The 72,089-nt window shown below is 47.1% G+C and overlaps 1 protein-coding gene and 3 long non-coding RNA genes across 4 annotated transcripts in view; 2 read left to right on the top strand and 2 right to left on the bottom strand.

The window, feature by feature from the left end:
• LOC135806778 (uncharacterized) overlaps nucleotides 1-36 on the bottom strand; it is a 1,378-nt gene extending 1,342 nt beyond the window's left edge. The window contains exon 1 of the long non-coding RNA XR_010551266.1: nucleotides 1-36. This exon is cut by the window's left edge and continues 287 nt beyond it. This is a non-coding gene — a long non-coding RNA (uncharacterized LOC135806778).
• Nucleotides 37-19,746: 19,710 nt separating this feature from the next.
• Nucleotides 19,747-21,186, top strand: LOC135806767 (uncharacterized). The gene has a single exon (XM_065320991.1). The coding sequence runs from the start codon at nucleotides 19,747-19,749 to the stop codon at nucleotides 21,184-21,186; it is 1,440 nt and encodes a 479-aa protein (XP_065177063.1).
• A 22,461-nt stretch (nucleotides 21,187-43,647) lies between these two features.
• Nucleotides 43,648-44,622, bottom strand: LOC135806777 (uncharacterized). The gene is made up of 4 exons (XR_010551265.1): nucleotides 44,495-44,622; nucleotides 44,269-44,409; nucleotides 44,056-44,125; nucleotides 43,648-43,754 (listed from the first exon to the last, which is right to left on the bottom strand). It is a non-coding gene; the product is annotated as an uncharacterized LOC135806777 (long non-coding RNA).
• Nucleotides 44,623-55,950: 11,328 nt separating this feature from the next.
• On the top strand, nucleotides 55,951-56,924 carry LOC135806776 (uncharacterized). Its single transcript, XR_010551264.1, has 4 exons — nucleotides 55,951-56,078; nucleotides 56,164-56,304; nucleotides 56,447-56,516; nucleotides 56,818-56,924. It is a non-coding gene; the product is annotated as an uncharacterized LOC135806776 (long non-coding RNA).
• Nucleotides 56,925-72,089: the final 15,165 nt, after the last annotated feature.

Raw genomic sequence — 72,089 nt, 5'->3', positions numbered from 1 at the left:
GGCCAAAAGGAACAAGAATAAAGCTAATGTAAGGAAATTTTGGCAGCAACGAATACAAGAAATCAGCGTAGGCGATAATACCAGCAACACCCAAGGAGCTAGTAAGGCCGTCATCACACTTCGTTCTCTGGCTTCCCCTTACGTCTGCGTCCACAGTGAAAAATCCAAAACGGGTAGTCGTGTCATCAAACAGGCACAGTTCTTGACCAGTACACGCGGTCACGTTTTGGAGAAATTTTGAAGATTCGCACGTACAAGGTGGCTTGGAAACAGACTGTGGGAGATACACCCTTTTATACAAAAAAGTGGCCCACTCCCTACCACGTCTACGTTTCCCGTTTCTTCTGCTCCCGCTTTCACTTCATACATGGATCATCATGACAACCGACCAAAACCTTATGTGGATGTAGACACAGCGCTTTGTACGGTAGTGTGATGACAGCGTAACAGCTGGGGCATAAACTAAGATACTAGTAGAAGGTTCAACAAGAAATGGTTTCAATAAAAGAGTAACACCCGAAGGCAATAATTTTACAAACTAATACCATTATGAACTTAGAAGTTGCGACTTTGGCGGTACTAGTCATGAAGTTGGTTGCTCCAACGAGGAGCACAAACTTCTTGTCGAACTTGACACACTGTGTATTGAGCAGGCAGTGGTGCTTTCTTTCAGGTTTGCCGAGCGGAAGGTGCTACGTGCTCCTCGTGTGCTCCGGATGGCAATCGTGAGTCAGTCAAGTGTCAAGTTCGGCAAGAAGCGTGTGCTCCTCGTTGGAGCAGCCAACTTTAGTACCATTATGACACACCAATATACTCTACAAAAATAAGTCACTTTTAAACATCGAATGTTACGTGCGGAAATTCATTTTAATATTCAGATACAAGGGCATACGTTTTCGATAGCCACCTCGCATAATCAAAGGACGACAGAGAGAGTGTCATAATTTGCAATCACCTGTGTCCCACAGATGAAGCTGTATATTCTGATATGCTTACAGTGTGTACGTCGCAAACTTTCCTCACCCAATGCCAGGCTTGCACTGTAAATAGAGAGAGTATTGCCACAACCTAAACTGTAGGACTGAAACGAACACAATTTCTCAGCAATCGAACGTTCTTGACTCTAACGAAAGAACCAACGAACAAATGTTCTTGATTGATAATTCATGCAAATCGTCAGAGTTCTGACAAGGGCATGAATACCCCGCCACATGATACAGGCAAAAAAGTATGCTTCAGGGAGGAAACCAACGCCATTGACATAAAAACCTTCAGCGACCTTGCTTCGCTTCTCAAAGTTGCGGTTAACTTTGGCCAATTGGCACCAAGCGGCGGAATCAGCGAAAAAAAATTGCCAGCGAAAATGAGTTGATTTAGAGCACTTACGCGAAACTTGATAACAACTTTTCGAGCAACTGCACTGTCCAGCATTGTCTTGTACCACGGTATTAGAAGCTGTTGTGTGAGTATCCTTTGCCCAGGTGGATCACAGTTGAAAATACAGTCTTCGATTTTCCCAGGAGGGCATGCCCAAAGGTTAACAGCGACAAAGCCTCGCTTTGCTACATAGTCCTTATAGGCGATAAGAAGCTCATAATACACTTGAGTACGCAACTGCTTTGGCCGGAAGAAATGGACGCTGTCCAGATACGAAAGGTATAAACGCCTACAATGAAAATACGCAAAGAACAGAGAGCAATAAAACACCCAGTACACAATTTACTGCCATGGGCATGTGCCTACTCAGTCTGGCGACACTGGGCAACAAACGAGTTCAACCGCCGCCTGTCACTGTATGATGCACGGCATCCTCTGAAACACGCGACGGCCCATCTAAGCAAACAAAATGATAACCTTGTCCTCAACAAGCCCATCTCCACTGAGTAGTACAGACTGCTGTTCCGCTCCACGAACAGCGAGGCTAAGGATTTTAGTAAAACCGGTACCTTCATTGGCTTCAAAGCTTTAATCACCGCCGACCACGTTGCTCCATCGGGTGATAATGGCCGCGTTCCTGATGGCACTTAGCACACAGGTCATAATCCTAGCATATGGAGGGACAAACACGTACAAAACACAAACACGTACAAAACAGCAATCAGATGCAGAATGGAGGCAGATCTGGACACTACTGGTGAGTAAAGAACCTGCAATCTGCAGGTGTTGCATGTTGTACAGAAGAAGCTACAGTCATGTGGATTAAAAATTCTATCGTGTACCTCCAGTCTTCTCTAGAAGAACTAAGAGAACTTGAGACAAGAAATACGAACAAAAATCTGGAAAACATACAGTTGCCAATAGGAATATGCAAACTTACGTCACACACTGGGCAATGGAAACGAATTCCAATAATTTCAGCCATGCAGGTATTGCAGCGGTAGCCGATTACATTGCACTGGCTTTGCAGCTCGATGAGCATGCACAGTGTAACGTACTGCGCGTGCCGCAAAGTTGTAAACTCGAGATGATTCTTACGAAAGTACGCAAGAATTGAATCCCGACTCTCCATCACATTGCTGCTTTGCTGCTCGGCCACATCCTCCTGCATGGGTTTAAGGTTGGCAACCTTTTCTGAAGAAATCAGCGTGATGGTGAAGAATGCCTGGCCAAAAGGAACAAGAATAAAGCTAATGTAAGGAAATTTTGGCAGCAACGAATACAAGAAATCAGCGTAGGCGATAATACCAGCAACACCCAAGGAGCTAGTAAGGCCGTCATCACACTTCGTTCTCTGGCTTCCCCTCACGTCTGCGTCCACAGTGAAAAATCCAAAACGGGTAGTCGTGTCATCAAACAGGCACAGTTCTTGACCAGTACACGCGGTCACGTTTTGGAGAAATTTGAAGATTCGCACGTACAAGGTGGCTTGGAAACAGACTGTGGGAGATACACCCTTTTATACAAAAAAGTGGCCCACTCCCTACCACGTCTACGTTTCCCGTTTCTTCTGCTCCCGCTTTCACTTCATACATGGATCATCATGACAACCGACCAAAACCTTATGTGGATGTAGACACAGCGCTTTGTACCGTAGTGTGATGACAGCGTAACAGCTGGGGCATAAACTAAGATACTAGTAGAAGGTTCAACAAGAAATGGTTTCAATAAAAGAGTAACACCCAAAGGCAATAATTTTACAAACTAATACCATTATGAACTTAGAAGTTGCGACTTTGGCGGTACTAGTCATGAAGTTGGTTGCTCCAACGAGGAGCACAAACTTCTTGTCGAACTTGACACACTGTGTATTGAGCAGGCAGTGGTGCTTTCTTTCAGGTTTGCCGAGCTGAAGGTGCTACGTGCTCCTCGTGTGCTCCGGATGGCAATCGTGAGTCAGTCAAGTGTCAAGTTCGGCAAGAAGCGTGTGCTCCTCGTTGGAGCAGCCAACTTTAGTACCATTATGACACACCAATATACTCTACAAAAATAAGTCACTTTTAAACATCGAATGTTACGTGCGGAAATTCATTTTAATATTCAGATACAAGGGCATACGTTTTCGATAGCCACCTCGCATAATCAAAGGACGACAGAGAGAGGGTCATAATTTGCAATCACCTGTGTCCCACAGATGAAGCTGTATATTCTGATATGCTTACAGTGTGTACGTCGCAAACTTTCCTCACGCAATGCCAGGCTTGCACTGTAAATAGAGAGAGTATTGCGACAACCTAAACTGAAGGACTGAAACGAACACAATTTCTCAGCAATCGAACGTTCTTGACTCTAACGAAAGAACCAACGAACAAATGTTCTTGATTGATAATTCATGCAAATCGTCAGAGTTCTGACAAGGGCATGAATACTCCGCCACATGATACAGGCAAAAAAGTATGCTTCAGGGAGGAAACCAACGCCATTGACATAAAAACCTTCAGCGACCTTGCTTCGCTTCTCAAAGTTGCGGTTAACTTTGGCCAATTGGCACCAAGCGGCGGAATCAGCGAAATAAAATTGCCAGCGAAAATGAGTTGATTTAGAGCACTTACGCGAAACTTGATAACAACTTTTCGAGCAACTGCACTGTCCAGCATTGTCTTGTACCACGGTATTAGAAGCTGTTGTGTGAGTATCCTTTGCCCAGGTGGATCACAGTTGAAAATACAGTCTTCGTTTTTCCCAGGAGGGCATGCCCAAAGGTTAACAGCGACAAAGCCTCGCTTTGCTACATAGTCCTTATAGGCGATAAGCAGCTCATAATACACTTGAGTACGCAACTGCTTTGGCCGGAAGAAATGGACACTGTCCAGATACGAAAGGTATAAACGCCTACAATGAAAATACGCAAAGAACAGAGAGCAATAAAACACCCAGTACACAATTTACCGCCATGGGCATGTGCCTACTCAGTCTGGCGACACTGGGCAACAAACGAGTTCAACCGCCGCCTGTCACTGTATGATGCACGGCATCCTCTGAAACACGCGACGGCCCATCTAAGCAAACAAAATGATAACCTTGTCCTCAACAAGCCCATCTCCACTGAGTAGTACAGACTGCTGTTCCGCTCCACGAACAGCGAGGCTAAGGATTTTAGTAAAACCGGTACCTTCATTGGCTTCAAAGCTTTAATCACCGCCGACCACGTTGCTCCATCGGGTGATAATGGCCGCGTTCCTGATGGCACTTAGCACACAGGTCATAATCCTAGCATATGGAGGGACAAACACGTACAAAACACAAACACGTACAAAACAGCAATCAGATGCAGAATGGAGGCAGATCTGGACACTACTGGTGAGTAAAGAACCTGCAATCTGCAGGTGTTGCATGTTGTACAGAAGAAGCTACAGTCATGTGGATTAAAAATTCTATCGTGTACCTCCAGTCTTCTCTAGAAGAACTAAGAGAACTTGAGACAAGAAATACGAACAAAAATCTGGAAAACATACAGTGGCCAATAGGAATATGCAAACTTACGTCACACACTGGGCAATGGAAACGAATTCCAATAATTTCAGCCATGCAGGTATTGCAGCGGTAGCCGATTACATTGCACTGGCTTTGCAGCTTGATGAGCATGCACAGTGTAACGTACTGCGCGTGCCGCAAAGTTGTAAACTCGAGATGATTCTTACGAAAGTACGCAAGAATTGAATCCCGACTCTCCATCACATTGCTGCTTTGCTGCTCGGCCACATCCTCCTGCATGGGTTTAAGGTTGGCAACCTTTTCTGAAGAAATCAGCGTGATGGTGAAGAATGCCTGGCCAAAAGGAACAAGAATAAAGCTAATGTAAGGAAATTTTGGCAGCAACGAATACAAGAAATCAGCGTAGGCGATAATACCAGCAACACCCAAGGAGCTAGTAAGGCCGTCATCACACTTCGTTCTCTGGCTTCCCCTCACGTCTGCGTCCACAGTGAAAAATCCAAAACGGGTAGTCGTGTCATCAAACAGGCACAGTTCTTGACCAGTACACGCGGTCACGTTTTGGAGAAATTTGAAGATTCGCACGTACAAGGTGGCTTGGAAACAGACTGTGGGAGATACACCCTTTTATACAAAAAAGTGGCCCACTCCCTACCACGTCTACGTTTCCCGTTTCTTCTGCTCCCGCTTTCACTTCATACATGGATCATCATGACAACCGACCAAAACCTTATGTGGATGTAGACACAGCGCTTTGTACCGTAGTGTGATGACAGCGTAACAGCTGGGGCATAAACTAAGATACTAGTAGAAGGTTCAACAAGAAATGGTTTCAATAAAAGAGTAACACCCAAAGGCAATAATTTTACAAACTAATACCATTATGAACTTAGAAGTTGCGACTTTGGCGGTACTAGTCATGAAGTTGGTTGCTCCAACGAGGAGCACAAACTTCTTGTCGAACTTGACACACTGTGTATTGAGCAGGCAGTGGTGCTTTCTTTCAGGTTTGCCGAGCTGAAGGTGCTACGTGCTCCTCGTGTGCTCCGGATGGCAATCGTGAGTCAGTCAAGTGTCAAGTTCGGCAAGAAGCGTGTGCTCCTCGTTGGAGCAGCCAACTTTAGTACCATTATGACACACCAATATACTCTACAAAAATAAGTCACTTTTAAACATCGAATGTTACGTGCGGAAATTCATTTTAATATTCAGATACAAGGGCATACGTTTTCGATAGCCACCTCGCATAATCAAAGGACGACAGAGAGAGAGTGTCATAATTTGCAATCACCTGTGTCCCACAAATGTTCTTGATTGATAATTCATGCAAATCGTCAGAGTTCTGACAAGGGCATGAGCACCCCGCCACATGATACAGGCAAAAAGTATGCTTCAGGGAGGAAACCAACGCCATTGACATAAAAACCTTCAGCGACCTTGCTTCGCTCTCCGTTGAGAGCAACATCGCCCCAGAAACGCTGTCAGATGGCTCCGTAAGGTTGCACGCTGATTGTAATAAAACATTTGTGTCGAGCATATTGGGAAAAAAATTTCAGTTCTAACATTCGTTACCTCACAAATGTTCATTCTGCAAAGCTAAATTAACGAATATTTGAATAGTCGAGATTTCAGCCCTATACTAAAGCATGTCTCATGCACGGCTTTCCCTTCCCAACGGTGCATGATTCTCCCACAATTGCGAATTTCGACCAAAGTATTGATTACGAAATTTCCCATGTGGGCCATTTTGTGGGTAAAATGGCTAAATAAGGCTTTTGAGAAGAATATCATAACTTGTCATCTTGATTTTGATTGTGAAGGGCTGCACTAAAACTGATTTCTTGCTCATGATATTCAACTCCGAAGAAACAATCAAGTTAGAAACAAATCTAAAACATGCATTTGCAATCAAACCAGTCGTCGCACTCCACGAGACACAGGTATACGCAATGCAAAGAAAGAATGAAACCATGGACCTACACTTTTATCCTTCTCAAGCCGGGTCAGGACACGCGCAGCGAAATCTTTTCTCTTCCGTGCCGGTGCCGGCTTGCTCTTCTTCTTTCGGCCGTACTGCGGCTGGGAGCATCCCTTCTTGCCATTCTTCTGCTTGACATCATAGCAATACAGGCAGACAACAACAGACCACGGTCATCATAGCAATACAGGCACACAACAACATACCACGGTCATTGATGAATTCAACATCGTCCTCTTCCAGGTAGTTTTCTCTCTTGCTTTGTCTCTCATGTTTCAAAGCTGGCTTTGCCGACCGCTCCTCTCACTTACGTCCCACCTCCTTGTGACGCTTACTTTAGGATTGTTTTTTCTTTGCCATTCTGATCAAAATGTGTCGGACAGCAGCTACTGCGGTATGCACGACGACAAGGCAATCCTGCTCTTCGGATGACACAGACTACAGTACTACTCGAAACAGACAGTGGATGTTTCTATTACTAGCACTGCCTAATCAGTATGCCATTTATCACGATAGAGTGGAAGACGAATGCTCAACTTGAAAAGAATACAATAAAATAGAACTGTTCCTCTAGCTCTCACAACACGAACAACAATAACAAGCAGATAGCTGTACGTGTGTGTTTTGCAGATCAGCGAGAATCAGTAAAAACAGGAGACTGCAACTGTGATCGCGCGTAGGTAGGTCTACGCGGCATGGCGCCTACGTAACTCGTTAATAGACCCTTTGCACAATAAGCGAGAGCGGTCAAGACGTGGCATGCTGTGCGCGCGCTGCACACTTGGCATGCAATCAGCATGCATGGTTTGCTAAATAATTAATTGCTTGTGTCAGCCGCATGTATGATGTAGCCGTAATAACGTAGGCGCCATGCCGCGTAGACCTACCTACGCGCGATCACAGTTGAAGTCTCCTGTTTTTACTGATTCTCGCTGATCTTCTAAACACACACGGACAGCTACATGTATCTGCTTGTTATTGTTGTTCATGTTGTGAGAGCTAGAAGAACAGTTCTATTTTTATTGTAAATTATTTAAATTTTAATTATCTTAAAGTAGTCTTCACTCACTCAAGTGACTACATAGTAGAGAGTAGATGTACGTAACCTCGTTCCCACGTCAACGGTCAAGCTGCCTGAAAACTCGTAATAACCGCCGCAGTGAAAGGGTTTCAAATGTCCAATAAACTGTACTACTAGTACATTAAGATCACCAATGCATCAAGTAACGGTTAGTTATGAATAGGATAAAGGCCACAGACATCACGCAACTACGTTACTTGTTTGGCATGTATTACTGGAGCATTTATATAGTAATAATGCAGATTAATAGGTGCACGCGGCTGCTTCGTGCTACCACTCAAACTATGCTGCATGCTATGATTGCTGGCGCTTTACTGCACATGCATGCTCATGCTTTGCTGCTGGCAACAGTCACGTGCGCTGGACACCACGGTATCCATGTCGGTCACACGCCTTGGTGCATGCTCACATGGTACTCTATGCGTCGTGGCAATATGACTGTGTCATTCAACGACACTCAACGGGACATCCATTCATGCGCGACGCTCAACGTAGGCGGCATGGGTCGTGGGCACTCAACGTGTCATGCTAAAGTAACCGGCGTTCATGTGTGTCGCTCGCCTCCGATGTGGAAAGCGTGCGGCGGCGCGCGGCGTGTGGAGTTCATGCGTGTCGCTCGCCTCCGATGTGGAAAGCGTGTGGCGGCGTTATGATGACGTTTGCTTGTAGCTCAACGTGGGTGGGATGCATCGTTGCATGTCTTGCTAGAGTTTGCTCTGCTATTATTAATTTTCGATCCGTTCTGTGCGACGATCATTCTTGCTTGCTCGTAGTGTTTTAGTCATTATATTTCGATCCGTTCTGTGTGTGGATCACTCTTGTCAGATCATTGTGTTTAACAGTTCTCTTGGGTGTGAATAATTCGGGCAGGAAAGCTGCCCTCGCCGATCGCCTGTTTCAGTGTTTAACAGTTTGTATTTTGCTCGTTCTCATCCTTGTGCTTTGCCTCGTTCTCATCCTTGTTGTCGCGAGCCATGGCTGCCTTTACTGTCAGTGAAATTCGCGCCATGACGGTTCTGCGTCTCCGCAGCGAACTCTCGCTCTTCAGTTTGAATAATTCGGGCAGGAAAGCTGCCCTCGCCGATCGCCTGTTTCAGTGTACTTCACCACGCTGAATCCTGCCATTCTACCCCGAGCGCGGCGAGCGGAGCAGGAAGCAGAGAACGCGAGTCATTGGCGACGTCTGCGTCACCAACGTCAGCTATAAGACCGGAGACCTTGCGCTCCACGATTGCTTCGATGGTTTCAGAGACGTTACCAGTGTCTGCTCTAGGATTGTATGTAGGACAGCCGAGTACTCGTGTACCTGGCGCAACCATTTCAACCGGGTCGTAACCGGGTACACATGTACCTGGCGCTGTCTCACCAGCCGAGGCACATGCTTTAACTGGTTGGTTGGTTTATTTTAATTCGGACAATAAACGGGAACTAGGTCCAATGACATAAAGGCGAATGGATAAGCCGCATTTAGAAAAGAGAGGGCAGGAATTAGAAAATTACGAAAGAAGAAGAAGTATCTGACACATACAAGCCATGTGGTCAGTCCTTTCAAAGTTCGAAAGTGTAAAGTACCAACCGGGTCACAGGTGACCCGGTACTATATTTTCAACCGGGTCCAAGCGCCGCCCAACCGGGTGGATTACCCGGCTCACCCGGCGCTGGAGCAGGCACTGGTTACCTACAAAAGTCTGGCGGCCATGGATTCACAACCTCATCCGCACCAGGGCCCTCACCCAGCCAGCTTAGGGAGCAGCAAGTCTTTCGCTGTACACCTGGGCACTAACTAAGGGCCGGGTTCCACTGCGGCTCGCGTCCGCGTTGCGTGAGTCAGAAACGCATGCTGACGCGAAGCCCCTCTGTTCCACACTACAAATTCGTGGCGCGAGGTTCCGCGGGCAGAATCGGCTGAAAATTTCTGTAAAAGGTGGAAATTCAGCTCTAAAGTCGCAGCCACCTTTCGCAGATAATAGGGCTCGAAAGTGATGACGTCAAAACGGCCAGGGAGTACTAAGTTGACATCAGATTTCTATTTTGGATCCACTAAGGTGTGATTTTGCTATTGCCTCAGTAGGTGGGTGCATAGCAACCCACTAATGTCGTATGCAGGGGTGACTTTTACTTCGCCACAAGTTGTAACTCCGCCCCCAGTAGCCAAATCAGTCAGTTTCAGTGGTTACATCACCTTGCTGTGAGTAAGACGGCTTGAAATGTGCTTGGATCGCTCTATTGACACTGCAATTGCTTATCATCTCCCTCCCTCCCTCCCCCTCCCCCCCTCTCTCTCTCTCTCTCTCTCTCTCTCTCTCTCTCTCTCTCTCTCTCCCCGTTGCTCTCTCCCATTTGAAATTCGCTTCCATAGAATTGGGCACCATTGCCCGTTTGGCCTTAGTAGTAGTAGTATTTATTTTATTTACCATCGGATGCCTCAACAGTGATACACACAACTCTTAAGAGGGCCGATAACGGGATAAGTGGAAAGGAAAGGAAAAGAAAAAATAGAAAAATTTGGAATTCAGACATCAAGCAGTACAGTAATCAAACACCAAGTCAACTTCAATCTTAGTACAAGAACTATCAAGATCATCGAGAAACTCAACAGATTCCAAAAAGAAGGTCAAAATACTTCTTAAACGCCACTGGGTCTTTAAAAAGATCCCTGAGTTGGTTTGCAAATGTAGAGGTACGGTGGTGTCTGCGCCACTCGGCAGGTAGTGTATTAATGAAAATTGCGGCACGATTAGAAAAAGAATTTACTCCATCAGTTGTCCGGTGCTTAGATATGGCAATGGAAGCATTAGAGTGGCTTCTAGTTCTAAGGCCTGTAGTGATGGGTGGAAATAATTCCGTTAGGGTAGGCAGTGAGATGATGACATGATTTCTATGAATAAACTGGGCAAAGTTGAGAATCATATAGTGTTCAAATGGATAAATCGCCAATGTGGTCAATAATGGCGTGATGTCGTCCTGTGACTTAGCACCACAGGCAGCTCGCACAGCACGGCGGAACACAGTAGAGAGCCTTTGGCGGTCCTTAGCGGACAGCTTCGTTACAAAACACGAACAACAGTACAAAAGATCAGGTAGAATGACTGATACAATAAATTGCCTCCTGGCCTTCCTGCTCAATTGCCGAAAGGACCGACGAAGAGCGCCAATCTTAGCACATGTCTTGCGAATTACAAAGTCAATGTGAGGCGACCACGTTAGGCGGTCATCAATGATGACCCCCAGGATTCGGGTGCTGGTAACGCGGGTCAATACCTGATCGTTGAGTATCACAGGAAAAGACAGGTGCAGGGGGAGTTTGGAAATGAACATGGCGACAGTTTTGGCAGAGTTGACTGACAACCCTAGGTCCGCAAGATCTAGAGCAAGCGCTGAAAGTACCTTGTTGACGGCACCGACAGCTTCATTTGGCGACCTTCTACTGGCATACAGCGTCATGTCATCCGCGAACATCGGCAGCTTGCAGGAAAGAGCATCAGCTGTGAGCGGCAGCTTCCGCACATTTAAATTGAAGAGCACAGGGCCCAGAACGGTGCCTTGAGGTACGCCACTAGTAACTGGTACCAGAGGAGACGTTCCGATGTAGGTAACCACGCGCTGCTGCCGTCCACGGAGGTATGACTGCAACCAAGCCAGGGCTATGCCAGAAATACCCACGGCCGCGATTGCGATGAGAAGTTGCTGGTGTTGCACGGTATCAAACGCCTTCTTCAGGTCAACGCAAACAACAGCTGTATGCAGACCCGCTTCGCGGGCTAGCAGCCAATCATTCGTTACCTTCGTGAGGAGTTGCTTGGTCGACCGGTGCTTCCGGAAACCAAATTGATCTTCATGGAACGGGCAACGTTCTTGGAAAAACCCCTGGAGACGAGAGAACACGAGCTGCTCAAGGAGTTTGGCGAGAATAGATGTTAGAGACACCGGGCGGTGATTGGAAGGGCAATTACGGGGGCCCTGTTTTGACTTCAATATCGGGGTGATGTGGGCAATTTTGAACCGGGATGGAAAGTGTCCAGAAGAGAGGGAAGTGTTGTACAAAATGGTAAGTGAAAGGGCGACTACGTCTTTCGATACCTTTAGCAAAAAAGGCATAATTCTGCTTTGATGACCTAGGCAAAAAAAGCATAGAGATGTTATAAATTTTTCAATTCTCCTATTTTTAGCATAACCTGGGATTAGAACCCGCACTATCGCCCTACATGCATTCCCCCATACAATTCGCATTCATATTCATTCTACCAAGTTGCTTCACGTTATGATCTTGCGTTTGAAAGCCCTATTTGAATATTGCGGCCAGCTGTTTGTGGCCAGCTGTGTTTGATGGTACGGTACGGTACGGGACAGATACGGGATAGCGCCAGGCGTGACACAAACACACAAACACATTAACACCAAATTAAAGCTGTGTGGACCCTGGCTAGCGCCAGACGTTACTGAAGTAACGTCTTCTGCATAGCTACGGGAATAATAATGATAATTACAGTTCGCATGTCACTCATGGAAGGATCCAAGGGCTTAACACATCTGTCAACGAAATCCAGGCAGAAGAGCCAACAAAAGGCATCTCATTATTGGTAGAACGTATCGCAGTAAGATCAACTACGCAAGCGCAGCACATTTTTCCACAAGCATCAGCCATTTTTTCTTGTCTAGAGCCAGTTCAAAACAGTCAGAAATATCAATATTGGCGTGCTTTAGATCATTTTTAATATTGTCAATCCATCTGAGATGGTGTCGGCCACGTGGGCGCTTGATGTCCCGGGTATTAATTGCCATCTCCAGTGCTTGGTAGGACGCTGAGTTACGTCCTTCGCGAACAACATGGCCCAGCCAGAGCAGCCAACGTCTGCGACAGGTAATGCTGACTGGGCCTGGTCGCGTTGAGGCGTACCTATCTTTTCAAACCGGTTCTAAACCGGTTAATCGGACTAAAGTATATCCTCACAAAGAACGTGCACTACGAGGTGATTTGTAATAATTTTACCTGAAAGTAAAAAAGGCTATCATTTCGTTACCCTGGCGAGTTTTGAAGTGTGCATGGTCTCATTCTGTCACTCTGTATAGGCCTTGACAGATTATGCTAATATTTTCGTGAAATTATGCTTTTCGCATTGCTGAAAAAATTGCAGAATTATGCTATTTTTATGCTAAAAGTTATGATATTAGGCCATCCAGAATTAATTCGTTGTTTCGGGTCACCCGACCGACCGTCTTTTTTCACCCGACCGCAAAATGTTTTTTTTAATAATGCATGCAAATGTACAGACTACGTAGACTATGTACACACACGACCCAAATAAAATTAATACTAGCAATCCAGATATCGACCTCAGAAGCAGCCATGGCTAGCCAAATGACAGGATGTGACGACGTTGTCTTCTACATGTATCTCCGATCATCCGCAATCGGTCCTGAAACAGCATCAGCTCCGCCACCTTGTCGCTATTTACAGAAGTTTTCAGGTTTTTACAGTGCCGTTTCCATGGTTGTAGCCAATGAGCGACGTTTCCGCGGTGGCCTTGATGAGCCGATAAAGGCCCGCACGCTGTCAGCCTAGATCTACAGTGCAGGGGTCTGCGTCAGTTTTCCGTTGCCATCTCAGTTCATCTCAGGACCTTGCCGTCCTTGGCTTTAGAGCTAGAGGAGAGTAGAGTAACTACATGGTTGAAACCAGGTCTACAATCATGTAGATTGGGCATGCCTGTAGACATGACCTCATGCCCAGTTCTGTTCATTGATGTAATAAACATACAAGTACTATGATGTAAGGTAGCAAAGGTGGCTACCTGTAGTAAGCAATCCAGTATTCTACAAGCTAATGGCGATGTTGACAACAGGTTTGTACGCGTGTCAGTAAAAGAGTGACAAAACTAAACAGCTACAACCTGAAAACAATTCAAAACATTCTTCTTCTTCAAGGCCAAGGGAAAAATGGCAAGAGTTCTTGCTACCACGTCCCCGACCTCCACCCCTAGGTGGTATCGCGCTTATATACAGTCTACGAGTACGAGCATCAAACTAGGTGGTATCGCGCTTATATACAGTCTACGAGTACGAGCATCAAAGGACGACTTAACCTGAGGAGTAAATAATTGGACATGCCTGTCCAAACTAAACAGCTACAACCTGAAAACAATTCAAAACATTCTTCTTCTTCAAGGCCAAGGGAAAAATGGCAAGAGTTCTTGCCACCACGTCCCCGACCTCCACCCCTAGGTGGTATCGCGCAGCGCTTATATACAGTCTACGAGTACGAGCATCAAACTAGGTGGTATCGCGCTTATATACAGTCTACGAGTACGAGCATAAAAGGACGACTTAACCTGAGGAGTAAATAATTGGAAAAAATGGCAAGGGATCCGTCCACCACGTCCCCGACCTCCACCCCTAGGTAGTGTCGCGCTTATATACAGTTCGCAAGTGAAACCTGACCATGAATCAAGGCCAATTCTGCAACTACTTCTTTCAAAAAGCGATAGATCCGGCCACCACGTCCCTGACCTCCACCCCTAGGTGGTATCGTGCTTATAATGTTATATACAGTTTCAAAGAATGCCAGTGAAAACATGACCATGACTCCGATGAGCGTACGGCCAGGCAGACCCAAGACCCGGGCGCTGGCCAAGGCGCGTAGCACAGTAGATCTACGCACGAAGCCTTCATGTACTGATGTAAGCGAAAATAATTGATAAGATCATCGCGTGTCAGCAAAGGAGTGATAGTGTAGCCACCACGTCCCCGACCAACCTACTTGTTCTTGAGCATTGAGCAAAGAAAAGAGGCAACAGGTCTAGCCACCACGTCCCCAACCTCCACCCGGCTATGTGGTATCGCACCGTCTACGCGGTTCAAAGGATGTAAGTGGAAACCTGAAACACGATCATAGAGTTCTGGCAGGACTTTCCGCCTTCATCAAGGCCTCGTGCGCACGGCCGCGGGCGCAGGCCTCGGCGCTACGCGCCTTGGCCTGCGCCCTTGGCCGTATGCACTCGGCCTTGATTCAGCCATAAAGTCCTGCCAGAACTCTATGATTGTTTACTTCAAGCTGCTCGTCAGACTCGTTTGCCAGCGAGGCCAAGATCTGGTCCTGGAGGGACCTGGATCTGATGGGACAATGACCATGGTGACTGCGCTGGATTGTCTACACTACAGTCAGATTTGATCGACTGCCACTGTAGATGGACAAAAGCTATTCGATGTGCATGTACATGTATGCACATGGCCAAAATAAAAAATAAAAATAAATAAAAAATAAACCCGACCGACCGACCCTGGTACGGATGAGTGAAGTGACCCGAAACAACGAATTAATTCTAGGTGGCCTTATGCCGCATTGTGCTTACATATGCTCCTAATGTATAATGGTTCTGTGCAAAATAACAGGGGACTTTTTTGTAGAGGGCGTTGTACTGTAGTAGCAAAAGTTCAACGGGGTCAACGCATGGTCCGACCTAGCTACGACCGTCACTGATTGTAATGGACTGGACATGTTCTCAAGGGAGTCGTAAACCTACGACTTCCTGGTGCATCTACTTGTAGGTCTACTTGTAGAACATGTACAACTGTATGGAATTTGATGCGAACAGGCGGATTATTCCAATTTTATACGATTCGTATGCAATTTGCCTCGAATTATGCGATTATTCGATTTTGGTAGGAATTATGCGAAAAATTATGCTAGCATTATCTGTCAAGGCCTAACTCTGTATGTCCTCTATCCACGTATGGACTTCTTGATCGAACACCACAAACATGAGAGACACAGTGTGGGGTTGCCTTGCATGCATTTTTTCAGCCAGAAAAAGTGTGTACAAAATTTTACAAGTGGGTAAAATAGGGTCTAACATCAACAAAATATGACCTAAATTTGTCAATAAGCTTGCAATGGGAAATCAAGATACATCTGAAGCAAGTCACATGCAGAGAAAGCAGACAGGTTTTGCAGGTTGCCCAACGTATTTTCTAGAAAGGAAAAGGACATATGGAAACGAGTTAAGAGAACTCTCCACCACTGTAACTAGATACTGGAAAATGTTCTCCCTCCAGGCGCTCTTAACTACCTAAGACGCGCCTTTCCATACATCATCATCAACACCTGGAACGCGCTGCCATCCTCCCTCTTCACCAAACCACCATCTCCTAAGGGCCTACAATCCTTCAAAGCGAACGTCCACTACCATCTTCGCCGAAGCCAGTGGCTTTGGGCCACAGACTCCCTCTAACAGTTCAGAACTATTTCCATCCTGAAGCTCCCCCCTCCCCCAAGCATTGCATGATGTTCACTGCATCGGATCCGCCTTTGAATCTATTTTTCTCTCTTCTTGTTCTCTCTCCACCCCCCCCCCTGTTTAGAAGAGTATCTCTTTGTCGTTGTTACTATAATCGAGTGGCACATTCGCACTACAATTCTATGAGTGCTAGTTTGAAAATACGTTACGAATTTGAGCAATTGTTACGTTGTACAGCAGGTACGAACAATAATATATTTACATACTCACCGGTTTTCGTTTCGGAGTCCCGCGCTATGACTCAGCTAATTTCTATTTCGTTTGACTTGTATTGTCTGACTAGGGGCGCTGTCACCCCGTCGGGTGCAAGCACCCTTGGACAGAAGCACTTCACTTCACGACAAGTGTTCATTTTCGTTTTCCTCTTCTGCTTCTGTTGCACAGTTTGAACTAACTTTGAATGTGTGCTTTTTTCGTACTCTGCTCTCGATCGAACCATGCGCGGATCGATCTCCATGCATAATTATTTATCTCCCGTTGCCATGACTGGCATAAGTACAGCGTTGAGTACTCACTCGCTGCTTGGCACGCTTGCAGCGCGTCTTTCTTCTGTTGCAACCCAGTGCCTGCGTGCACGGTACGGGATTTGCGATGCCACATCAGCGTTGGTGTGTCGTTGTGCTTCGTTGTTGTTTTGTTCTTTGCTGAGTGTGGTCGTTAAAACTGAGCAAGAACGGGTCGTTGACAAGGCGTGGTTTCGATGTGCATGCCCTCCTGTCAACTCCAAACTATTGGTAGCAGAGGATGGTTATCACGGAGCCATTATGGAGGTAAAACTAGAAGACCTCGCACGGAAAAAGCGAGAGCTGAAAACGGATTTCACAAATACGAGGAGAAATTTGACAGTGGAGTCAACGAATGAGGTGCCGAACCAGGATGACGTAAAGGCATGGAGAAGCCACTTGACGACAGTGTATGACGAGACCAAGAAGGTCATCATGGAGTACATGGAAGCGGTGGTGGACACTGACTCTAGGAGACATGCTGGTCTCCAGAAGCAGTACAAGCAGCTGGAAGGCCAGTATTCCGATGCCATGGAATTGGCCAGGAGTGTGCTCATCAGGAGCAGCAGAGCGAGCCTGGCAGCGTCGACCAGGCAGACTCCCAGTCCCAAGCAATCGCCACTGAGAGGGGCAACGCCTTTACTGGCGTCAGTACGAGAGGAAAGCAGAGAAATTCTAGATCTGCGTGCGGCGCTCCAAGATGCACCGTTTCTTGGTCGCCAGCACGATGCGCGGGTGATGTTGCCCAGGGCTGCAGACTATGGAGAACGGGTGAAAGTAGAGCCGGACAGTCGTGTTGTAATGTTCAGTGGTCAGCGTGTGGGGGAACCTGCCGAACCCTTCCCGACCGTTGCCATGGCAACCGCGTCAGCACACGCGCCACCGCAAACGGATATGATCAACAGCAATGCATGCACCGCTTTATCTGCAGCAGCCGCTGAGTACCAGCCACGTAGTTCAGTGCTGCCAGCGTCATTTGCAACTATGACCACGGGCAGCAACGATCCTGCTATAAATCAGGAACAAGGCTCTGCCTTCCTGATCCACGATCCTGCTGATCAAACACCAAGTATGATGTATGCAACGTATGGCAACAATAGTGCTAGGCCGCAGCAGGCATACATGTACCAACAACAACAACTGCAACCGCAGTGGAGTGCGAGCAATAGTGCAGTCGTGTACAACTCACCTGTGCCTACTGGACCGTCGCACACCATCTCTGCCGGAGCGTCACAGTACGGTGCGAGACCCAGCGCTGGCATGCAAGCACCCCGGACCGCAGTATTCGCCCCAGCTCCGACATATGTCGGAGGCACCGCAGCTCGACCTGCGCCACGGACTGCTCCAGCGGCAGCTGCACAGATCAACATCGCCAGCAAGTTGAAGCGGATCGAAATTGCCGTGTTCACCGGAGAGAAGCGAAAATACGAGCGCTGGAAATCCGCTTTCATTGTTTGTGTGGACCAGCAGCCGCTCTCCGCTGAATTCAAGCTGCTGCAGCTCCGACAGTACGTGGCGGGTGACGCACTGGATGCCATCGAGAGTCTCGGCTACTCGGCAGCAGCATACGATGCTGCTCTGCGGCGGCTGGAGCGACGCTTCGGTGGGAGTCGCCGGCGCCTTGCGGTTCGGATGGAAGAGCTGGAACGATCTCCACCTATTCGATCCGGTAGAGCCCAGGACCTGGAGCGCTTTACCGATGTGCTCGACATGGCAGTGGTGACGTTAAAGGATGCCGGTATGCACACCGAGCTAGGTACCGGCATTCTCTACCAGCGGATCCAGCAGAAGCTGCCGGCGAACTTGTTGGCCCAGTATCGCCGCTGGATAGTACACCACCAAAAGGACGAATCGGTCGAGGTGCTGCTGGAGTGGCTGAATGCCGAGGCAGAAGTTCTTGCTGCCGCCACGGAAACTATCGAAGGCATCAGCCAGCAGCATCACGTCAGAAGCCAATTGTCAACCAGCGGGACAAGTCGAAATCAGCCGACTCGGACGGCAACGGCTCACGACGCTGTGCAACCGCGCACGACCACGTTCGTGACAGCTACAAACACCGCTGGCACCGCGCCGACCGCAAGGTCCACATGCCAATGCTGCAATGGTGGCGGGCACCCGATCTGGCATTGCCCAGAGTTTGAGAAACAAACTGTAAGCCAGCGCTGGGCAGCAGCGAAGCGAAGCAAGTCATGCTATAGATGCCTTGCGACTGGACATAGCGGCAAGGATTGCCCACGGGACCGGGAGTGCGGTATCGACGGGTGCACGCAGCATCACCATCGCCTGCTGCACAGTGAGCCCCGTCAACCGCCTCCAGCGTCGTCAACCCACGCCTCCGGAGAGACTGGAGCCATGCAGCCGGAGAACTTCAGTGCTGTCTCCCTCGGAAACAGCACGAAGGGAGAGGAGAATAGAGTACGGACGGTGACGTCGATTCGGACAGTTCCCGTTCAGCTATCCAACGGCAAGCGGTCGCTAACTGTTAACGCGCTGCTGGACGACGCCAGCACGCGCTCGTACATAGCGAGCAATGTTACGGCAGAACTCGGCCTGATTGGATCAAGCATGTCGCTGACCATCAGCAAGCTGAATGGACAGCAAGAGACCATTCACACTGTCCCAGTATCGTGCACTCTGCGAAGTGTTGACGGAGCCACGTCGACGACTCTCCATGCGTGCACAATCGAGCAGCCGACAGGCAACATGGAAGTTGTAGACTGGCACCACCTGGGAAAGCAGTACGCACATCTAGCCAATGTTGAGTTTCCGCCGCTACCGTCGAAACGCCACATTGACGTGCTTATCGGTGCCGACTATCCGGAGCTTCACATGGCGTATGAAGAGCGCTCGGGTAACAGCCATGAGCCCGTGGCGCGTCGGACGGCATTAGGTTGGACCTGCATCGGCCCAGTCAACCAACCAACGGACGAGTCCATCGAGCTGACTGCGGTGACCGTCGACCAATGCCACAGCGAGCTGAATCGTCTTGAGCCAAGCCTCTATTCCGACTAGGTACGAATGTGCCGTGTTCATGCTTGGTGTGTGCGATTTGCTACGAATTGCTCAGTACCACCCGCACAGCGAGAGTTTGATGAATTATCGCCACAAGCGATCCGAGACTCTGAGGAGTTCTACATCAAGCGAGCGCAGCAACAGTCGCTACCAGAGTATGCTGCAGTTAAGGCAGGCAAGCCTATCCCTGGAACCAGCAAGCTAGTCTCGCTCAAGCCGATGATTGACGACGCCGGCCTGCTACGCGTCGGAGGTCGACTACAGCATGCCGACTTCTTGACTGCAGAACAACGCATTCCGATCGTCCTACCACGAGGGGATCATGTGACACAGCTGATTGTCAAGGCATGTCACGAACGAGGATATCACGCGTTCGGTGTCAGCCATACGCTAGCCGAACTCTCGTCGCGCTACTGGATCGTCGCTGGCCGCGAAGAGGTGCGAGCTTGGGAAGCCAAGTGTGCGAGGTGCGCCCGGAGCCGTACGAAGCCGGCAATGCAGGTGATGGCGCCACTACCTAAGGTCCGAGTCAGCCTGCCGCTACTCGCATTCGGCCGAGTCTCTGTAGACTACGCCGGACCGTTTATGACGAAGCAGGGTCGCGGCAAGACACAACACAAGCGGTACCTGTGCTTGTTCACCTGCTTGCAGACGAGAGCAGTGCATCTCGAGCTGTCATACGCGTTGACAACGGACTCGTTCCTGCAGGCGTACGTACGCTTCACCAATCGACGGGGAGTACCGATTGACGTCATCTCCGACAATGGCACGAATTTTGTCGGCGCCACCAATGAGCTTGCTCAGCTAGTCAAGCAGCTTGATGCAGAGGCGATTCAGCGGCAGACAGCGGATCAGCAGACTAGCTGGCGTTTCAACCCTCCAGCAGCACCACATTTCGGCGGAGTGCATGAGGCGTTAGTAAAATCGGCAAAGCGTGCTATCTCGGCGATTCTGAAGAACGCGGAGGTCACAGACCAGAAGCTATTGTCTGCAATCGTCGGCGCGGAGGCGCTCATGAACTCACGGCCACTGTCCTACGTGTCGGCAGATGGTCGTGACCCAACTCCGCTAACGCCCAATCATTTCATGTATGGCCAAATCGGTACTCGGTTCGCACCTGCAGGAGTGGACGAGAGCGAGTTCAACCCTCGGCAACGCTGGCGTGTAGTGCAAGAACTCGTGCTGCACTTTTGGCGGAGATGGATGCAGGAAGTCGTGCCAGAGCTGAACCGGCGACTCAAGTGGAGGACGGCCGAGACAGACCTCAAGGTCGACGACATCGTTCTAGTGACATCCCAAGACAACCCACGGGGCACTTGGCCAATGGGTCGCGTCACCGAAGTGCACCCTGGTCCAGACGGACACGTGCAAGTTGTGAAGGTCAAGGTGGGCGACAAGACCTACACCCGCCCAATCGTGCGTCTTTGTAAGCTGTTCTGTGAGTAGCTCCTTGTTTGCCTATTTCAGAACAATAATCAATTTCGAATTGTTTGGTCACTGTGAATTTCGGCACAGTGAGAAGGGAGAGAAATGTTTAGAAGAGTATCTCTTTGTCGTTGTTACTATAATCGAGTGGCACATTCGCACTACAATTCTATGAGTGCTAGTTTGAAAATACGTTACGAATTTGAGCAATTGTTACGTTGTACAGCAGGTACGAACAATAATATATTTACATACTCACCGGTTTTCGTTTCGGAGTCCCGCGCTATGACTCAGCTAATTTCTATTTCGTTTGACTTGTATTGTCTGACTAGGGGCGCTGTCACCCCGTCGGGTGCAAGCACCCTTGGACAGAAGCACTTCACTTCACGACAAGTGTTCATTTTCGTTTTCCTCTTCTGCTTCTGTTGCACAGTTTGAACTAACTTTGAATGTGTGCTTTTTTCGTACTCTGCTCTCGATCGAACCATGCGCGGATCGATCTCCATGCATAATTATTTATCTCCCGTTGCCATGACTGGCATAAGTACAGCGTTGAGTACTCACTCGCTGCTTGGCACGCTTGCAGCGCGTCTTTCTTCTGTTGCAACCCAGTGCCTGCGTGCACGGTACGGGATTTGCGATGCCACATCAGCGTTGGTGTGTCGTTGTGCTTCGTTGTTGTTTTGTTCTTTGCTGAGTGTGGTCGTTAAAACTGAGCAAGAACGGGTCGTTGACAAGGCGTGGTTTCGATGTGCATGCCCTCCTGTCAACTCCAAACTACCCCCCTCTGACTCTCACTCTCTCTCTCTCTCTCTCTCTCACCTTCTCTTGTCTTTATCGCACTAAATCACCCCCTTCTTTTAGGCTATGGTGCGCAAGCTCATGTTAACGCCGAGACCATAGGTCGGTGTTGTGGGCTTGCCTCACCAGCACAGGCTTGCTTTGCAGCCCCTACTCTCCCTGCTGTTTTGTCATTGTATACTCTGTTGTCTTCTCCCCTTCTGACGAGTAGGTTGTGTACTTAGTAAAAAAATAAAAAAATAAAATATATACAGTCAGAAAGTAAGAAAAGGTTTGCTCCCCACACCGGAGCTCGTGTGCTCTGGATGGCAGTCGTGAGTCAGTCAACTGTCAAGAAAAGTCGGCGGAGTAGCGCGAGCTCCGGTGTGGGGAGCAAACCTTTTCTTACAAATCATCGCCGAAGTCGCAACCACTACTTCGTACAGTCAGAAAGTGCAACAACTAGGCACAAAACTGACAGAGTACTGAGACATTCGAAGTCCTGACACCTAGCTTCAACACATCTCCGTAGTGCTAACCGACTGCCTTCCAACTTGGAAGGTTCAAGGTTATGGAAAGACCAAAGAGGGGAAGGCAAGCGCAACGAAAACGAGCACAAGCTACAGTCCCAACGGAACAAAGAATGTCGATTGTCACTGGACGATGACGAGACCAGTAGGCGATTTGACAAAGCGGTCTAACTACAATTCGAAGCAGCAAAGCAGCACACCACCCAACTTGGGTGGGTCAAAAATAACAAAGATAAGTTAAGAAGGGGGAAGCTTTGCGAGAACGTCATCGTCCAGTGACAATCGACATTCTTTGTTCCGTTGGGACTGTAGCTTGTGCTAGTTTTCGTTGCGCTTGCCTTCCCCTCTTTGGTCTTTCCATAACCTTGAACCTTCCAAGTTGGAAGGCTGTCGGTTAGCGCTACGGAGATGTGTTGAAGCTAGGTGTCAGGACGTCGAATGTCTCAGTACTCTGTCAGTTTTGTGCCTAGTTGCTGCACTTTCTGACTGTATATAGTATCTAGTTACAGTGGTGGAGAGTTACTCTTAACTCGTTTCCATATGTCCTTTTCCTTTCTACATTTATTATTGGCTCAATACCCGAGTTTCGTATTGGTTTCGTAAGTCGTCAACTGTGGTTCAAAACGGTAGGATATCTTTGACCGCCTGCCGCCATTGTAGATTATGAGCACGCAGACCTTATCTTGCTGCTCCATTTCTTTCAACTTTCAGTGCATCCTCATGCTTGAAATAACCACATTAAGCGAAGATACCATCCATGATGCGCGCCAGCCACGACAGGGTGCCTTCGTGCATCTGGGCCACAGTGCATTTAACCGGCACATACTGACGATGTCGGGGCTTCCATACTCTTCAAGACAAGTGCAGTGACTCCTTCAACTGATTCATATACTTCTGTGTTGGAAGAAGACTGCAGACCACCCTCAATGAGTGCTCCGCCGTCAACACCCAACATACATTCATGCCGCATTTCCTGCATTTGCACTTTGCCATAGTGAATCTCTACCAGCACTTCTGAGGTAGCAAGCCGAGTTTCATACATAGATCTACTGAATAGGTAATAAATTATTATTTACCTGTATGCCATAAGCATCAGCAGCTTCGGACTTGGACTTGAATCATCTTTCATGATAGTTGAGTGAGAGACACCTTTTGTCAAAATTGCAGTTTCTGACCTTCACCTTTTTGGCTTATCTCTTCTTCAGCCCTGCTACTTTGACGGTGTGACAGACTCATTGCTGGCATCGGTGACCAGCCTAGGGTTTCGACTAGGGGTGAAACGGTTCTATGTTTTTCATGTTCGGGTACCCGAATGCCAACATTGTTTCCCACGGTTCGGGTATCGGTTCCATGCACTCTTTTCTCCAGACCGACAAAATGCGTTCGCGACAATTATTTTTTAGAAAAAAAAACATTTTTACGAGTAAGAATGAGACATCGCGTCGGAGAGTCCAAGTGCGAAGAAGATAATGACCATGATGACCAGAGAACTCTTTGGAAGAGTGGGGATCGTAAGGTAAGACATTAAAAATCTTGAGTAGACTTGACGTGTACATGTATTTGTACAAGAAAGAGATTTTTCGGGCTTCGGTTCGAAATTTGACGGAACGGGTACCCGAATCTTTTCAGCTGGCGGTTCCAAAACCGGTTCCTTACCCGAACCGTTTCACCCCTAGTTTCGACCTGCCGTAGAATATGCTCGCTGGCTCTTGGACGTCCTTCAAGCATCCATTGAGGGATATTTTACCTCATTGACCACAAATTCACGAATTTCGATCCATGATTGATATCTCACAAGGCCGTGGAAGAAGACAACTCCGCTAAACGCTGCTGATGCTTACAAACTACAATAATAATGGCAACTCACTTGTCTGTCGAACTAACAAAACACTTCATGGGAAGAATGCAATCGCCCTCAACAATGATATTTTACTCGATTTGTAAAATAATATGCCATGTAAAATTTTTTACGAATCACCTCGTACTGTCATAAATTCTATACGTAGATCACTGACGCTACACTGGGATAATCTGTATGTACTCCCATGTTGTTGGATACCCTTTGGATGAGGTATCGGTGGCACATAGCGAATCTTGCTACTTTGGAAATCAACAAATTTTGGCCGGTGAGAAACTTTGGCTGATTTAGAAAAGATCGTTCAATAGTTGTTGTCCTCACGTGCAGCAATGGCTGAATTATGCATCATTTGCCTCGATGACAAAATTTGGCCTGCGGTTAACATTGGCCAATCCGCACCAAGCGGCGAAATCAGCGAAAATGAGTTGATTTAGAGCACTTACCCGAAACTCGATAACAACTTTTCGAGCAACTGCACTGTCCAGCATTGTCTTGTACCACGGTATTAGAAGCTGTTGTGTGAGTATCCTTTGCCCAGGTGGATGACAGTTGAAAATATAGTCTTCGTTTTTCCCAGGAGGGCATGCCCAAAGGTTAACAGCGACAAAGCCTCGCTTTGCTATATAGTCCTTATACACCCAACATACATTCATGCCGCATTTCCTCTTCTGAGGTAGCAAGCTGAGTTTCATACATAGATCTACTGAATAGGTAATTATTTACCTGTATGCCATAAGCATCAGCAGCTTCGAACTTGGATTTGAATCATCTTTCATGATAGTTGAGTGAGAGACACCTTTTGTCAAAATTGCAGTTTCTGACCTTCACCTTTTTGGCTAATCTCTTCTTCAGCCCTGCTACTTTGACGGTGTGACAGACTCATTGCTGGCATCGGTGACCAGCCTAGGGTTTCGACCTGCCGTAGAATATGCTCGCTGGCTCTTGGACGTCCTTCAAGCATCCATTGAGGGATATTTTACCTCATTGACCACAAATTCTCGAATTTCGATCCATGATTGATATCTCACAAGGCCGTGGAAGAAGACAATTCCGCTAAACGCTGCTGATGCTTACAAACTACAATAATAATGGCAACTCACTTGTCTGTCGAACTAACAAAAACACTTCATGGGAAGAATGCAATCGCCCTCAACAATGATATTTTACTCGATTTGTAAAATATTATGTCATGTAAAATTTTTACAAATCACCTCGTACTGTCATAAATTCAATACGTAGATCACTGACGCTACACTGGGATAATCTGTATGTACTCCCATGTTGTTGGATACCCTTTGGATGAGGTATCGGTGGCACATAGCTAATCTTGCTACTCTGGAAATCAACAAATTTTGTCCGGTGAGAAACTTTGGCTGATTTAGAAAAGATCGTTTAATAGTTGTTGTCCTCACGTGCAGCCATGGCTGAATTATGCATCATTTGCCTCGATGACAAACTTTGGCCTGCGGTTAATATTGGCCAATCGGCACCAAACGGCGAAATCAGCGAAAATGAGTTGATTTAGAGCACTTACCCGAAACTCGATAACAACTTTTCGAGCAACTGCACTGTCCAGCATTGTCTGGTGGACGACAGTTGAAAATATAGTCTTCGTCTTTCCCAGGAGGGCATGCCCAAAGGTTAACAGCGACAAAGCCTCGCTTTGCTATATAGTCCTTATACACCCAACATACATTCATGCCGCATTTCCTGCATTTGCACTTTGCCATCGTGAATCTCTACCAGCACTTCTGAGGTAGCAAGCTGAGTTTCATACATCCAATCAGCACCAGAGGGAGCCTACAATGAAATAAACACGGAGGCCAGAGAAATCGCCACAGACCGAGACGTCGCAGACAGGATGGATGTCCTCGCAAAGTCAGGTGCATTTCTCACACTCAAGGACCACAAAGAGAATTTCACTCAAGCCCTCCCATGCCGGCTCATAAACCCCGCTAAAACAGAGGTTGGCGTCATCAGCAAGGCGATTCTCGACCGCATCATCCGGGCAGTTCAGAGCCACACCAAGACCAACCTGTGGAAAAACTCTGCCGAGGTGATCCAGTGGTTCAAGGGAATACAGGACAAAGAGCATTACTCGTTTGTCTGCTTCGACATAGTCGAGTTTTACCCGTCCATCTCGGAGCAGCTACTGAAAACAGCTCTCGAGTTCGCCGCCCAATTCACTCCCATTCCCCAGTGCGACATCGACGTAATTCTCCACGCACGAAAGTCGCTGCTATTTGCCAATGGCAAGGTGTGGGCCAAGAAAGACAGGCAGAGCCTATTCGATGTGACGATGGGAAGTTTTGATGGGGCAGAGGTGTGCCAACTAGTGGGAGCGTTCCTGACCAAACGACTCGCGGATATGTATGATCCGGCTAGTGTCGGGCTGTACCGCGACGACGGACTGGCCGTGCTCAGGACTACTACGGGACACGAGGCGGACTCCATCCGCAAGGCAATCACGAAGCTATTCAAAGACGTTGGCCTACGAATAACCATCAGTACCAACCAAAGGACAGTGGACTTGCTCGACGTCACCTTTGATCTAGCCAGCGGCCGCTACCACCCATACCGCAAACCCAATGACGCACCCAGATACATACACACCAAGTCGAATCACCCGCCGAACATACTCCGGAATCTACCTGCAATGATCAATAGGCGGGTGTCCGACATCTCGTGCGACGAGGAGGCATTCACCAACGCGGCACCCGCATACAGAGCTGCGCTATCTGCCAGCGGATTTCCGGAGGCCATGGTGTTCGACGGCGGTGGGCCTACCAAGAAGAAGAACAAGCGGAGGAGAAACATAACATGGTACAACCCACCATACAGCAAATCTGTATCCACCAATATCGGCCAGAGGTTTTTCAAACTAGTCAGCAAACATTTCCCTGCCGCGTCGCCACTACACAAGATCTTCAACAGAAACACTTTGAAGCTGAGCTACTCCTGCATGCCCAACATGTCCTACCTGATGAAGGGGCATAACCAAAAGGTACTAACGCCTGGTGAAGAGAGATCTGCGGCAGGGTGCAACTGCCGAGCCAAGCCATCATGCCCTTTGGGCGGCGGATGCTTGGAGGAGGAAGTGGTGTACCAGGCCTCCGTCACAACCCCAAGCACCGGCGAGGAAAGGCAATACATCGGCCTGTGCGAGACGCCCTTCAAGGTGCGCTATGGCAACCATCTAACCAGCATGCGGCATGAAAAGTACCGTACCAAGACCGAGCTATCCAAGCACACATGGGCGCTGGCTGACCAAGGTGAGGAATACAGCATCAAATGGGCAGTCATAGATCGGGCCAAGTCCTACAGCAACAGATCCAAAAGGTGCTGCTTGTGTTTAGCAGAAAAGTTGCGCATCTTCAAGACGCCTCACACTCTGCTCAACAAGAGGTCGGAGTTGGTATCAAAGTGCAGACACCAAAACAAGTTCTACCTCTCCACCTACTCTGCCGTGACATAGCCACCGCGTGCTACCACTATCACCGCCACATCCTCTGAATACCCGCGGCTGTTGAATGTGGACACCACAGTGTGCTTCCACCGCCACACACCACACCCCCTGCCCCCATGGCTTACCCTTGTCCTGCCTGGTGGTTTCTCCGCCTCTGCACGCTTCATGCATAGTTCGCGCCTACTGCGCATGCCCATCCAGTGATGTAATTATAATCACTCGCTCTTCCCATGCATGCCCTGCATTGATAGCTCACACCTCCTCTACATGCCCATGCGTATCCCCCACAATAAGAACAAGCTATCCCGCGACAAAAGCATTAGTTGTCTGATGATTGCCTTAGCATTTAGCTACGTGCATGAAAAGCAGCGTTACAACGTATGTTTCTATAATTGGTGAAACCATTCTTTTTGACCTTTGTGGTTACGCTCCGCCCCTGTGGTGTTTAGCACTGTTGAAACCTGGGTATACCCACTTATGTAGATCGACTGAATAGGTAATTATTTACCTGTATGCCATAAGCATCAGCAGCTTCGGACTTGGATTTGAATCATCTTTCATGATAGTTGAGTGAGAGACACATTTTGTCAAAATTGCAGTTTCTGACCTTCACCATTTTGGCTAATCTCTTCTTCAGCCCTGCTACTTTGACGGTGTGACAGACTCATTGCTGGCATCGGTGACACGCCTAGGGTTTCGACCTGCCGTAGAATATGCTCGCTGGCTCTTGGACGTCCTTCAAGCATCCATTGAGGGATATTTTACCTCATTGACCACAAATTCACGAATTTCGATCCATGATTGATATCTCACAAGGCCGTGGAAGAAGACAACTCCGCTAAACGCTGCTGATGCTTACAAACTACAATAATAATGGCAACTCACTTGTCTGTCGAACTAACAAAACACTTCATGGGAAGAATGCAATCGCCCTCAACAATGATATTTTACTCGATTTGTAAAATAATATGCCATGTAAATTTTTTACAAATCACCTCGTACTGTCATAAATTCAATACGTAGATCACTGACGCTACACTGGGATAATCTGTATGTACTCCCATGTTGTTGGATACCCTTTGGATGAGGTATCGGTGGCACATAGCGAATCTTGCTACTTTGGAAATCAACAAATTTTGGCCGGTGAGAAACTTTGGCTGATTTAGAAAAGATCGTTTAATAGTTGTTGTCCTCACGTGCAGCCATGGCTGAATTATGCATCATTTGCCTCGATGACAAAATTTGGCCTGCGGTTAACATTGGCCAATCCGCACCAAGCGGCGAAATCAGCGAAAATGAGTTGATTTAGAGCACTTACCCGAAACTCGATAACAACTTTTCGAGCAACTGCACTGTCCAGCATTGTCTTGTACCACGGTATTAGAAGCTGTTGTGTGAGTATCCTTTGCCCAGGTGGATGACAGTTGAAAATATAGTCTTCGTTTTTCCCAGGAGGGCATGCCCAAAGGTTAACAGCGACAAAGCCTCGCTTTGCTATATAGTCCTTATACACCCAACATACATTCATGCCGCATTTCCTCTTCTGAGGTAGCAAGCTGAGTTTCATACATAGATCTACTGAATAGGTAATTATTTACCTGTATGCCATAAGCATCAGCAGCTTCGAACTTGGATTTGAATCATCTTTCATGATAGTTGAGTGAGAGACACCTTTTGTCAAAATTGCAGTTTCTGACCTTCACCTTTTTGGCTAATCTCTTCTTCAGCCCTGCTACTTTGACGGTGTGACAGACTCATTGCTGGCATCGGTGACCAGCCTAGGGTTTCGACCTGCCGTAGAATATGCTCGCTGGCTCTTGGACGTCCTTCAAGCATCCATTGAGGGATATTTTACCTCATTGACCACAAATTCTCGAATTTCGATCCATGATTGATATCTCACAAGGCCGTGGAAGAAGACAATTCCGCTAAACGCTGCTGATGCTTACAAACTACAATAATAATGGCAACTCACTTGTCTGTCGAACTAACAAAACACTTCATGGGAAGAATGCAATCGCCCTCAACAATGATATTTTACTCGATTTGTAAAATATTATGTCATGTAAAATTTTTACAAATCACCTCGTACTGTCATAAATTCAATACGTAGATCACTGACGCTACACTGGGATAATCTGTATGTACTCCCATGTTGTTGGATACCCTTTGGATGAGGTATCGGTGGCACATAGCTAATCTTGCTACTCTGGAAATCAACAAATTTTGTCCGGTGAGAAACTTTGGCTGATTTAGAAAAGATCGTTTAATAGTTGTTGTCCTCACGTGCAGCCATGGCTGAATTATGCATCATTTGCCTCGATGACAAACTTTGGCCTGCGGTTAATATTGGCCAATCGGCACCAAACGGCGAAATCAGCGAAAATGAGTTGATTTAGAGCACTTACCCGAAACTCGATAACAACTTTTCGAGCAACTGCACTGTCCAGCATTGTCTGGTGGACGACAGTTGAAAATATAGTCTTCGTCTTTCCCAGGAGGGCATGCCCAAAGGTTAACAGCGACAAAGCCTCGCTTTGCTATATAGTCCTTATACACCCAACATACATTCATGCCGCATTTCCTGCATTTGCACTTTGCCATCGTGAATCTCTACCAGCACTTCTGAGGTAGCAAGCTGAGTTTCATACATCCAATCAGCACCAGAGGGAGCCTACAATGAAATAAACACGGAGGCCAGAGAAATCGCCACAGACCGAGACGTCGCAGACAGGATGGATGTCCTCGCAAAGTCAGGTGCATTTCTCACACTCAAGGACCACAAAGAGAATTTCACTCAAGCCCTCCCATGCCGGCTCATAAACCCCGCTAAAACAGAGGTTGGCGTCATCAGCAAGGCGATTCTCGACCGCATCATCCGGGCAGTTCAGAGCCACACCAAGACCAACCTGTGGAAAAACTCTGCCGAGGTGATCCAGTGGTTCAAGGGAATACAGGACAAAGAGCATTACTCGTTTGTCTGCTTCGACATAGTCGAGTTTTACCCGTCCATCTCGGAGCAGCTACTGAAAACAGCTCTCGAGTTCGCCGCCCAATTCACTCCCATTCCCCAGTGCGACATCGACGTAATTCTCCACGCACGAAAGTCGCTGCTATTTGCCAATGGCAAGGTGTGGGCCAAGAAAGACAGGCAGAGCCTATTCGATGTGACGATGGGAAGTTTTGATGGGGCAGAGGTGTGCCAACTAGTGGGAGCGTTCCTGACCAAACGACTCGCGGATATGTATGATCCGGCTAGTGTCGGGCTGTACCGCGACGACGGACTGGCCGTGCTCAGGACTACTACGGGACACGAGGCGGACTCCATCCGCAAGGCAATCACGAAGCTATTCAAAGACGTTGGCCTACGAATAACCATCAGTACCAACCAAAGGACAGTGGACTTGCTCGACGTCACCTTTGATCTAGCCAGCGGCCGCTACCACCCATACCGCAAACCCAATGACGCACCCAGATACATACACACCAAGTCGAATCACCCGCCGAACATACTCCGGAATCTACCTGCAATGATCAATAGGCGGGTGTCCGACATCTCGTGCGACGAGGAGGCATTCACCAACGCGGCACCCGCATACAGAGCTGCGCTATCTGCCAGCGGATTTCCGGAGGCCATGGTGTTCGACGGCGGTGGGCCTACCAAGAAGAAGAACAAGCGGAGGAGAAACATAACATGGTACAACCCACCATACAGCAAATCTGTATCCACCAATATCGGCCAGAGGTTTTTCAAACTAGTCAGCAAACATTTCCCTGCCGCGTCGCCACTACACAAGATCTTCAACAGAAACACTTTGAAGCTGAGCTACTCCTGCATGCCCAACATGTCCTACCTGATGAAGGGGCATAACCAAAAGGTACTAACGCCTGGTGAAGAGAGATCTGCGGCAGGGTGCAACTGCCGAGCCAAGCCATCATGCCCTTTGGGCGGCGGATGCTTGGAGGAGGAAGTGGTGTACCAGGCCTCCGTCACAACCCCAAGCACCGGCGAGGAAAGGCAATACATCGGCCTGTGCGAGACGCCCTTCAAGGTGCGCTATGGCAACCATCTAACCAGCATGCGGCATGAAAAGTACCGTACCAAGACCGAGCTATCCAAGCACACATGGGCGCTGGCTGACCAAGGTGAGGAATACAGCATCAAATGGGCAGTCATAGATCGGGCCAAGTCCTACAGCAACAGATCCAAAAGGTGCTGCTTGTGTTTAGCAGAAAAGTTGCGCATCTTCAAGACGCCTCACACTCTGCTCAACAAGAGGTCGGAGTTGGTATCAAAGTGCAGACACCAAAACAAGTTCTACCTCTCCACCTACTCTGCCGTGACATAGCCACCGCGTGCTACCACTATCACCGCCACATCCTCTGAATACCCGCGGCTGTTGAATGTGGACACCACAGTGTGCTTCCACCGCCACACACCACACCCCCTGCCCAGTGCCCCCATGGCTTACCCTTGTCCTGCCTGGTGGTTTCTCCGCCTCTGCACGCTTCATGCATAGTTCGCGCCTACTGCGCATGCCCATCCAGTGATGTAATTATAATCACTCGCTCTTCCCATGCATGCCCTGCATTGATAGCTCACACCTCCTCTACATGCCCATGCGTATCCCCCACAATAAGAACAAGCTATCCCGCGACAAAAGCATTAGTTGTCTGATGATTGCCTTAGCATTTAGCTACGTGCATGAAAAGCAGCGTTACAACGTATGTTTCTATAATTGGTGAAACCATTCTTTTTGACCTTTGTTGTTACGCTCCGCCCCTGTGGTGTTTAGCACTGTTGAAACCTGGGTATACCCACTTATGTAGATCGACTGAATAGGTAATTATTTACCTGTATGCCATAAGCATCAGCAGCTTCGGACTTGGATTTGAATCATCTTTCATGATAGTTGAGTGAGAGACACATTTTGTCAAAATTGCAGTTTCTGACCTTCACCATTTTGGCTAATCTCTTCTTCAGCCCTGCTACTTTGACGGTGTGACAGACTCATTGCTGGCATCGGTGACACGCCTAGGGTTTCGACCTGCCGTAGAATATGCTCGCTGGCTCTTGGACGTCCTTCAAGCATCCATTGAGGGATATTTTACCTCATTGACCACAAATTCACGAATTTCGATCCATGATTGATATCTCACAAGGCCGTGGAAGAAGACAATTCCGCTAAACGCTGCTGATGCTTACAACCTACAATAATAATGGCAACTCACTTGTCTGTCGAACTAACAAAAACACTTCATGGGAAGAATGCAATCGCCCTCAACAATGATATTTTACTCGATTTGTAAAATAATATGCCATGTAAATTTTTTACAAATCACCTCGTACTGTCATAAATTCAATACGTAGATCACTGACGCTACACTGGGATAATCTGTATGTACTCCCATGTTGTTGGATACCCTTTGGATGAGGTATCGGTGGCACATAGCTAATCTTGCTACTCTGGAAATCAACAAATTTTGGCCGGTGTTGAAAATATAGTCTTCGTTTTTCCCAGGAGGGCATGCCCAAAGGTTAACAGCGACAAAGCCTCGCTTTGCTTTATAGTCCTTATAGGCGATAAGCAGCTCATAATACGTTTGAGTACGCAACTGCTTTAGCGGAAGAAATGGACACCCTTTCCAGATATGAAAGGTATACACGCCTACGATAGAAATACGCAGAGAACAGAGCAAGTCTTGAAGAGATTTCACTCAGCAGTCAACGGTGTTACATGTAGTACATGCACTTGTACAGGAAACTAAACAAAGTCAAAGACGAGAGAGAGAGAGAGAGACAGAGAGAGATAGATAGATAGAGAGATAGATAGATAGATAGAGAGATAGATAGAGAGATAGATCGAGAGCGAGAGCGAGAGCGAGAGCGAGCGAGAGCGAGAGAGAGCGAGAGAGAGAGCGAGAGAGAGAGCGAGAGAGCGAGAGAGCGAGAGAGAGAGCGAGAGAGAGAGCGAAAGAGAGAGCGAGAGAGAGCGAGAGAGAGAGCGAGAGAGAGAGCGAGAGAGAGAGCGAGAGAGAGAGCGAGAGAGAGAGCGAGAGAGAGAGCGAGAGAGAGAGAAAGAGAGAGAGCGAGAGAGAGAAAGAGAGAGAGAAAGAGAGTAAGTTACATTTATAAAGACAGGTAAGTCTAACAAATGAGGACTGAGACCTCTACAACAGGGTTTTTACGCCTGAAAGCAGGTGCATGATTTAACAAGCAGGTTGTCAGTCCAGATTTTATGCGCAGATGGAGAAAAAGCGCAGAATTTTTGTAATGAGATGAAAAGCAGAAATAATAAGAAATAATAAGAAAAGATGAAATGAAAGCCTGCTCACAACCCCGCCCGGCCTTGCGAACTGGGTATGGTGGATTAAGAACCCGGTTCAACGCTCGAGCAAGCGCTCTCCACTCAAGGTGTTCACAGCAACTGATAGGAACTCATATGGGGAAATTATAGAAAAGAAATAATAAGATAAAGAGAATAAATTTCAACGCACCTCAATAAACGGAGCCCCACATACAGTACCTCAGAAAAGTGGATCTTCCGACCAGTGTTTTTGTTGACGTCGCAACCAGATGATGTAGCTGCTTCGCAGAGACGTCTTACTGCACAAATTACAAATAAATTTTATTCTTCGATTAGAAAACCCAAGCGCTTGCAGAGCCCTCCGAAGAGAGTCCGGGATGAAACCACGCACACCTACCTCAACCGAAAAAGAAACGACCTGCCACCCGTTTGCTCGGCATTGATCGGCCAGATCCGCATACCGCCTGTCCTTCCGCGAGTTACTGACACTGAATCTGTCCTCAGCACAAACTGTCAACTCCATCCAGAATACAATCCTACGACTCGTAGAGTACAGAACTATATCTGGTCTTAGGGTGGTAAGTGCAACACAGCTAGGGAAAGAAATCTTTGCATTAACTGAGTCGACAAGAAGTTTCCAGTCTGAGGCCGCTGACAGGAGATCAGTCGTAACCAACTTCCGTCTGGGCTGAGCGCGAACTGGCTTCTCTCCCGCCTTGCAAAACGAGATGAAGTCAAGTTCATTTGAATTTTCGGTTTGTACGGTGTTTGCAGCAGTGCGGATTCGAATCTCCTCACGCATGTTCCTGACGATGACCCCGAGTACGTTGTCGTGCCTCCAGGTGTAACGTCCCTGGTCCAGTGCTACGCGACAAGCGCCAAGCACGTGGCGCGTAGTACAGGCCCAGGCACGGCACAAACTACAGTACGGATCCACTACGGTGTTTCCCCAACGGCGTAGGTTCGTCGGAGAAGGTAGCACGTCGAGGGTTGATGCGAGAAGAAATTTCAAATCCTTACCAGTACCACCATACAAAAGGGATTTCCACGAGAGGTCCTGCCACATCACCGATGTCCACTCCAACCACTTGCCTTGCACCTGAAGAGTCTTCAGCCTCAAAATCTGCTCCTGCGCGTTGATCTCCTCAAACGTTTGAAGGAGATCCTTCCTCGGGGGTTTGGAATGCTGCTTCGGAGCACGAGCACCCAACCCTGCACGATGACTTGAAGATGACGGTGGACGGAGAGTCCCTGAACCTACTGATGCCTCTGCACACTCCAGCTCTATTGTCGCCGCATATCGCTTTGTCAGCTTCGCATCCTTACTCTGACGCAGAGTGTACAGCGCCCTCATGCGCGCGTCCCCACTCGATCGAAGAATGTGCCATTTGATGGACTGGCACTTTTTCCACACCGTAGGAAGGTAGTGGAGGCGTAAGCCAAAGCGTTTGCGACTGCCAATAAAAAGAATGGCAGAGTTTGCGCATCGAGGTAGGCCTGACCATTTCTTCAGAAATGGTAAACACATAAAGTGCAGTTCACGTACAAAACCTTGTGTGAGTTCAAGAACCTGGAAAGACCAAGAAAGCTTGGGCACTACAAGATGGTGGTAAAGCCATAGCTTGTGGTGGTCTTGAAGCCAAGAGCCATCTACTTTTTGCATGAGAGATACAGCGAGTTGACGGATGTCTTCCCGCTGGGTCTGCTCAGAGCAATCAGCATGCAGCCTTCGCCCCAGGAACTTGAACTCTGCAGTGTCAATGAAAGCGATCTTCCTCCCTGACATCGTCAGGCAGGGATCGTAAGGTTTGTACCGGCCATCTACAAGCTTTGCTGCACTGCTTTTGCATTTGTGCGGCGCCGCCTGCATACATTGGGTCCACGAGAGAAAGTCCTCCGTGACCGCAATGAGTTTTTGACAACCTGCACTAGATTTGCTATAGAGGCCTAAGTCATCAGCAAAAGCTGTTTGGGACACTTGCAAAGGGGCAGATTTAAAATCATAGGAGAGGCAACTTAATTCAGGGGCTGCAAGTGAGTCCAGCAGAAGCTGGAAACAAATATTGAAAAGGACCGGGGACAAGGGGCACCCCTGGAAAACACCAATGTTGTAATTAAAGGTGGGAGTGTGTGGTTGTACGACGAAAGCGCAAAGACTGTCGTAGTAGGAAAAAATTAATTTCCTGAATTGCAAAGGAAGGCTGTAGTGGGTTAGAGCATACTGTATCAGATTGTGGCGCACTGAACCAAATGCATTCTTCAAATCTATCCACGCAATGCAAATTTGGCGTTTTGCCGTCTTTGCATCACGCATCGCCTCATAACAAAGTGATGTATGCTCTAAGCACCCAGCCTTTGCAGGCATAAATCCTTTCTGGTTGTCACCATCGAAGAACTTATTGCCTAGCATATGTTTCAAGAGGCGCTTTGCAACTAAGGTGAAAAAGATCTTCCCGGACGTGTTTGCTAGAGCAATCGGTCGGAATTTCGAAGGATCATCAGACACCTCCCCCTTGGTCAGGAGTGTGATACACGCTACCTGCCACTGCCTTGGAATGATCTTGCTCTCCCAAACCCGCCCAAAGATGGTGAAAAGAATGGATTGAAGGGAGGGACAAAGCTTCCAAACTATGTAAGGTATCTTGTCAGGACCCGGTGCAGAGGTGTTGCGACACTTCTTCAAAACATTCTGAAATTCAGTCCATGTAGGGGTCCCCTCATCGACTGGGTGGGTGCAATCCCGGGGCTTCCCTGCACTGGGGCAGGATTCGTACGAAGTGGCACGATCCTGGTCTGCATATGTGTGTTGGAAGTACTCAAAGCAGGTAGTGTCAGAGAAAGTGGGTTTGACATGGTTGGTTGGTTGAAACAATTTCTTTCCGAAGGCATATGGGTCCTTGAGAAAGGCATCCTGGTCCCTCTTGTTCCGGGATCGATCGTCGTACATCTTTTGTTGTTTCAAAAGACGCTTGATTTGTTTTCCAATTGAAAAATACTCATTTCTGAGCGCTGCAGGTACTTCGTCCGGGTTTTTGATCTTACGAAATTGGCGCTTTAAATCACGCCTGTGAGCCCGGAGTTTTTCCACTGCACGGTTTTTATTTGCATTCTTGTGTTTTGGTGGAGGTGGTGGTGGTTTCTGGTCGAAAAACCAGTGAATAAAGTTCTCTAGTTTGTCCAGAGTCTCTTCGATGTTAGTGTTTTTGAGGTATGAGGTTGGGAAATGTTGAGTAAGATGGATCTTCAACTGAGCGTTTATTGTGTGCCATGCCTTGGTGTTTTTGGCTGACGGTAGCAGTAGGGACTGCCGGACTTCTACCTTGTCCATGTCCCGTTGATTCAGGACATGAAGTAAAGACTCATTATGACAGGGAGTGGATTCGTGCGGGATTGTTCGCAATTCATCTCCAGGAGTCATTGTCTGACCTACAGATGGGCTGAAGTGCATTGAATCAATCATGGAAGTCGTCCGACCATCCCCGCTACTGCCGTCTGCTTTGGCTGAGGTGGTTGAAAGTGATTTGTAGACCGGGCAGGTCTGTAGATGTCGTGGCAAGTTTTGTTTCCATTTGAGTTTTCTCAAACAGTGTGGACATGTTGTTTCCCGGTCTGATGGTGTAATGGTTGGTGTACTTGCCTCGAAAGTCATTGGAGTCTCGTGTGGTGGTGATGCAGAGACTGCTGACACAGCTCCAGCCTGCGATGCAGCCAATGTTTTGCAATTTTGTTAGTCCGCATATGTCGTGCAAGGTTATGTTCTTGTTTGATGGTGGTGTAACATTTCGGACATGTATGATGTTCACCTGTGTCATGCCGTGTACTGGAGTGCTTCCGCTGGCTTGAGGTCAAACCCAACGGATCGTCATATGGCACAGCAGAATCGTCCAGGGACACAGAGTGTTCGTGTGGTGCGTGCGTAGAGTCTAGGGCTTCATCCTCCTCCCCCTTTCGGAGCCCATGGGTGGCATTTTTCCTATTTGAACTTGAAGCAATTTAAAAGACTCAGGAGAGAGCTAATCTCAAAAGCCTGTGAAAACGCCGAGGCGTAATTTTTTGGAACTGGAGTAAGTTACATTTATAAAGACAGGTAAGTCTAACAAATGAGGACTGAGACCTCTACAACAGGGTTTTTACGCCTGAAAGCAGGTGCATGAGAGAAAGAGAGAGAGAAAGAGAGAGAGAAAGAGAGAGAGAAAGAGAGAGAGAAAGAGAGAGAGAAAGAGAGAGAGAAAGAGAGAGAGAAAGAGAGAGAGAAAGAGAGACGGGGGAGGGAGAGAGAGAAAAGGAGAGAAAAAGAGAGCAGGAGCACAAGATAGATATAGATCTTACCGCCTTTTTAGGCTCGGGACAGTCCGAATCAAACTCATGCACGATCATGCCAAAGAAGCACACGTCCTTGCCATCAATTTTCACAAAAGCAAACACAGACTTTGCTACATAAGGAAACTGTATACAGAAAAGAACATTTTATACCAGCATAATTAAACGTTTCAAAATGTTGAAGGACGCTTCACGCAGCTTCATTATACTTGAATTGTTTGCAGGCAACCTGCCTACACTCAAGAGAGCACTGCAGCAGTGCTCTCAGGATGATGATGGTCATAAAGACCGAAACGTTGTAACGGTACCAATGGATTTGTGTGAAATGCAGTGCTCTCTTGTGTGTAGGCAGGTTGCCTGCAAACAATTCAAGTATAATTAAACGTGTGAACATAAAAGGTTCTTTTTCAAAAAAGGTTCTTTTTGTACATAGTACTCTCAGTTCCGATACTATTCACTGATGAGCGGCACACGAAAATCGATTTTGAATAACATAAAAATCCTTTAAAATTCCATAAACTTGTTGTCTGGCCATGTCTGCATCTATTGTACTCTTTATTGCACTCCTAAAATTGCTTTCTCCACGCCGACTGATTAAATTTTACTGTATAATTATTGATAGAAACACAACCAATCTACAACCAGTGAACACCGATTCGTTTTGACAGAAACGCTTTTCTCCAGAATTCAACAGTGACTTCTTCTGGTTGATGATAGAGAATGAACTAAGCAGATCATGATGGCAGAAACCCCAGCTTCTACAGCTGTGAAAAATCAGTAGCAAGGCGGGAGGCAGCAAAATGCATACTTTTATCTCCGAGTAGAAAATCTACAGTACATGTGTTAAGCAAGGCTATGAATAAGGTTAGATCATCGCATCTTTTCAGCCACGCAAGTTGTGTGGAATGTTGCTTTGCGTCCTTGGATCTTGCTTTTGTAATGGGTAGCCGAGTGGTAGGCGCGGTGAAATCAACAATAATTACTTTTATTCTACTTTCAGGTACACACCTGAGATATAATCGTTAGTGAAAGGAGAAGCGGCAAAATAAATAACTTTCTCTCCGGTGCTCACCTAGAGGCTGAATCCTTATTCTTCGAGTTAGCTTTCATTGCTATCCAATCTAATCTAATCTAATTAAAACAGAAAAAGCGCAGCTGCTTTTATGCAGCAAACGCCGTACGCTTATATGCGAAGATACACTAAAATTAATATACATAAGGTCGCTCCGTATTGCTTCCGTATTACTTCCGTATTACTTCCGTATCAGCCAGGCAGGGATACTACACCCTCCCTTCCTACAGATAATCACGCCCTCGTGATTTTCAAAAGTAGGCAGGTGGGTGAATGTTCTGTCTGGGCCGGAGATTGTACGGAAGTGCAGGAGGAGGCGGAGCGGGGGGTTGGAGTTGAGGAGGAGGCGGAGCGGGGGTTGGGAGTTGCGGTAGTGGTGTATGTGCCGGGGTGGTGTGTATCTCGGGATCGTATGTCGGTGGTGTTGCAGGACGTAAATCTACGTCGGTTACTTGATGATATGGCTTCAGGCGATTTACGTGAACAATTGAAAGCCTCTGGCGATCCGACAATGAACGAATGCGGACTGTGACATCATCGATCACCTTCTGGATGACATATGGTCCTGTCCAGAATCGGTGAAACTTGGGGGACTCATTCTGAGGGACCACTGGTGAATGTAGGAGAACAAGCTGATCCTTCGTGAACTTCGGTGGCGGGCGAGATGTACCATCGTAACCCTTCTTCTGGTGCTGGTGTGATTTAAGGCCGTGCTGGCGGGCACGCTCAAAGGCAGCCTCAGTTGAAGTACGAATAGAAGAGACGAATTCAGGGTAAGATGGTGGTGGTGAGTTACGGGGTAAACCATACATCACATCGAGAGGCAGAACCGGATCATAACCAAACTGGAGGCGGAATGGAGAATAGCCAGTCGATGCATGTACACTAGTGCGGTATGCTAGCGCCGTGGGTTGGAGATGCAAGTCCCAGTCTCGGTGATCAGAGATGGATGTTGCAATCATAGCTTCTAGTGTCCGGTTGAATCTTTCAACCATGCCATCACTTTGTGGGTGGTAGGGTGTGGTTCTGATCTTGGTGATATCAAGCATAGTGCATAGGCTTTGAAACAAGCGACTCTCAAACTGGGAACCTTGATCAGTGTGCAAGGCAGCGGGTGCACCATAGCGACAGATCCAACCATTGAAGAACAAACCAGCGACAGTAGAGGCGAGCATGTTGGGCATGGGGAAAATCTCAACCCACTTGGAGAAGTAATCCATTATGACTAATACGTACCGATTTCCTCGATCAGTGATAGGAAGGGGGCCCATGATGTCCATGGCGACACGCTGGCTTGGATAGGATGATGTTTGCGATTGCAGAGGTGCTTTCGGTTTGGGCTGAGGTGCTTTCCGTTTTTGGCACTCCGGGCAGGTTCTAACACACTGTTCGATGTCATCAGCCATGTGGGGCCAGTAGAACCGTGTACGGGCCTTGTCGATGGTGCGGTTGACGCCAAGATGACCCGATCCAATACCGGCATGCAGCGATCTGACAACAGTAGGACGTTGTGACGCAGGCAGGACCAATTGAAGATACGAGGACAGATCATCAGTCGACTCATACCTTCGGTAGAGAACACCATCTTGGACAATGAGACGATTGAACTGCGTCCAGAGTCGGTGCACATCAGGATGAACAGCAGCTAACTCATCTGATCCCTTAGGTGGTCGTTGCTGTGACCTCACCCACTTCATCACTAGAGAAATCGAGGGATCCACAGCTTGGCTAGTGCGGAGGGAGGTAGACGGTAGCCAGGACGCTGACGGAGCAGGCTCACGAGTGCATTGGTCGAGCTCGCCTGTGGACAGAGAGACACCGCATGAACTCACAGCAGCAGATGCAGCAGGCGGCAGACACATACTCTTGGCAGCAGGGGAAGAACACACATGTCCACACAATCTTGACAAACTATCGGCGTTGACATGCTGAGAGCCAGGGCGATGCCGAGTTTCATAGTCAAACGCTGATAACCGTTCTATCCAGCGTGCAACAATGCCATCCGGATTCTTGAATGAAGATAGCCAAAGGAGGGCTTTGTGATCAGTGCGGAGTAGGAATGTGGCGCCGAGCAAGTAGTGACGGAAATAGTGAGTGAATTCAATAACAGCCAGTAACTCACGCTTTGTCGTTGTGTAATTACGTTGACCAGAGGACAGTGTCTTACTTGCATAGGCGATGGGATGTTCTGCACCATCGGAGCCGATTTGTGAAAGGACCGCACCAATGGCATGATCACTAGCATCTGTATCCAGAATGAAGGACTTATTGGCATCAGGATAGGCAAGGACGGGTGCTGAGCTGAGGTGTTGGCGGAGCTGATCGAAGGCATTCTGTGCCTCGGGTGGCCAGGCGAATGTTGAGTGCTTCCTTGTTAGCGCATGCAGAGGTGTCGCAATCTTAGCAAAGTCATGGATGAATCTCCTGTAGTATGATGCAAAGCCGAGGAACTGGCGCACACCCGTGATGGACGTAGGTTGCTTCCAGGTGGAAACAGCCTTAATTTTGGCGAGATCAGGGCGAACACCATCAGCAGAGAACACATGACCAAGATATCCAACAGATGAGTTGACTAGAGAGCATTTAGACGGCTTCACTTTGAGGCGGGCCTCACGGAGACGGTCGAGGACAGAACGTAACCGTTGGAGGTGTTCCTTGAACGTCCTGGAGAAGACAATGATATCATCCAGATATACAAGACACGTGGATGGAATAAGATCTCCCAGAACAGCATTCATCAGGCGCTGAAACGTAGCAGGTGCATTGCATAAGCCGAAAGGCATGCAGGTCCACTCATAGAAGCCAAATGGAGTGACGAAGGCAGACTTACGCCGGGCATCTTTATCCATGCCGACTTGCCAGTAGCCAGAAGCGAGGTCAATAGTTGTGAAGTAGCGGGCACCACTCATGGCGTCAATGGCATCATCAATACGCGGCATTGGAAAGGCGTCTTTTACCGTGATCTTGTTAAGCTGACCGTAGTCCACACATAGGCGAATGGAGTTGTCAGGCTTCCGGACAACGACAATAGGTGCAGACCAGGGACTGTTCGACGGACGGATAATGTGATGATCACGCAGCTTATCAATGTGCTCCCTGACCTCTTGTTGCTGGTGGATTGGTAGACGACGCGGTGCTATGCGTACAGGAGGTGCGCCAGAGGTGTCGATGAGTAGTTAGTGCGGGGCAGGTTCTGGCCCACTTTTTGACCTTTGACCTTTGGGCCAAATAAGGCACACTGTGTTGGTCGTGCTGGGTCTGGCCCCGGGACCCCCCAGAGTTTGACCTTTGACCCCTGCCATGCCATAAATGTGCCATAAAGGTTCTTTTCCGTGGCGAACGTGCACTTGTGCACGTTCGGTGCATTCGCACCGTGGAGTAGTAAAATACGTACTATTCCCTGATTTGCACATCGTAGATGTGCATTGCATGCAGTGACATATTGCGCATGCGTGCATACGCACGCGGAGCGTGTGACCTTCAGTGGCCCTGCGTGTGGAAAAGACGCAGTGCAACACAAGGTGTACTAGTACACGTGTCATTATACTACTCCCTGATTCGCACTTCGTAGATGTGCAGCAAACAAGTTCACGCTCCTTGCATTTGTTTTATTCACACATCGTAGATGTGCACTGATTGACAAGTTGCCCATACAGAGCATGTCTAATCGGCTTTTCGATCGGTAAGAGAATGTTCAAATTCGGCCATATTATGAGCCCCAAGATCAGAATTCGGCTCAACGTAGTACTTGAACCCACCGGTCCTATTACGTCATGTACATTTAGTCATTTACACACACTCTGTGAAGCACTGAAACATCGGTTTTCGGCGAATTCAACATGCGAAATTTGAAAATTCGGCAAAAAGATGGGTAATTTCTTCAAAACCACTGTTTTCGGCGAATTTTTCGCCCGGCCGATTTGGGAAATGCCAACTATCCATGCATGTACATTAGATGCATATTTCTATTTTAATCGGGATACAGTAAGAATCAACCGGCTACGCCCGGAGTATCATGCATTAAAACAATTATTGAAGGGGTGTCACAGTGAAGCAGTGTTGCTACGCACCACAAATCCCCTCTGCACTGTACCGAATCTATACTGGAGAATCCAGAGTGGCCAGCAAAGAGTCACAACCCGCGGGTATCCAGTCACACTAAGGCATGTCCACCATTCCCCACATATTCACCATAACAAAACACAATACTGTTTACTATAATACACTTTTATTTAAATAATTGACTTGGATGAGTCTGTAGTAGAGAACACAATGCACGCACACGCACGCATGCGCGGACACACACACGCACACACGCACACACACACATCTAGGTTATAGTGCTATACACGTATCTAGGGTTTAGGAAGCACGAGAATATGTCGAAGCACCCACACATACCCCTTCATGCAGTGTACTTCAGTAGCCCAACACGTTACGACTGCTCAGGACCATCACAAAACACATTACGACCGCTCAGGACCATCACAAAACACCACACACTGTTACTACACTGCATACACAGTTACTACACTACGCCTGTTACAAGTACTTACAAATAATTTTGAAAACAAATGGCACATCCCGAAGACGGCAGCTAGCTCCAGACCTTCATACATACGTCATCTGTAAAACCAAGCATGAGCGCACACAAACACTATTAGTGTCACGAATACGGAAGCAGGGTAAGACAAGAGGATACGAAACAAGTAAGTATCGCTATAACGAGGGGGGTAAGTATACATGTAGACAGAGCAGTGCTTACTTACAGGGTCCGGATACGCTCCATGGCGTCCCGGTAGTCGGACTGCAACAGCAGCCCGACTTGCCGGCCCTCCCAGTAACGGGCCCGATGGGCCGCACCCGCCAGGTGTGCGGCCACGGCCTGGCCTCCCACCAGCCTTTCTCCACTGTAAAAACGAAAGAAACCGCAGAAAGCACAGTGTCATAGAGCTCTTTTGTTGGGGGAGAGAGCTAGGAGCACTGCACACTTACCATTTATCGCAATATATGATTAGAAAGAGGCGGCGCTTGACGCACCGCCTCAGGTGTTGAAACAGGGGTACTACCCCTGTAAGGCGAACGCCACAGTGACACGTGAACCTCATTTGGGCTGTTTTCAGGATAATGATACTGAAGTGAAGGTGTGAACCGCAAAGCAAGACCTTTACCTTCTTCCTGTCAAATTCGCTCCCCAGCTGCATACCGACATCATCCGCTAAAACCCAATCATACCAAGTAACGCAAAGGTCATCAGTTGACCTTTTGGACTTTTCAACTCTTATCCAAAACCACCAAGAGGAAAAAACCAGGATGAAGAAGACGTCAGTTGTAGAAGCGTTTGTGGAGGAGTTGTTACATTATTCTCAGTAAATAGATATGGCTGATACATTCGGTGTAGACTTGGACGACCGGTCGTGGTCTCTCACCACGGGTCCTTTACTAATAGAAAGGCGGACGCCAATAAGAACAGTTGTGGAGTTGGCAGATCAAAACGCGCAGCAAGAAATTTGGCACGTCGATGGTAGACTCCATCGGGAGGACGGACCAGCTCTTGTTGATAGTAGGGGAGTGTCCGCCTGGTGCTATGGAGGTCGCCTTCATCGCGTTAATGAACCGGCTTGGATAGGACGGGGTAGCATAGAGTACTACCTCAACGGCGCCCGTCATAGAGCCGGCGGTCCTGCAGTCAGTTATTATGACGCCACATGCGGTATTCTACGGTGGTATCACCACGGAAGACTCCACAGGTATGATGGCCCTGCAGTGGAAACATTTTCAGACCTTGGTGAAGACTCTGAGGGGTTCTACCGACACCGCGAAGAGTGGTATTGGAATGGCGTCAGACAAAGGATCGGCGACGGCCCTGCTCTGACGGAGAGATTTGATGGCGCCTATTTGCTGGAAGCCTGGTATGTCCAAGGGCGTCTACACAGAGTAGACGGACCAGCCAGGATCACTCGGAGTGATGATGGTATCACCATCCAGTGGTATTATCACGACCGGCTCCACAGGGAGAATGCGCCAGCCGTGATACGCAGGGAAGGTAACAACCGTGTACGGGAGTGGTACCGATACAACCTTCGGCATAGGGAAGATGGGCCTGCTTTCATCTCTCAGGAGGAGGGTATCTATCAGTGGTACCTCAACGGGGTGTATTACGGTGACCACCATCAAGACCAGGCAATACACCCCATGGAGCTGCAGTACATCAATGTAGTGCCTACTAAGGTAGACTCGTCAGCAATAAGTCATGAGCCCATTTGTGTGATTTGTCAGGATACCCTGAACCGTCCTCTATCCAAGTTGGAGTGTGGTCATGAATTTCACTTCCACTGTATCAAGGAGTGGATCAGTTCTGCCTCCAGCCCAACTTGCCCAACCTGCCGCTACTCCATGACTGCTGAGGACTTGGTTGAGTTCTTGTAGTAATACATGACACCGCTGCGTGTAGGCGACTACGAATGACCAGTCATGTGCTACAGATGGACACGGACACGCCACCCTAAGTAGCCATGAGCGGCTATTTGGACAAGGACAACAAAGCACCTCGTGGGTGGCCAAGGTTGACACTAGCCACAAGTCTGGTCGCTCAGTTGAATAAGCTGGGTGTGCCCATGAAGACCATGCAGAGGACAAGACAGACTGGAAGAAACTGTGCAGCTCGACACTCGAGGACAAATCAGTATCAGCAGCTACTACACCTTGCTGATGATGCTCACAAGACAGAAGTGGGGAAAAAACTGAATTTCTTTATTTAGTGCTCAACTACGCGAAATGTGTTATTATTATTATACATGTTCAACTGTAATCAGTCTGGCTGACTGCCATTCTCTACCACACATTACCGGACACTGTTGTGGTTGTCGTCGTTATCGTCGTCGTTGTTGATGTTGTAGTCGGTTGTTGTCGTCGTTATCGTCGTCGTTGTTGATGTTGTTATTGGTTGTTGTTGTCGGTTGTTGCCGGTTGTTGTCGTCGTTTGTTGTTGGTTGTTGTTGGTTGTTGTTGATGTTGTAGTCGGTTGTCGTCGTCGTTATCGTCGTCGTTGTTGATGTTGTTATTGGTTGTTGTTGGTTGTTGTTGTGTGTTGTTGTCGGTTGTTGTTGGCTGTTGGATGTTGTTGTCGGTTGTTGCTGGTTATTGTTGGTTGTTGTTGGTTGTTGTTGTTGTCGGTTGTTGTCGGTTGTTGGGTGTTGTTGTCGGCTGTTGGGTGTTCTTGTTGGTTGGTGTTGGTTGTTGTTGGTTGTTGTCGGTTGTTGTCCGTTGTTGTCGGCTGTTGCTAGTTGTTGCTGGTTGTTGTTGTTGGCTGTTGTTGGTTGTTGTTGGATGTTGTTGTCGGTTGTTGTCGATTGCTAGTTGTTGGTTGTAGTTGGTTGTTGTCGGTTGTTGTTGGTTGTTGTCGGTTGTTTTCGGCCGTTGTCGGTTGTTGTTGTTTATTGTTGGCTGTTGTTGGTTGTTGTTGGGTGTTGTTTGGTATTGTTGTCGGTTGTTGCCGGTTGTCGTTTGCTGTTGTTGGTTGTTGTTGCCGGTTGTTGTCGGTTGTTGGGTGTTGTTGTCGGTTGTTGGGTGTTGTTGTTGTCGGTTGTTGGGTGGTGTTGTTGGTTGTTGTTGGTTGTTGTTGGTTGTTGCCGGATGTTGTCGGTTGTTGTTGGTTGTTGTTGTCGGTTGTTGTCGGTTGTTGTCAGTTGTTATTGGTTGTTGTTGGTTGTTGTTGGTTGTTGTTGGTTGTTGTTGGCTGTTGTTGGCTGTTGTTGTCGGTTGTTGTTGGTTGTTGTTGGTAGTTGTTGTCGGTTGCTGTCGGTTGTTGTCGGTTGTTGTCGGTTGTTGTTGTTTGTTGTTGGTTGTTGTTGGTTGTTGTTGGTTGTTGTTGGTTGTTGTTGGCTGTTGTTGTTGTTTGTTGTTGGTTGTTGTTGTCGGTTGTTGTCGGTTGTTGGGTGTTGTTGTTGGTTATTGTCGGTTGTTGTCGGTTGTTGTCGGTTGTTGTGTTTTAACCCTTTGCGGTGCATCAGTCATTAACGACTGATATTGTGTACATACCGTAAAACTGTCGTAACTCCATCGATTTTAGTCCTGTTGCACATATCGAAATATGTAGATTAATCGTTATTTTGTTCATTATCCAGGAGGATGTTGCTATGATTCAGTACCATTTTTTCGCATAATGAGACGAGTTTGTGTAACGTTAGTGTGACGTGGGTATGCTGATTGGATGCGAGGTGGTGAGAGTATGCTGATTGGCCGATAACAATTAGTGGAAGGGATAAAGTAATGCGCTGCTTGTGCAGCGTAACCAAACACATGGTCTGTGGGAAACACCCTAGTAAAATAAATAAAATAATAATAACATGAATTGCCACCGGCACTTGAGAGACTCGAGCCCCGCCACCTTGTTCAAATCGGACTTGGTAGCTTCGTATTGGAACTTAATCTTCTTCTTTTTGAGGTATGACCGTACAAAACGCGCTTGGAGTTTTCATTTATTTTATTTTTTCATTGCAACTTTTTTAGCAGATGTCCACTCGTGAAACAACGGTGAATCTGGAACGAATAAATGGTCCATGCCAAAGGCATGACGAGTCTCGAAGTCTTCACATTCATGATGGAACCTTGTCATGATTGACGCATTCCTTGATGGTGCGCACATGAAATCAACCTGGCTCATCTTTTCCAATTCCATTCTTTTCACATCCTGCAACCCATACCCTACTAGTATCAGTGGGGACGCTAGAATCAGAAGAGGCAAGGCAGCACTCTTCCGTGGATGTATTACTCGACACAACACCACCCATACTTGTTTTCTAGAAGTTTTGAATATAATGATATATTGCAGTAGGAAGTAGTATACAGTCAAATAGGATAGGATAAGAATGAATGATCAGCTGTCTGATAAAGAATGCAGTTCATTAAAGACTTATTGGAAGCTCTCTACCAGCTGATCGTCTTGTTGAACGACGACACTGCATAATGATATGAAGCTCTCAGTTAGCTGTTTCAGTTCCGTGGTAGAAAGTGTCATGTGCGCGTCCAGAGCACGATGAAAACATCTGGGCTCCACGTGGATGCAGACGATTGGAGCAACAGTAAGACGTACCTTCAACGCCTGCTCGTCAAGGTCGAAGGAGACTGCCCCGGGGTAGATGAAAACATCTTGTTCCACATCCAGTTCGAACGAGCTGGTCGGGACTAGCTTGCTTTCACCGTTGATGTATACCCGACATTGACCGTCGGACGAACGTGATGGGTAGAAGTTGGTCTTGATCTTCTCCACACGTCCTCTTCGGAGAGTGTCACGGAGCGATGGACAAGTCTTGATCAAGTTCGTAATGATGAACTCAGTGGACTCATTCAGGTCGATGTAAACCTGTCCTTGAGCATCTTTGCGAGCTGTTGCCGTACTACCACAGGCTGGTAGAGCTCCTGAAGGGAAGTACATCTTATAACCAGGCTTGTAGAAGGATCTACCTGATGACTTGTAGGACAGTTGCATGTCCTCCTGAAACCCATCCACCACAATCTCTTTGTGGAGCTTGGTAGGAGCAGGTGGCACATAGCGACGCTTAGCCGGTACTGCGTTCGAAGAGAGCACAACTTGAGGAGGGTCAGCAGGAAGAGCGGAATTCTTCCTCACCCGTCGCTCGTAAAGGGAATCCATCTTCCAGGAAGCGAAGGCAGAACAACTCATCAGCACTGTATTCGATGAACGAATGACTCAACTACAGGACAACCATCTGTATTTATACAAGTCAGAGACGGGGGCGGATTGAAATGTTAAAATATGTGTCAACTAGATCAACCAATCACCATCAAGCCCGACACAAACATTTGCCCAATCAGCATTGAGCCCGCCAAAAACATTTGACCAACCAGCATCAAACCCACCAAAAACATTTTGTCCAGTCAGCGGCATGCCCACCAAATAATTATCTCATCTTAAAGATTCCTTACATGATACAGCCACTTTAGTGAACTGATACAGTATGGAAATAAGATCAAAGTCAAACGTGTGCAAGTTCTGAATCACGTGATCAAGTGAATAGGTTTCCCAACAATAGGCATCAATCAATGATGTCATAAGAGATGTATCAGATGGAGATAAAATCAGCAAATTCGTACGCAACGTGGACAGTTGAGATGATGACACCATCCTGGTCGACTCCATGAGATGCAGTACATATAGGAGTGGAAAATGCTGAGGAAGAGGTTTCATGATTCGACTGAACCTCAACCACGATACATTGCTACGAGGTAAGTAGGAACGCAGTTTACGTAGTACATCCACATTCGTATCGTATACTATGCAGGATAATGCTATAGCATAGTTTAAACTCTTGTACAAACAGGATTTTTTCATCGCAAGTAACTGCTCCCGAAGAGGGTGTACGCAAAGCTGATCGGATAAGAGTTCAGTTTTCGAAAGAAAATGCAAAAGATGACGATCCACACCGCATAACCGCTCATGTACAGCGTAACGCTTCTTCATCAAACTACATCTCCTATGCACATCATCTTCAGGGAAGTAAATCACCGCCATGACAAGTCCACACGAAGAACACACGTATCTTCCTTCATGTAAAACATGATCAAGATGTTGACACTGTTTTTCCTCCCCGTATTGCTCTTTTTCTTCTTCTTTCTTCTTAAATTCAGAATCCATCTTCACTCCTCACCAACATCCTCATTATGACACTATATCCAGCATGATATCTACTTTATATAACCAATCCTATCCAGGGCAATTATCAGGTACAACCATGGGGGTAGATGACCTCATACCCTCGCCAACACGTCGGCGAGGGTATGAGGTCATCTACCCCCATGGTTGTACCTGATAATTGCCCTGGATAGGATTGGTTATATAAAGTAGATATCATGCTGGATATAGTGTCATAATGAGGATGTTGGTGAGGAGTGAAGATGGATTCTGAATTTAAGAAGAAAGAAGAAGAAAAAGAGCAATACGGGGAGGAAAAACAGTGTCAACATCTTGATCATGTTTTACATGAAGGAAGATACGTGTGTTCTTCGTGTGGACTTGTCATGGCGGTGATTTACTTCCCTGAAGATGATGTGCATAGGAGATGTAGTTTGATGAAGAAGCGTTACGCTGTACATGAGCGGTTATGCGGTGTGGATCGTCATCTTTTGCATTTTCTTTCGAAAACTGAACTCTTATCCGATCAGCTTTGCGTACACCCTCTTCGGGAGCAGTTACTTGCGATGAAAAAATCCTGTTTGTACAAGAGTTTAAACTATGCTATAGCATTATCCTGCATAGTATACGATACGAATGTGGATGTACTACGTAAACTGCGTTCCTACTTACCTCGTAGCAATGTATCGTGGTTGAGGTTCAGTCGAATCATGAAACCTCTTCCTCAGCATTTTCCACTCCTATATGTACTGCATCTCATGGAGTCGACCAGGATGGTGTCATCATCTCAACTGTCCACGTTGCGTACGAATTTGCTGATTTTATCTCCATCTGATACATCTCTTATGACATCATTGATTGATGCCTATTGTTGGGAAACCTATTCACTTGATCACGTGATTCAGAACTTGCACACGTTTGACTTTGATCTTATTTCCATACTGTATCAGTTCACTAAAGTGGCTGTATCATGTAAGGAATCTTTAAGATGAGATAATTATTTGGTGGGCATGCCGCTGACTGGACAAAATGTTTTTGGTGGGTTTGATGCTGGTTGGTCAAATGTTTTTGGCGGGCTCAATGCTGATTGGGCAAATGTTTGTGTCGGGCTTGATGGTGATTGGTTGATCTAGTTGACACATATTTTAACATTTCAATCCGCCCCCGTCTCTGACTTGTATAAATACAGATGGTTGTCCTGTAGTTGAGTCATTCGTTCATCGAATACAGTGCTGATGAGTTGTTCTGCCTTCGCTTCCTGGAAGATGGATTCCCTTTACGAGCGACGGGTGAGGAAGAATTCCGCTCTTCCTGCTGACCCTCCTCAAGTTGTGCTCTCTTCGAACGCAGTACCGGCTAAGCGTCGCTATGTGCCACCTGCTCCTACCAAGCTCCACAAAGAGATTGTGGTGGATGGGTTTCAGGAGGACATGCAACTGTCCTACAAGTCATCAGGTAGATCCTTCTACAAGCCTGGTTATAAGATGTACTTCCCTTCAGGAGCTCTACCAGCCTGTGGTAGTACGGCAACAGCTCGCAAAGATGCTCAAGGACAGGTTTACATCGACCTGAATGAGTCCACTGAGTTCATCATTACGAACTTGATCAAGACTTGTCCATCGCTCCGTGACACTCTCCGAAGAGGACGTGTGGAGAAGATCAAGACCAACTTCTACCCATCACGTTCGTCCGACGGTCAATGTCGGGTATACATCAACGGTGAAAGCAAGCTAGTCCCGACCAGCTCGTTCGAACTGGATGTGGAACAAGATGTTTTCATCTACCCCGGGGCAGTCTCCTTCGACCTTGACGAGCAGGCGTTGAAGGTACGTCTTACTGTTGCTCCAATCGTCTGCATCCACGTGGAGCCCAGATGTTTTCATCGTGCTCTGGACGCGCACATGACACTTTCTACCACGGAACTGAAACAGCTAACTGAGAGCTTCATATCATTATGCAGTGTCGTCGTTCAACAAGACGATCAGCTGGTAGAGAGCTTCCAATAAGTCTTTAATGAACTGCATTCTTTATCAGACAGCTGATCATTCATTCTTATCCTATCCTATTTGACTGTATACTACTTCCTACTGCAATATATCATTATATTCAAAACTTCTAGAAAACAAGTATGGGTGGTGTTGTGTCGAGTAATACATCCACGGAAGAGTGCTGCCTTGCCTCTTCTGATTCTAGCGTCCCCACTGATACTAGTAGGGTATGGGTTGCAGGATGTGAAAGGAATGGAATTGGAAAAGATGAGCCAGGTTGATTTCATGTGCGCACCATCAAGGAATGCGTCAATCATGACAAGGTTCCATCATGAATGTGAAGACTTCGAGACTCGTCATGCCTTTGGCATGGACCATTTATTCGTTCCAGATTCACCGTTGTTTCACGAGTGGACATCTGCTAAAAAAGTTGCAATGAAAAAATAAAATAAATGAAAACTCCAAGCGCGTTTTGTACGGTCATACCTCAAAAAGAAGAAGATTAAGTTCCAATACGAAGCTACCAAGTCCGATTTGAACAAGGTGGCGGGGCTCGAGTCTCTCAAGTGCCGGTGGCAATTCATGTTATTATTATTTTATTTATTTTACTAGGGTGTTTCCCACAGACCATGTGTTTGGTTACGCTGCACAAGCAGCGCATTACTTTATCCCTTCCACTAATTGTTATCGGCCAATCAGCATACTCTCACCACCTCGCATCCAATCAGCATACCCACGTCACACTAACGTTACACAAACTCGTCTCATTATGCGAAAAAATGGTACTGAATCATAGCAACATCCTCCTGGATAATGAACAAAATAACGATTAATCTACATATTTCGATATGTGCAACAGGACTAAAATCGATGGAGTTACGACAGTTTTACGGTATGTACACAATATCAGTCGTTAATGACTGATGCACCGCAAAGGGTTAAAACACAACAACCGACAACAACCGACAACAACCGACAATAACCAACAACAACACCCAACAACCGACAACAACCGACAACAACAACCAACAACAAACAACAACAACAGCCAACAACAACCAACAACAACCAACAACAACCAACAACAACCAACAACAAACAACAACAACCGACAACAACCGACAACAACCGACAGCAACCGACAACAACTACCAACAACAACCAACAACAACCGACAACAACAGCCAACAACAGCCAACAACAACCAACAACAACCAACAACAACCAACAACAACCAATAACAACTGACAACAACCGACAACAACCGACAACAACAACCAACAACAACCGACAACATCCGGCAACAACCAACAACAACCAACAACAACCAACAACACCACCCAACAACCGACAACAACAACACCCAACAACCGACAACAACACCCAACAACCGACAACAACCGGCAACAACAACCAACAACAGCAAACGACAACCGGCAACAACCGACAACAATACCAAACAACACCCAACAACAACCAACAACAGCCAACAATAAACAACAACAACCGACAACGGCCGAAAACAACCGACAACAACCAACAACAACCGACAACAACCAACTACAACCAACAACTAGCAATCGACAACAACCGACAACAACATCCAACAACAACCAACAACAGCCAACAACAACAACCAGCAACAACTAGCAACAGCCGACAACAACGGACAACAACCGACAACAACCAACAACAACCAACACCAACCAACAAGAACACCCAACAGCCGACAACAACACCCAACAACCGACAACAACCGACAACAACAACAACCAACAACAACCAACAATAACCAGCAACAACCGACAACAACATCCAACAGCCAACAACAACCGACAACAACACACAACAACAACCAACAACAACCAATAACAACATCAACAACGACGACGATAACGACGACGACAACCGACTACAACATCAACAACAACCAACAACAACCAACAACAAACGACGACAACAACCGGCAACAACCGACAACAACAACCAATAACAACATCAACAACGACGACGATAACGACGACAACAACCGACTACAACATCAACAACGACGACGATAACGACGACAACCACAACAGTGTCCGGTAATGTGTGGTAGAGAATGGCAGTCAGCCAGACTGATTACAGTTGAACATGTATAATAATAATAACACATTTCGCGTAGTTGAGCACTAAATAAAGAAATTCAGTTTTTTCCCCACTTCTGTCTTGTGAGCATCATCAGCAAGGTGTAGTAGCTGCTGATACTGATTTGTCCTCGAGTGTCGAGCTGCACAGTTTCTTCCAGTCTGTCTTGTCCTCTGCATGGTCTTCATGGGCACACCCAGCTTATTCAACTGAGCGACCAGACTTGTGGCTAGTGTCAACCTTGGCCACCCACGAGGTGCTTTGTTGTCCTTGTCCAAATAGCCGCTCATGGCTACTTAGGGTGGCGTGTCCGTGTCCATCTGTAGCACATGACTGGTCATTCGTAGTCGCCTACACGCAGCGGTGTCATGTATTACTACAAGAACTCAACCAAGTCCTCAGCAGTCATGGAGTAGCGGCAGGTTGGGCAAGTTGGGCTGGAGGCAGAACTGATCCACTCCTTGATACAGTGGAAGTGAAATTCATGACCACACTCCAACTTGGATAGAGGACGGTTCAGGGTATCCTGACAAATCACACAAATGGGCTCATGACTTATTGCTGACGAGTCTACCTTAGTAGGCACTACATTGATGTACTGCAGCTCCATGGGGTGTATTGCCTGGTCTTGATGGTGGTCACCGTAATACACCCCGTTGAGGTACCACTGATAGATACCCTCCTCCTGAGAGATGAAAGCAGGCCCATCTTCCCTATGCCGAAGGTTGTATCGGTACCACTCCCGTACACGGTTGTTACCTTCCCTGCGTATCACGGCTGGCGCATTCTCCCTGTGGAGCCGGTCGTGATAATACCACTGGATGGTGATACCATCATCACTCCGAGTGATCCTGGCTGGTCCGTCTACTCTGTGTAGACGCCCTTGGACATACCAGGCTTCCAGCAAATAGGCGCCATCAAATCTCTCCGTCAGAGCAGGGCCGTCGCCGATCCTTTGTCTGACGCCATTCCAATACCACTCTTCGCGGTGTCGGTAGAACCCCTCAGAGTCTTCACCAAGGTCTGAAAATGTTTCCACTGCAGGGCCATCATACCTGTGGAGTCTTCCGTGGTGATACCACCGTAGAATACCGCATGTGGCGTCATAATAACTGACTGCAGGACCGCCGGCTCTATGACGGGCGCCGTTGAGGTAGTACTCTATGCTACCCCGTCCTATCCAAGCCGGTTCATTAACGCGATGAAGGCGACCTCCATAGCACCAGGCGGACACTCCCCTACTATCAACAAGAGCTGGTCCGTCCTCCCGATGGAGTCTACCATCGACGTGCCAAATTTCTTGCTGCGCGTTTTGATCTGCCAACTCCACAACTGTTCTTATTGGCGTCCGCCTTTCTATTAGTAAAGGACCCGTGGTGAGAGACCACGACCGGTCGTCCAAGTCTACACCGAATGTATCAGCCATATCTATTTACTGAGAATAATGTAACAACTCCTCCACAAACGCTTCTACAACTGACGTCTTCTTCATCCTGGTTTTTTCCTCTTGGTGGTTTTGGATAAGAGTTGAAAAGTCCAAAAGGTCAACTGATGACCTTTGCGTTACTTGGTATGATTGGGTTTTAGCGGATGATGTCGGTATGCAGCTGGGGAGCGAATTTGACAGGAAGAAGGTAAAGGTCTTGCTTTGCGGTTCACACCTTCACTTCAGTATCATTATCCTGAAAACAGCCCAAATGAGGTTCACGTGTCACTGTGGCGTTCGCCTTACAGGGGTAGTACCCCTGTTTCAACACCTGAGGCGGTGCGTCAAGCGCCGCCTCTTTCTAATCATATATTGCGATAAATGGTAAGTGTGCAGTGCTCCTAGCTCTCTCCCCCAACAAAAGAGCTCTATGACACTGTGCTTTCTGCGGTTTCTTTCGTTTTTACAGTGGAGAAAGGCTGGTGGGAGGCCAGGCCGTGGCCGCACACCTGGCGGGTGCGGCCCATCGGGCCCGTTACTGGGAGGGCCGGCAAGTCGGGCTGCTGTTGCAGTCCGACTACCGGGACGCCATGGAGCGTATCCGGACCCTGTAAGTAAGCACTGCTCTGTCTACATGTATACTTACCCCCTCGTTATAGCGATACTTACTTGTTTCGTATCCTCTTGTCTTACCCTGCTTCCGTATTCGTGACACTAATAGTGTTTGTGTGCGCTCATGCTTGGTTTTACAGATGACGTATGTATGAAGGTCTGGAGCTAGCTGCCGTCTTCGGGATGTGCCATTTGTTTTCAAAATTATTTGTAAGTACTTGTAACAGGCGTAGTGTAGTAACTGTGTATGCAGTGTAGTAACAGTGTGTGGTGTTTTGTGATGGTCCTGAGCGGTCGTAATGTGTTTTGTGATGGTCCTGAGCAGTCGTAACGTGTTGGGCTACTGAAGTACACTGCATGAAGGGGTATGTGTGGGTGCTTCGACATATTCTCGTGCTTCCTAAACCCTAGATACGTGTATAGCACTATAACCTAGATGTGTGTGTGTGCGTGTGTGCGTGTGTGTGTCCGCGCATGCGTGCGTGTGCGTGCATTGTGTTCTCTACTACAGACTCATCCAAGTCAATTATTTAAATAAAAGTGTATTATAGTAAACAGTATTGTGTTTTGTTATGGTGAATATGTGGGGAATGGTGGACATGCCTTAGTGTGACTGGATACCCGCGGGTTGTGACTCTTTGCTGGCCACTCTGGATTCTCCAGTATAGATTCGGTACAGTGCAGAGGGGATTTGTGGTGCGTAGCAACACTGCTTCACTGTGACACCCCTTCAATAATTGTTTTAATGCATGATACTCCGGGCGTAGCCGGTTGATTCTTACTGTATCCCGATTAAAATAGAAATATGCATCTAATGTACATGCATGGATAGTTGGCATTTCCCAAATCGGCCGGGCGAAAAATTCGCCGAAAACAGTGGTTTTGAAGAAATTACCCATCTTTTTGCCGAATTTTCAAATTTCGCATGTTGAATTCGCCGAAAACCGATGTTTCAGTGCTTCACAGAGTGTGTGTAAATGACTAAATGTACATGACGTAATAGGACCGGTGGGTTCAAGTACTACGTTGAGCCGAATTCTGATCTTGGGGCTCATAATATGGCCGAATTTGAACATTCTCTTACCGATCGAAAAGCCGATTAGACATGCTCTGTATGGGCAACTTGTCAATCAGTGCACATCTACGATGTGTGAATAAAACAAATGCAAGGAGCGTGAACTTGTTTGCTGCACATCTACGAAGTGCGAATCAGGGAGTAGTATAATGACACGTGTACTAGTACACCTTGTGTTGCACTGCGTCTTTTCCACACGCAGGGCCACTGAAGGTCACACGCTCCGCGTGCGTATGCACGCATGCGCAATATGTCACTGCATGCAATGCACATCTACGATGTGCAAATCAGGGAATAGTACGTATTTTACTACTCCACGGTGCGAATGCACCGAACGTGCACAAGTGCACGTTCGCCACGGAAAAGAACCTTTATGGCACATTTATGGCATGGCAGGGGTCAAAGGTCAAACTCTGGGGGGTCCCGGGGCCAGACCCAGCACGACCAACACAGTGTGCCTTATTTGGCCCAAAGGTCAAAGGTCAAAAAGTGGGCCAGAACCTGCCCCGCACTAACTACTTCGATGGTGTGCGTGACGAACTCTGTGTGGCCAGTGTCAAACGGGCCGGTGGAAACACAGTCAGCATACTCACTCATCAGGTCTTGAACGGAACGGCGATCGGCACTATCCAGGTGACTGAGATCGAACTGCGGTTCTCGAGAGCCATCGTCTGCAAGTGTAGTAGCAGCACATATCGCAGAGGTATCATCGTCGTCGACCGGAATACATGGCATGATGGAGCCAATCCGCACACCCTGTGGTAGTGTGATCGGCTGGTCGGAGAAATTGAAAACTGGATAGCCAACCGTAGCAGAAGGGGCATCATCATTATCCGCTTGCACGTGAATGGCAGCATCTTGACAGAGGAGGTCATAACGCTCGGGCAGCTTACCAGATGCTTCCAGAAGATAATCACCCGGAGCTGGAGAGAATTGGAGCTTGCCAGGCAGAAGTACTTGGCTGAACGGCGGTATTGCGACAGGTGTTGTCAATTGGACATGACAAACTTGGTGGTGAACACTCTTGGTATCATTATTACAGGCATCAACACGAGGTGGAGAGTTGGTAGGGAACTTGAGTGAATTGTCCGCAGGTTTGAGAACGCAACCATGGGTTCTGAAAAAATCAACTCCCAACAAAACATCAGGCTGAACATCACCAACCAGAACATTGTGAGAAACTTGCCGATCATCAATGGAAAAAGTTAAACATGCAGATCCATGCAAAGGAATAGATGACCCATCAATTGTAGCCAAATCCGGTAGTGACTGTTTAACTAGAGGTGTACGCCCAGGCAAGCTTGACCAAACTTTGTTGCTCACTAATGTCACTGCCGAGCCCGTGTCAAGCAAAGCGTTGAACTGCATGGATTGAATAGTAACTGGTACTGTGAATGGACGGTGTACGGAGGAGCGGTGAAAGAATGTAGCAATGTGGGACTTCAGACCATCAAACGATGGTGTTAAGAAGAGTAGGTAAGCAACTGCTAGGACTGGCACCCCAATACAAGCGAACATAGCAATACGTCTAACAGCATGAATGACAGGGGGTAAACCCACTATGGCGAGAATACAAATGAGCAAATAGGCTCCTATTGGTAAACTAACCGGCTGGTGAGTCCGAAGCGCATCACGCACAGCAGTTGGACTCAGGACTGCTGTGGACGGCTGTTTCCCGATGGCTGACGGGGCTGGCGGCACTCAGAGGCATAGTGGCCAGAGCGACCGCAATTGAAGCATGTAATGGGTCTCCTCGGCTGGCTGCGTTGCAGCTGGCTGCGTTGTGGCTGGTGGAGAGGTTGTGCGGTTGGACCGGCGTCACGTTGTTCGAGGCGAGCCAGTCGAACGCTGATGGCTTCCAGCGATTTAGCGACTGCCTCTAGCTGCGTTTCCTGTGCGACTCCGCACACGGGAAGAGGTGGTGTTTCCTGCTCTTCAGCCTGCAGGATGGAATGTTGGTGAAGGGCGGCGAGTAGGGCAGCATCCAGGGTATTCGGAGCTAGTTCCCGGACCCTGACACGAATCGACCTGGAGTCGAGACCAGCAAGAAACTGGTCCTTTGCAAGGACATCCCTGTCCGCAGCGGCCATGTTGGGATAGGATTGGGCGACAGCCGCCCTTACTTTCTCACAGTAAGCGCTGGCCGACTGTCCCTTCTCCTGTCGCAACGCTTTGAAGGCGGCCCGGTGTAGTTCCGCACGCTGAGCGGGAGCGAAACGGTCTTCTAGGGCCTGAGCGAGGTTAGCGATAGCGCCTTGACGGGTCGCCTGTGGGAGACTCAGGTAGAATAGCTGGGCGTCCCCGGTGAGGGACAACCCCAGGAATTGAGTTTGCTCGGCCGGCGTCCACTGGTTCACCGCAGCAACCTGTTCAAACTGGGCATACCATGCCGACCAGTTGTCATCTAGCCGACCTGCGTATTTGGCCGGGGTGGCCCAGTGGTGCACGTGGCGGGCGGGTGCCGGAGCAGCGGCGGCTGGTACAGCAGCGGCGGCTGGTACAGCAGCTGGTTGAGCCATCACGTCAACGATTGACTAAGGGCCAGGCGGGTTACAAGACGAGTTCCGTAAACAGGTGAGTTCGAATCTGACAAATTTGATTGAACCACCGCTGCCACCAATGTAATGGGTAGCCGAGTGGTAGGCGCGGTGAAATCAACAATAATTACTTTTATTCTACTTTCAGGTACACACCTGAGATATAATCGTTAGTGAAAGAAGAAGCGGCAAAATAAATAACTTTCTCTCCGGTGCTCACCTAGAGGCTGAATCCTTATTCTTCGAGTTAGCTTTCATTGCTATCCAATCTAATCTAATCTAAATAAAACAGAAAAAGCGCAGCTGCTTTTATGCAGCAAACGCCGTACGCTTATATGCGAAGATACACTAAAATTAATATACATAAGGTCGCTCCGTATTGCTTCCGTATTACTTCCGTATTACTTCCGTATCAGCCAGGCAGGGATACTACACTTTTACCGTATTGTCCAATGGTCTTGCCAGCCTGTATCATCATCGACATACATGAACATCCGCAAACGTCCTTCACAGCTGAGACTTTCAGCTCGTGCGTATCTTGGTTGCGCTTACCTTTCTCTCCTTGTGTTATTTCTATAACTTAGAACCTTCCAAGTTGGAAGGCTGTTGGATTGCGCATCCAAGATTTGCAGGAGCTGTTAGCCAGTTAGCTGTAGAACGTCAGTACTGTCGATCGGTGTCGTGCAATGTTATCGCATGAGCTGATTGTTTAGTAACTGGTGGTGTTAGTGGACAGTAGGGAGGTTTAGTCCCACGTAATCCGTGGGTACTTTACGTGGGTGCACCACGTGATACTCAGTGACCCACGTACAGACGTTTCTGATTCACGACATACCGTGTATGGAGGCTCACCCACGTTCCGCCAGAACGTGGGTGAAAATCAGAATGGAGCGCATTGTGCGAGCTGTGAGGGTACTCAGCTGAATAAGTTTCCGAAGCACGAAATCAAAATATTGGATGAGCTTCTTAGGCCGGGGTAGCTTCGTCTTTGACCAGGTTTTGGCCTTTCGCTTCATGCTTTTGTTTGTTCCGTGTGACTAAACACAACATTGCAACGTGGGTGCCCTTCATCCACTTTACGTGGATCACCCACGTACGCGTTTCCGTTACGTGGGAACTAAACCTCCCTAGTATAGCGTAACTTGTTGTTCCTTGGTCTTTTTTTTTTCAAATTAATCCTCGGCTCTCCATCCGAGTCCATTCTTGCACACCTGATGAGCCGTCCTTATCTATACGTCGATACAATCATCATGTGAAACTGCTGTTTGTTACCGCTGCTTATTGTCCATCTAAATTGTCATAGTCGAAGTACAGTGTTGTTTTTCTGAGGCGTTCGGTTTTGCATGATTCTTGTTCGCGTAGCTTCCCCTTTTATTGATCATCGCATCTTTTCAGCCACGCAAGTTGTGTGGAATGTTGCTTTGCGTCCTTGGATCGTGGTTTGACCGTATTGTCCAATGGTCTTGCCAGTATCATCATCGACATACATGAACATCCAAATGTCCTTCACTGCTGAGACTTTCAGCTCTTGCGTATCTTGGTTGAGCTCACCGTCCCCTCCTTATGTCATTTCTAACTTAATTCCTGTTGGAGTGCGCATCCGATATGTGCAAGAGCTGTTAGCCAGTTAGTTGCAAAACGTCAGTTTCGTGCAATGGTTTGCATGAGCTGATTGTTTTGTAACTGGTGGTTTTATTGGCTATTATAGCGTAACTTGCAGCTCCTTGATCCTTTTATTTTTTTCTAATTTAATCCTTGGCTCTCCATCCGAGTTCATTCTTGTGCACGGGATGAGTCGTCCTTATCTCTACAGCGAAACGATCGTCGCGTGTGAAATTGCTGCTTTTCCCGATAATTATTGTCCATCTAAATTGTCATAGTTGAAGTACAGTGCTGTTTCACTGAGGCGGTAGGTTTTGCCTGATGTTTTGGTTGTCCTTTCACTTGAAACTATCTTAGAACTACATTTGTAAGTTGCCACTGTTACAGTACCATGTCAATCAGCGATTACCGGTACATGATTTTTCTACCTACTGTCGTTCTCGTTGTTTTTGATGATGTTGTTGGTGGCATTTCACGTTTCACGTTCTTAAACTCTGTCAATACATGGCTTAATAAGGTTTTGAGAAGAATACCACAATTTGCCATCATGATTTTGGTTGTCAAAGGCTGCACTAAAACTGTTGTTCTTGAATACTTATGATACTATTTAACCCCGAAGAAACAATCAAGTTAGAATCAAATCTAAAACATGTATTTGCAACCAAAGCAGTCGGCGCGCAATAGGCCTTGACAGATTATGCTAATATTTTTCGTGAAATTATGCTTTTCGCATTGCTGAAAAAATTGCAGAATTATGCTATTTTTATGCTAAAAGTTATCATATTATGCCGCATTATGCTCACATATGCTGCTAACGTATAATGGTTCTGTGCAAAATAACAGGGGACTTTTTTTGTAGAGGGCGTTGTACTGTAGTAGCAAAAGTTCAACGGGGTCAACGCACCGTCCGACCTAGCTACGACCGTCACTGATTGTAGTGGATTGGACATGTTATCAAGGGAGTCGTAAACCTACGACTTCCTGATGCAAATACTTGTACTTGTAGAACATGCACAAGTGTATGGAATTTGATGCGGACAGGAGGATTATTCCAATTTTATGCGATTCGTATGCAATTTGCCTCGAATTATGCGATTGTTCGATTTTGGTAGGAATTATGCGAAAAATTGTGCTAGCATGGTCTGTCAAGGCCTAGCGCGCAATCCACGAGACACAGGTACATGTACATGATTGTATACATGTACGCAGCGAAAACAAAGAGTGAAAGCACAACGCTGCACAAGTGCCATCTGTCAAGTGACTCACGTCCCCACCAGTGCCACCACAGCCTACACGTACAATGTAGTACACCTAACCAGGTGATAACGCGGCACGAGTGCCATTCGCCAAGTCCCCCGCAGCATGCACACCGTCCACCAGCCCTCCATGCAGATCCGGAGGGCCCTCATAGGTTCCGGTAAGCAGGAGCCTAACGAGCCTGACGGCACTGAGCAACAAATGAATTCAAACGTGTTTTGTTATACGAGCCACGCCATCCACGGAAGCAAGTAATTGCCCACCGCAAAAAGGCAAATTGATAATCGGGTACGCAGCATACCCATGACAACGGGGTATTCGAGAATCGAGATCATTATTATGGCGCTCTACGAAAAGTGAGGCCAAAGCCTTCAAAAACTGATTGGTCTCAGGTCCACTGAATCCATAATAATAACAATAATTATTATTATGTTAAAAACACCAGTGGTGGGAATGAGCCACGATCAACGTTCACAACCCGACTGGCATATTGATTTTTCTTCGCTTGCTCATGGGATTTGAGCTGGCTCAGGGCTTGTGATCGAGACAACACGAACGCTGCGGGGTGAGTAATCCGCACATCAAAAAAAGCGTCTTGTTTCCGGCCCCAGTGTGGCAACCAAAAACCCCGAGCTCGCACATCCAGACGAGCCTCCGCATTCTTAAGGGATCGCCCTCCCGGCAAGTCCTCGTTGCTGCAGGGAAGTAGCCTCGGCTCCGTCTCCACATCCACTATGCCAGCCTCCCGCAGCAAGCTTGCCACAAGGTCCCGTACCTCATTGTGCCGGGCGATTGTGTACCCGCCATTGGCACACGTGAGCGCATGGCTCGGACTGAGAGAAGCACCACACACGCAATAATCTGTAGTACACCTAACCAATGTGGCTGCCCTGCACTGTGGTTTTGCTGGTGCAAATGTGAGGTGTGAGAGAGAACAGGAGTAGCATTTGTCGACATGTCTAAAGCTTTCGACAAGGTAAAACATAGCATTCTGGTTGAGGACCTCTTTGAACTGGGTCTCACTAGCACTGCTTTGCAATGGTTTTCAGACTACTTGATGTATCGCCGGCAATACGTGGAGACAGGAAAAACCAGAAGTACAACTTATGACCTCGTTGCTGCAGGGAAGTAGCCTCGGCTCCGTCTCCACATCCACTATGCCAGCCTCCCGCAGCAAGCTTGCCACAAGGTCCCGTACCTCATTGTGCCGGGCGATTGTGTACCCGCCATTGGCACACGCGAGCGCATGGCTCGGACTGAGAGAAGCACCACACACGCAATAATCTGGCAATCCACTCAGTCTCCGACCATACTGGACGCACAGAGCATCCCGGAAATCTGATTTTTTCAGTATTGTGCCATCTTGCCAAGTAGGAGCTACGGTTAGCCAGGACGATAGGCCCTTTTTCAGCAGCTACTTCGATCAGGAATTGCTGCTCATGTCCCAGGCTCTCCATCATCATCATTATCATCATTTGGAACAGCCTCTTGGCAAGCAAAAGGCAATTCATCAAAATTCAATTAGAATGAAAAGAGAGGAAAATGAACACAAAGTGCATCATCATCATCATCATCATCATTTGAACAGCCTCTTGTACGGGCAAGCAAAAACGCAAGACATCAAAATTCAATTAGAATGAAAAAAAGAGAGGAAAATGAACACAAAGTGCACTGGAACTCAATATAAAAAGGAACGCAAAGTGCAGTTGAACACAATGAGCATGGGGCCACCAATCGGAGAAGACCGGCTCAAAATGGAATAAAAGAACAAACATAAAAACCTTAAGACACCCGTACACATCAACGTGCTCTAAGGGCATGGCAGCTTGTTAAAAATGTGTGGCGCTGACGCTTGTATGATGCCCGCGAACCACGTATGCAAGTAATACACCAGCGGAGCAAACACAGCGACAATACAGATCGAAGTTGTCCCATGACTACAGAATAATGTAACTCAGGATTTTTCTCAACAACAAGCGATACCAAATTTTTCAAAAAACGAGACCCCTCTGGCCCACACATGCCTGAAGTTGAAAAAACTAACGGTGTAAATGATGCTCTCTATACAATATTTACACGGGCGCAGTATTCTCTCTTTTTGGCCTGTTCATGGGTCTTCAGCTGACGCAGGACGTCTGTACGCGACAGCAGGCTTGCCTTCGGGTGTGTTACCCGTACATAAAAAAAGGCATCCTGCTGCCGGGTCCAGAAGCCCGCGGCCTGATATCCAGACGCGCCTCCAAAGACCGGTTCGCAGTTCGATGTGGTAGTGTTTCTCCTTCGAACGGCTTGAGAAGAGGCTCCTTCTCCACATCTGGTAGTATTTCCTGAATAGCTTCGGCGCTAACGGCGAATATCAAGACCTTACGGCCACGGAGCTGCGGGACTCTGCGCTGGTCGTCTATCCGTGTGGAGGCAAAGCAAACGCGGGCAACATTCTGCTGAAGCGAGCGTGGAGCTGAAGCTGGATTGGTGACTGACGTACCTGCTTACTCCACAACACCGGCGCATAATGATGTGCATGTACAAGACTTCGTGAGTATTCAACTCTAATTCGTGTTCCGTCAGCGTCAGTATCAGCAAGTACAGTCATGTAGTACAATTTGTTCCCAAAATAACTTCGGGACAGTCTGTTCATGGTTTTCATTTTTTTATTGGACTCGTTCTCTACACTTGCGATAATTTAGCGGCAATTCTAACGTTGTAGCGTTGTTCTCTTGTAATTTAGTGGAACCTGTATTGAGTAACTGAGTTTTATGTTTCGTTACATTGTCGTCAGATCTCCTGTGTACCGGTTTTCTGGCACAATGATTATAGCCATTATATTTGGTCGTCTCCATTCTTGTGCAATCATGCATATGTAGGTTGGTTCTCTTCATGTTATTGTGACCAATTTCATAGATGTTGGTTGCCTTGTTGCTTTTTCTCCCCTCTCCTCTCACCCAAGCCATTCTGCATAAGCGAAGCTGTGGACGCAGCATACTGCTGCTACACTTCAACGCGGGAATGCGTATAATAATAATAATTACTAAATAATTGAGAGGCTTTGAATCGTTTTTATCAAAATCTAAATATTTGCCGGGTTGGAAGGTGGGATCAAAAAAAAAAAATCATCATCATCATCATTGCTGAGCATGGTTTTAAATTATCCAAGGGAGACTTTCGCGATGCCATTGCGTTACGCTATGACTGGCCGCTGCGTGACACCCCTGCTGTATGTGCTTGTGGGGCGGGTTTTTCCACGAGCCATGCTTTGAATTGTGTTTTTGGTGGATTCTCAACTATTCGACACAATGAACTACGAGATCTGTTCGCTGTTGCCTTGACCGAGGTTTGCTCCAGTGTGTCTGTGGAGCCACCTCTCGCCCCTGTCGAGGGTGAGGTTTTTCAGGCCAGGTCAGCGAACACCTCTGTCGAGGCTCGCCTTGATGTGAGCGCTCGAGGCTTCTGGACGCGTGGGCAAGATGCATTTTTTGATGTAAGGGCTGATTAATCCTGACGCTTCTTCCTATGCGTCCAGAAGCCTGGACGCGCTCTTCCGGCAACATGAGGGCGCTAAGAGACGTCAATATCAGGAGAGAGTAGTCAATGTTGAGCGTGGTGCCTTTGCACCTCTGGTGTTTTCCGTGAATGGGGCTGCTGCGCCGGCATCCACGGCCTTCCTCAGGCGCCTTTGCCTCCTTACATCTCAATCTTCGGGAGGTAGCTATTCGTCGTTGATGGGTTATTATCGTTGTCGGGTGTCTTTCGCGCTGCTACGTTCCGCTGTGTTGTGTGTCAGGGGTGCTCGGTCGGCCTGTCACCGTCCAGTTCACATGCTTCGTGAGTTGGCGATGGTGGAGGGTCGGGTTCCCCTGCCGTGATTGGTGCTGCACCGAGCTTGTTTTGTGTGAAAGTGTAACCATTATTATTATTCTTATATCTATACATCAAGTATTACAAAATAATTGAGAGGCTTTGAATCGTTTTTTATCAAAATCAAAATATTTGCCGGGTTGGAAGGTGAGAATCATCATAACCATCATCATAGAACAGCCTCTTGTACGGGCAAGCAAAAACGCAATACCGGTACATCAAAATTCAATTAGAATGAAAGGAGAGGAAAATGAACACAAAGTGCATCATCATCATCATCATCGAGCTTATTTTGTGTGAAAGTATATATTAATTTTATACAAAGAGAAAGACCAAGGAACTAAAAGTTACGCTATACTGTCCAATAACACCACCAGTTACTAAACAATCAGCTCATGCGATAACATTGCACGACACTGACCGACGGTTCTGACGTTCTACAACAAACTGGCTAACAGCTCTTGCACATCTTGGAAGGGCACTCCAACAGCCTTCCAACTTGGAAGGTTCTAAGTTATAGAAATAACATAAGGAGGGGAAGGTGAGCGCAACCAAGATAAGTACGACCTGAAAGGCTCAGCTGTGAAGGACGTTGGCGGATGTTCATGCATGTCGATGACGACACTGGCAAGACCATTGGACAATACGGTCAAACCACGATTCAGGAACGCAAAGCCACATTCCACACAAATTGTGTGGCTCAAAAGATGCGAAGATCAATAAAAGGGGAAGCTATGCGAACAAGAATCATCAAAAACCGAACGCCTCTGTAAAACAGCACTGTACTTCGACTACGACAATTTAGATGGACAATAAGCAGCGGTAACAAGCAGCAGTTTCACACGAAGATCGTTTCGCCGTATAGATAAAGACGGCTCAGCAGGTGTGCAGGAATGGACTCAGATGGAGAGCCAAGGTTTAATTTATACAAAGAGAAAGACCAAGGAACTACAAGTTACGCTATACTGTCCACTAACACCACCAGTTACTAAACAATCAGCTAATGCGATAACATTGCACGCCACTGACCGACGGTACTCACGTTCTACAACTAACTGGCTAACAGCTCTAGCACATCTGGGATGCGCACTCCAACAGCCTTCCAACTAGGTTCTAAGTTATAGAAATAACATCAGGAGGGGAAGGTGAGCGCAACCAAGATAAGCACGAGCTGAAAGTCTCAGCTGTGAAGGACGTTGGCGGATTTCTAGGTGTAATGTACTGCTGTTATTTGTTATCACTTTGTCCTTCCTTCCTTCTTTCTCTTCTTTGTTCATTTTTCAGTTGCAAATTTAGTGTTAGTACACGCATTCGTTATTGCTCTCGCTTTCATTGTTAAAAGTCACACTTGTAAATTTCACTGCTGTTGTTCTTAGTGTTATTTCTCTAACTTAGGTTTTCTATAATAGTTCAATTTTTGTTTCAGTGTCCTTTAGTACAACGAACATTCCTGATGAGTGTTGTACGGAAACTTGTTCGAATCCTTATTTTCTCTACACCATTTCTTCACATTTTCATCGTTTTATTGCACATTGTCTCCACAGTTTTCCATTACATGAATAAAGTGTACACAAATGTCGATCCAGCTTGTATTACTGATTGCGCTTATATGTATACTTCAAGTATTACAAAATCACTGAGTGGCTTTGAATGGTTTTTATCAAAATCATCATCATCATAAAAAATCATCGTGTATAATCATCATGTATAAAAAGACACTTGTACGGGCAAGTCAACATGCATATCATCAAACTTAAGTGATTGCGGAAATCAACTCAAAATAAATAATTGGACACAAAAGCAATATATTATATAACATTGATATTATTGTTTCACTGGCTTCAAAGCTTTAATCACCGCCGACCATGTTGCTCCATCGGGTGATCATGGCCGCGTTCCTGATGGCACTTAGCACAAGGTCAAAATCCTAGCATAAGGAGGCACAAACACGTACAAGACAAGAAACACGTACAAAACAGCAATCAGATACAGAATAGAGGCAGATCTGAACGCTACTGGCGAGTAAAGAACCTGCATTCTGCAAGTGTTGCATGTTGTACAGACAAAGCTACAGTCATGTGAATTAAAAATTCTATCGTTTGCCTCCATTTATAGTCTACTCTAAAAGAACTAAGAGAACTTGAGACAAGAAATACGAACAAAAATCTGGAAACACGCAGTGGCCAATAGGAATATGCAAACTCACCTTACACTCTGGGCAATGGAAACGACTTCCAATAATTTCAGCCATGCATGTATTGCAGCGGTAGCCGATTACATTTTCATTGCACTGGCTTTGCAGCTCGATGAGCATGCACAGTGTAGCGTACTGCGCGTGCCACAAAGTTGTAAACTCGAGATGATTCTTACGAAAGTACGCAAGAATTGAATCCCGACTCTCCATCACATTGCTGCTTTGCTGCTCGGCCACATCCTCCTGCATGGGTTTAAGGTTGGCAACCTTTTCTGAAGAAATCAGCGTGATGGTGAAGAATGCCTGGCCAAAAGGAACAAGAATAAAGCTAATGTAAGGAAATTTTGGCAGCAACGAATACAAGAAATCAGGGTAGGCGATAATACCAGCAACACCCAAGGAGCTAGTAAGGCCGTCATCACACTTCGTTCTCTGGCTTCCCCTTACGTCTGCGTCCACAGTGAAAAATCCAAAACGGGTTGTCGTGTCATCAAACAGGCACAGTTCTTGACCAGTACACGCGGTCACGTTTTGAAAAAAATTGAAGATTCGCACGTACAAGTTCGCTTGGAAACAGACTGTGGGAGATACACCCTTGTACCGTAGTGTGATGACAGCGTAACAGCTGGGGCATAAACTAAGATACTAGTAGAAGGTTCAACAAGAAATGGTTTCACTGAAAGAGTAACACCCAAAGGCAATAATTTTACAAACTAGAACCATTATGAACTTAGAAGTTGCGACTTCGTCGGTACTAGTGATGAAGTTGGTTGCTCCAACGAGGAGCACAAACTTCTTTCCGAACTGACACACTGTGTATTCAGCAGGCAGTGGTGCTTTTTTCAGGTTTGCCGAGCGGAAGGTGCTACAATCGTGAGTCAGTCAAGTGTCAAGTTCGGCAAGAAGCGTGTGTGGCCATCGAACTGCGTTTATACTCACACACTCCCGGTACCAACAGGAGTAGCATATCGGGATTGTTGTTCTCGCATTTTGCTGATTGTAGTAAAACATTTGTGTCGAGCATATTGGGAAAAAAATTTCAGTTCTAATATTCGTTACCTCACAAATGTTCATTCTGCAAAGCTAAATTAACGAATATTTGAATAGTTGAGATACTCATTTCAGCCCTATCCTAAAGCATGTCTCATGCATGGCTTTCCCTTCCCAATGGTGCATGATTCTCCCACAATTGCGTATTTCGACCAAATTATTGATTACAAAATTTCCCATGCGGGCCATTGTGGGTAAAATGGCTAAATAAGGCTTTTGAGAAGAATATCATAACTTGTCATCTTGATTTTGATTGTGAAGGGCTGCACTAAAACTGATTTCTTGCTCATGATATTCAACTTCGAAGAAACAATCAAGTTAGAAACAAATCTAAAACATGCATTTGCAATCAAACCAGTCGTCGCACTCCACGAGACACAGGTATACGCAATGCAAAGAAAGAATGAAACCATGGACCTACACTGTTATCCTCCTCCAGCCGGGTCAGGACACGCGCAGCGAAATCTTTTCTCTTCCGTGCCGGTGCCGGCTTGCTCTTCTTCTTTCGGCCGTACTGCGGCTGTGAGCATCCCTTCTTGCCATTCTTCTGCTTGACATCATAGGAATAAAGGCACACAACAACAGACCACGGTCATCATACCCCTCACACACCTGGCAAATAACAAAAACCATCCACATGGATCACTGCATTCTCAATCAAATATTGTCTAGTTTTCTTTTCTTTTCCTTTTCACTTATCCCGTTATCAGCCCTCTTAAGGGTTGTGTATATCACTGTTGAGGCATCCGATGATAAGAAAAAATATATTACTACTAGTCGTTGACAAGTCACGGTTCTACGGCTTCAGGAAGGCATTGGCTAATGAAATAGAGCTCTCACTACTTGGCGGAGGATTGGCATACGCCAAGCTTTAAGCTAGTGTATGGTTTGTCTTGTTCCAACACTGAGAACACCTAAGGTATCTTCCCAGTTCCAGAACAGCGTAGCACCCCTTGCTATGTTATTTACAAGGTAATATTTCAATGGCCAATATTTTAAAATCACTACTGTATCCTTAATGGAAGTATTGACCCTCAGGCAACCTCCTGCTAATCTAGTCCTAACCTTTAGGATCTGATCAAGATGAAAGACCGTTGAGTAATAATACAAAGGCGTTGGAGTGCAGAGCATTGCAATTTGAGGAAAGGCTGTCATCACCTCTTTCTTTTGCATAACATAAGAAACAGATTTTTTAGTAACAAATTCGGCGATACTTATATGAAAGTTCGTTGCACTCAATGTTCGAGCTTGCACCTTTCTCACTTTTCCGTAATAACATAATGAATCCGCTGAACGGAAAAGTGGGAAAGGTTCAAGTTCGAACATTGAGAGCAACGAACTTTCTTATAATTATTGCCGAATTTGTCACCTTCATCCCATGCACTCCATCATCTCAGCGGCATTGAAAAAAGACAAATTGCCAACAACCATAAGACGAACAGCGGCCGGTGCCCAAATGCCATCCAACCAGTGGTAAAATGTTTGAGATGGAGTTGAATTCGAGAAAGAGAGATGTAAACCATCAGCCCTGCTCTACAGAGAAGATAATGCATACCTCGGCCTCAGCTGCGATCTTCTCCGCTTTTTCCTCCTGGGCGATCTTCTCAAACACTTTAGGCCAGTAATCACCCTCAAAGTATGGCATACCGGTCGGTACGCTGACTTGATCTTGAAGTGTAGACTGGTGAATATCCTGAAAGATCAAAAAAGTGAGAAAGGATAAACAACATTAGATTGCCAGTATAACAATAGGGATCAAACGGCTACGGTTTTCACCTTAACGGTTAACTGTAACGCTAACAGTCGATTTATCGGAGTACAACCTATAAGCTAGAGCAGTACGGCGTGTAGCTAGTTTGAACAGTATAGTACAATATCCTTGTTTGAAATGTACCGTGCGGAATTACTACTAATCCATACAAATGTCTGCATGCTCATTCACATAGATTCACAGATCAGAAGCATTAGAAAGATGTCATGAAGTTGATTCAAATTGTCATGAAGTTGATTCAAATTGTAACGGAAGGTACTATGTAGTGTACATTTATACATGTGTGCGTTGGATACCCTTTCGTTACACTGGGAAAATCTGTATGTACTCCCATGTTGTTTGATACCCTTTGGATGAGGTATCGGTGGCAGATAACTACTCTTGCTACTCTGGAAATCAACAAATTTTGGCCGGTGAGAAACTTTGGCCGATTTAGAAAAGA

Source organism: Sycon ciliatum, chromosome 1 (genome assembly GCF_964019385.1).
Source record: "Sycon ciliatum chromosome 1, ocSycCili1.1, whole genome shotgun sequence".
Taxonomy (NCBI): domain Eukaryota; kingdom Metazoa; phylum Porifera; class Calcarea; order Leucosolenida; family Sycettidae; genus Sycon; species Sycon ciliatum.
Note: the sequence above shows the minus strand (reverse complement) of the source record. Positions and strands in the feature narration are given on the sequence as shown.

Coding starts and splice junctions, on each gene's coding strand:
- LOC135806767 (XM_065320991.1), top strand. CDS start 19,747: ATGTGCCGTGTTCATGCTTGGTGTGTGCGATTTGCTACGAATTGCTCA.